Genomic DNA, 64,405 nt, shown 5'->3' on the forward strand with positions numbered 1-64,405 from the left:
GGGGGCGGGAGGGGGAGTACTCCTAGAAAAATTTGGTGGTGGTGTGTGGCCCGCTTCCCAAAACCCTTACTCTATTGATCACCAAAATCTGCGATTTTCCCTAGCCTATTTATGACCAGACCAAAAATTTGACAACCTATTTGCAACCGTTGCCACTGACACAGTTGCCCTAAACATATTTTGTGAAGGCCTTTTGTTTATGGTCGTGTCAATAATGATGAAAAAGTAGCTTCTTCCAAACAACATTACCCAATTCAAGACTAGAGTACAAAACCCATACCCTATTTAAGACCAAAGTGGCCAAAATCGATACCCTATTTATGACCAAAATGGCTGAAAAACCATACCCTTTGGGGCCACACATACCTATATTGTGCATATAAGGGAGTACCTCCACCCCCCTCCAGGTCACAGTAGAAGTGGGTACCTGTCAAAAGCGGGGGTAAAGTTAAGAGGTAAGGATATACCATACTATTCCATTGGGAGCTAACCCTAACCAGGCCAATTCCCTCTTTTTGAACTGCCCAAAGAAGTTGATCCCCAGGTCGGCATTGCAGTTCAGACAATACAGAGGAATATACAATTAACCACTGGATGACTGAAGGAAAGTCTCATCTGGACTGCTTCACCCCTTCGTTGATCTTTTCGGGGAAATCTGATATCCCCAAAGCACGCATTTACAATGAACTCTAGCTCTCAACATAGATTATTTCTTACAGGGAAAGAAAAGTATTCAACAAGAGATACGGAAATACTAGGTAGGATACTAACCTTGAGTGTACGATTTTCCACCACACCCACGTGGATACAGACACTCTTAAATGAAAAATACAAGCAATACTCATCAAACTCAGTCGTTTATTTGTAATCCAGCTAGACATTGGAATCACAACAGGACATTAAACTACTTCATAATTGCTTAACAACCACTCTTTTCTGCGTGGAGAAATAATCACCTAATTACAATGGCCACTTTCCATTCAACCAAATACTCCTGAAATCAGTCCACAAACAAGTTTTTGAAATTTCGGGATACCTCTTGAGGTTGTCCCAATGCTCCAGAATTTAAAAGTGGAGTTTATGGTCAAATGGAAAGCACACAATGTATGCTACCAAATACCATTATTTATCATGCTCTAACAACTAGAGTCACATTAAGTAAACTAAAGATTATTTAAATTCAAAATAAGTGAATGTTACATACCACAGCTTTGGAGTTTAAATTGACCACTGTAGCTCTTCAAATCAGACTCTTTTCTTACAATCTAGTCCTCAATTATTTGCAACTGATGAATTGATTTTGATAAATGATACATAAACAGGAGAAATTGGAGGCTCGTTGGAAAAAAAAAAATTAATAAGATGGTCCTGGTCCTGTATAAGACTCCACGGCCATCAGGAAAGGGCTGAATTATCCTACTATTATTAAAAGAGACATGTCACAATTTATTAACTCATGTCTTGTCAAGTGAAGTTAAATTTCTTTGAAGAAGGAACAAACCTCAACATGATTTTTAAGTAGAGGCAAATGACCAAGAGTGGTGGACATAGCCTTTGCAAAAAAAAAAAAAAAATTAAATCAGCAACACAGCCCCTTTAAATATTCTTCTCACTGAAAATTCTACAATAACCCACTTACTTTAACATCTGCATTTCTTTACTTATAGAGCAATTAATATATATTTTTTTTGAGTCAGTGATAAAAACCCTGTATATGAAAACATAAGCCATTTTCTGGCTTTTTTGTAGTAAAATCATAATGTCCTCAAGGTTCTTACAATAATAGCTCAGTAAGAGCCATTTAATGTACAAACTTACAAATTTAAACAGAATACATAAAATACATATGGCACTAGACTGTTGCACTTGCAAGGATGATCCATCATTGCCATGTATTTTGTACATTCTGTTCACACTGAGAAAGGTTGAGTTTAAATGGCCCCCAGTGAGGTATAATTAAGTTTCTAATGAAACAAACAACTGTATTCCCAAACAAAACTCCAAGGAAATTTATATAAAATATTCTTTGAATATAATAGCTTTGTAGTCAATATTGAACGCACAATGAGTGCACAACAACATACATGTAAAAAGACAAAGAAGAGGTCTTCACCTCAATGAAGATCCTCCTGTCAACAACCACAAACAATATTGATACTCATCTGTCCCATCCTTGTTTACATAACACAAAGAGCTTAACGCTCTTAACTTAACTTTTAAGCCAACATTTTGTGGTCATTCATGCATACGAATGGCAGTTTAGAAAACTGCAAAATGTACTTGAATTCATGAATTCGGTATACTGGTACAAGATTTATTTCCTGTCAAGTGGGTAGGTGAAATTGTGTCCCTTACAAAAATAATGCCTATTTTATATCTGTTTTATACCTTTTTACATGTTATTTTATTCCTATCATTTTTGTATTTTTTTTTACTATTTTTCTGGACTATTTCAAAGCAATTTTTTTTACGTATTTTAAACCTATTGTTTTGGAACAAAAAATAGGCAAAAAATAGTCCAGAGTGCTGACCAAAACTTACATAAATTAGCTTTAAAACAGCTTTAAAAAAACACATAAATAGGGTTAAAATAGCTTTGAAATTAAGTCTTATAATTAACAGTGTTAAAAATAGCTATAAAATAGAGCACATGAGGGCCACATTTAGCCATTGAACAATAAGATTTATGAAATGTGGCATGTGCAAAAATAGCAATATTATCTGTAATACAAGTACATATATAGCCAAGTCAAAGGTCCAGAATTATAAACAACAGTGACATTAATAAATTTGGCCCATTAAATTAAGAAGCGAATGGCAGTTGAAACAATATAATAGCTAGCACCAATTGAAAATACAATGACTCAGTGTAAAAATTATCACTAAGATTTTTGTCCAGTATCCAAGGGTGGAGCTTACACCAGATTAAAGACCAGCTGGAACATCTTGTTTCTGCTTATAATTTATTTTATGTGCTAAAATTGAACGGTTTCTTGATGTGTCATACAGATTTAAGCTTACACTGACATCTTTGTTCAAAATTCAAAGTTGCAAGTGCATTTTCCACGAGTTCCAACAGATTATGACAGAAATATATAGTGAAAGTGGCCATCACTCCTGTTTGTCAATTGTTTTTCACTTAGCTTTTTAACTAAGTAGCTCTGTTGGTGATTCTATACTTCAAGCTTTTCTGCTTCAATAACTAGAACAGAAGAACAAAACATGTGATTAAAATCAGATCATAAGTTGTGTTCTATAAAATTGACTCCTGAAGGCAACTGCTCAAAACAGAAACACGATTCCAGATCAACTTCTATGACAATTAAGCTTTAAATTGTTTTTGGTTTAAGTTATGATTGTAATACAGAAAAGCTGAAATAGACTAGAAGAAAAAAAAGACCTAAGAAAGACAATTTTAAAGATCCAAAACTCTTCAGCTCAGCATATGGCCAAGATCGAGTTTAGTGATACTTGTAAATGTCATTGGAATACTGACTATCAAAAACACCATCTTAAGTCTTAATCCACAAGCCTTGTGATTCTTAATACTTACAATCTCTTGCAGAGCCAAAAGATCCAGATTTTGGGACTTTCAAACATCTTCAAACATCTTCAAACTTTCAATCGTTCAGTGACCGTTGAAATGCGCGCCTTTCTCAGAGCATTGCATCATGGGTTATTGCAACTCGTTCCCAGGGTCTTAGCAACATTCAAATCCAAGGTGGCAGTTCACATATTCCACAGAAGAAACTCGGCTTTTTACTGAATTTAGAGGCTTGACACAGGCTGGAAAGTGTTCAGACATCATTTGAAGAAGATTATAATTGTCCCAAGTAATTTAACTCTTACAGAGTTAAAACTATCTACTTGTCAGAGGCATGAAATGCATGGTACTGTTTATGAAGAAGTCTCATGTGGCATGTGATTGTCATAATTCTTTCTCATCCAACCTTCTGTGTTCCTAAAGGTAAACTAACTGTTTTGTAATGTATGTTTCTAAAGGAAAACAGAATGTCAACATAAATGGTTGATTCAAGCTTCTCAAATGCCAGATTTCCATAATCAACCTCATTGAATTATTAAGCCTCCATATACTGTTGTTTGAACATTGCTGATAGAATTGTAGATTCATTGTTGAAGTTTTTGCAGCCTGAAAATCACTATTTACGTGGTAACAATTTAGTAAATCTTGAATTGACAAATAATACAAAATAAAATATAATATTTCAATACAAATATACATGCACCTTGCCATTTCAAAAATACTGTTTGGGTGCCTAGGATAAAATAGAACTAAAATAGACTATTTTATACATATTTTGCAATGAAAGAGACGGGGGTTAAATCAACGTCCATAAACAGGAATAAAATAGTGTTTTTAAAAGCTATTTTGTCATTAGTCAAAGTTGAGACAGATCTAAAAATAGGACTTTCATAGCCTATTTTATGTCTATTTTGCAAAGGAGCAAGTCATCACCTTTGCTACCCAAAGAAAAATAGAGATAAAACAGTCTATTTCATCACTGTTTTATAGAGGAACACTGATCTAAGAATGTAAGTTATAATAATAATAATAATAATAATAATAATAATAATAATAATAATAATAATAATAATAATAACAATCTTTAAAGAGGAAGCGCCCGTCACGTAAATACGTGAAAAATAGCCTATTTTGCAGGCTATTTTTCAGGATGTTAAGGGAAAATAGAAATATAATACCCTACTTTGTCTATCTTGCTTAAAAATAGGTATAAAATAAATGAAAAACACAAATAAAACTGAAGCCCCATTTTCTTCATCTGGTAAACTACGAATAAAATAGAAATTTGCAAGGATAAAATAGGACAAAAATAGATGTGATAGCATTAAAATAGCCTTAAAATAGAAATAAAATAGGGTTAATTTTGTAAGGGACCCTTTTTTGGTTCTTTTCCCGCTTTGTGCGCAGGATAGGTTAGCCAGCCAGCTCACCACAGTGACCCATTTTCGCGAGAACCGAACACGGCAGGAGTGGGCGCGAGAACAATAATCTAAAATGCTCAAAAATAGACCCCAGTCGCCGGCACCCGCGAAAGGTTAGTTCTTAAATTAAGAAGCTGTATCTTCAATCATCTTTTAAATTAAGAAGCAATTTCCTGTTTTGAAAGGTTTATTTTAAGAAACCCTCCGTCCTTGAAATCAATATCTTAAAGTAAGAAGCCGATTTTCGGGAAACTCTCAAATAAAGAACATTCATCTCAAATCAAGAACAACCGTCTTAAAATAAGAAATTACCTTTGTCTGGACTAAGAGAAAACTTCTTAATTTAAAACTTCAGGTTTAAGAGTGAGAGCTTCAACTGTGTTCACTTTTAGAAAAGCACAACACAATTTTTCACGACGATGGCGAGAAAATTCAAGTAGAACGGTAAAACCAGAAAACGCAAGAATAAGTATTTTCCAGTATATATTTTGCGAGATGAAGCTGCAAACTTGAGTCTAGGAGAAAATGTAATTTCTGACAAGTGGAACGAATTATTTAGAAATTATCATTCTGACGGCACTTGCGGGGTCTAATGGGAAGTTTAGGGAGTATTTAGGCATTTGGCGGGAGATTTAGGCCAGTCTTCGTGTTCTTCCTCTTTTTTATTATTATTAAGCTTTTGTTATAGCAGCCGTTCTATGTATAGTTGTAATTTGCAAGGATACAGATAATGTTGTAGGAAGGAATACATCTACATCAGATGACTGGACTGACGCATCCCCAGTAAAACTATTCACATTGGATGTCTCGTGTTAGAGTAGTCAGAATTTTATGATTACTGCGCGCGAAAGATTCAATGAAGTACAAAAATGATAGAATGATTTATATTTCCCAAACTGAGTACCATCATGCAAAGGTTTGGCTGGAAGCTAAACATAGAAGCTGAGCAACGCTTCGCACAAATGTAGACCTCTATACCGCACAGGGAATGATAATATATCTGAAAAAATACACACATTTGTACTATGCCATAGAAATTAAAGCCAATCGGAATACAGGAGAGCCATTTTATACTCGGCGGTATTACAACCAACTTTCCCATTGTACGCTACGCCTGAGTCGTATTGACTGTGTTGGCCAATGCATTTTCTATGGCATGGTATAAAATAGTTGTGCAACGCTTTGTATATCCTATATCTTTTATATCATGGAATATCCCACTTGTCACTTGTATTTTCTTGGTGAACATTCTCCCATAAGGCTCGCGTGTATACCGATAAAATGTAAGTGACTCGTGGGATATTCCATGGCGCGCGAATTCAGCAATATTTTTTCACTGAATGGGCAATAAAAATTATTCTAAGCGAAGTATACTCTCAGAAAATTGTCCCCAAATGTGATGTAAGTAAAATAACCCTTGAAGTCAAACGAGTTATTGGTTTCCTTCTAATTTGTCAGCAGCTAATAAAAGAGAGCTAGCTTTATGCCCTCGCGGCCAATTTCAACCTGTAGAACACAGGGTTTCAGCTTCGTGCATGCTCTGGCCGCAATTTTAGCTTGAGTGTTCCAAACGAATTTTATCAAAAAGTGACTATAGTAATGAGATTTGAGGAAATACCCTTCTAAATGTGGTGATTTATTAAACTAAGAGCTTTAAACTTTATTAAGCTAAGATGTAGTAATTTATTGAACTAAGAGCAAAGTGCCTTTTAGCACTGTACTTGTGGCAGCCTTGCAATCAACCTGGTTTAACAGAATGAAATCAAAAGTTAATCAGCCTTAGGTTTTACCGTACCAATGATCTATGTGTGCTATTGAAATTATCTATATGGCAAATATGTAACGCCTAATCACTACATCACTTATGATATAATTAGGCATAGAGGCTATAGTCGAGTGTTTATGATCGACAGAAAAAATCCAAGGTGGTTTGAGCCTTGTTTCCACTTGAAACATCCCAAGCGGTCGCGGTTATTTCCGTTCCACCAAAATACATGCAGACTTCTATTTTCCTATCTTTACCTCTCCAGGTATCAGGGGACTTAACCACGACACTTCCAATTTGAGTTACTCCGGGATCAGTGACAAACTGAGTTTTAGGATTGCTTGTGACGAAGAATCTACATCCTGCTCTTGTTTGGTTCGCTCGCGCAGGCTGGTATCTCATGGTTTTCTTCTGACCAAGCTTAACTACCTTATTTTCCTCTACAAAGCAATCAAATAGTTCATCGCACATCTCAACGCCATCTGCAATAAACTTCTTTTCTTCCGGATGAACACCCTCGACAAAATTGATGCAGTATTCAGTGCCGTACGTTGTGCACACGACTCTTTCGGTTATTTTGGACGGCTTTTTGCCAAACATCACAGCACCTTGGACAACTGCTGTGGTTGCATGACGGGGAACAAGGACTCTGAGAGTCCTTGAAAATTCCCTTTTTATTTCTTCTTGAAGGAAAGCAGATTCGGCGAAGCCGCCAACGAGAAGCATGGTTTGCACTTTTGAGAGGCTTGGCTTTCTCAGCAGTGATTTCAAATGTTTCTTTATACTTTTCACCACAGGAGTAAATAGTCCTTTCATGGTTCCTGAACTCAGAGAAAGATACTCATTATTTTTCAGCTTGATTTCTTTTTCTCCATACCGTTCCATCACTGGACTTTTTGTCTGATTTACCAGGGACACAAAGCTGCGTGGTAATCGGATATTTGTCATCAAGCTGCTGTCTAGGATGCGGTTCCCTCGCTTCTTTGCTTCGAACTCATTCATCAAGGAGAGCCAATCAGATGGAAACTTGTTGCGGTATGTTTGAAGCTTTTTCGCACCAAACAAGTCTTCCAAGAGACTCTCGAATCGTTGATTTACATATATTCCACCATAAGGACCCCCTGTAACTTTGTGGATCTCTTTGATGGTACCGTCCTCTTGTATTTCATGTACGGTCACGTCAAGCGTGCCACCTTAAGAGAAAAAGAGCAATCAGACCGCTAATTCCAAAATTGTATCCTGCCTACATGTAAGTAAAAAGATGTGGGATAAATTTTCTGTCATCTGTTATCAAGGTGGGGTAAAGAAATGGAAGGGCGCATGAAATTAATGAGTAAAATAACAAGGCAGCGTTGCCGGGTAACCGAGGTAGTAACAAGGGTAAAATGATAGTGGTGGTTCACTCGAATTCCACATAGGTTGCTTATTCTTTATGGCCAGAGTGGACCAGCTGGTGTGTAGCCAGATAACCTCTTCGAAAGCAGATATTTTTTTCAGTGTATTTTGGACCTCCATCTTCCTTATGGCTCGTGAGAATAGATTTTTCTCCTGGGAGTGCAAAAAGCAGTGTACCTGGCGCGTTAGGACACCTGTACATTTACGTTGAACTATAAGGTCAGTGATGTACGTTGAAACCATATTGTATTTTATTTATCAAGGAGCACGGTATCTTAACGCTGTTTGCTTTTTTTTCGTCACCTCTATCACGGGTTCAGCATACAGGTAAACAAGTTATTACTTAATTCGGTGCTTGTCTTTTGAATAAAGGTATTAAAACGTCAGGTCAGTTTACTTTGACTTCGTTACATTCGGAACTTCGCCTCTTTCCACTGAGGGATCAGTTCGGGAACCTAATGGTACTGGCATTTAATTCAGTTTTCTTGTTTTCAGATCCTCCTTGTTACTGGTAAATAGATGTAAACCTGAATCGTCCCTTAGTGTTTCGTTGCGTCACGTAAGTGTAACTATAACTGTTCTAGAAGTATAACTTACCTCCAATGTCAACAACAATGTAGTGTGTATTTAACTGAGATAGTATTCCATCCACAGATCTGCTACCGGTTTCTGCATGGAAATCATTCATATTCTTCTCCTGACAAAATATTGCTGCAGCTTCCGGTTCCAAAGCAATAATTAATTGCTCTGGATTTTCTGGTGATCCCACACCTGCCTGTACAATCAAGATAAAAGTGGCTTATTGCTAATCCAAACGGAAACTCCTGGATGGCCATGGATTATTGAAACTAGAATATAAAATCTTCCTACAGTGTCTATGGAATGATTTCTCTCCAGCTCTTTCGCTGATCGTGTGACCCGTTAGCCAAAGATCGAGAGCCTTGCCTTGGTCTCATTTCTTCTACGTTTGGGTATGACAGTTACTAAATAGAAATTGCTTTCTGTAAATTATATTTTCCCCGACACTTACTCACTTCAAATCAAATACAACGGCACTTAAAAGGTATTTGTGCTTCAGTCAATAGCCGGTGTAGGTTTACATCAAGACATACTAGCCTTAATAGTTTATTTATTTATTATTTGAACAATGATTCACATTTATCCATCCTTACCTCATAAGCAGCTTCTCTCATGAACTGTTTAGCTTTTGGAGTCCATATTGCTGGGACGGTTAGAACCCACTGGATATCGTTGGCGTTGTAGTGCTCATCTCCAGTTCGTTGGCAAATAACTTTTAGCGCCTCCTCTTTAAGGAATTTGATGGAACGTGCAAACACTGTCTTGGCTTCAACTGACTGTCCGTTGGCAGCTTTGATAGCAGTTTCGACGTTCAAGCTCTGAAAGAGAATACGAAAATTGCTTTCAGGTGTTTGCTTTTGTCTTGCACGATGTTGCTGTTTTGTTGTTGTTGTTGTTTCAATATCACTTCTTCCCGCCTCTATTTCTGTTTTAGGAATATCTGCTTATCACACATGCTGGTTATTATACACCACAATGTTGGGGCACGCAGCAATCTAATTTGTCTGCCATTACATGTATGGCCTCAAGGTATATAATGGGTAAATGCATTTTTGATTTTGATTTTTTTTTTTTTTGACCAATGAATGGCAAATTTATATCTGTTCCTTTTTCAGTAGAAACGTCTCAAATTGTACATCCCAGCTTATTTCCTTGCGACTATCTGCCACCCAGAAGAAAAACTACCCCACTCTAAAAAACGGTAATAAGCGGGAAGGATGCGTGTGGCTGCAACGATGCAGGACCATACCTACTCCTTCCGCGGGGAGGAAAGGGGATTTGTGGGGGACACATTCCAGTAATCAGACAAAAGACCTTCTTTGACACGGACTTGGAGAATGAGCGGAGTGATCAAACGAGCAAAACTCTAACATGTCTGCTACTCAAACCTGACCTGTCATTCGACTCATTTGGTTACGATGCTAGACATACTAGCTATCAGCAAAATTTAACCACCCAGCAAGGAAAACCTACCACCAATTCCCAGATTCCGGGTTTTGATAAGCTTATAATGGCAGCCACGGGTTTCCCAGGCCAGCAAGGAATCGGACGAGAGACAATCTCTCAAGCAACAATGATGGATGTATGTGTGTATGTGTACGTATGTATGTATTTGTCAGGGGAAAAGGTGAAGCCAGGTTAATTAAGATAAACAGCATAGAATTTATTTATCAACAACAGACCCGAAATAAATTCTCTTACATCCTTTTCTTTACTGTCTTATTTCTCTACCCCAAGTACTGAAACAATACTAAGCTTTAAGTTAAAAGGCAAGAGCTGAGTAATTAAGAATTCAAGCAACTCACCTCATCACTGTGCAGAGCCATTTTAAAGTGCTTAAAAAAGAGGTATTCCTTTTCTTCGCTCTCTCCTTGTAGGCCTGCATACTTCTCAATAGCATCATAGCCAAATGAGTCGAATGACAGATCGGGTTTGAGAAGCAGACATGTTGGAGTTTTGCTTGTTTGGCCACCCTGTTCATTCACCCAGTCCATGTTCATGAAGATGGCGTCCTTTCCTTGGTCTTTAATAAAAGAAAATGCAAATCCACTGTACGTTGTCCCAAAATCGATCGCCACAACCGCAAGGTACGAAGCTCTCGGAGAATAGAAGAGTGCGTCTTCTAATGCTGTCGGAATAGGAAATACAATGCTATAAACTGATACTGACATGCATGCTTGTGTCACATTATTTCATCATTTGAATTTCAATTGCAATTTCCGTATTGCAAAACTATACAGAAACATGTAGTATGTATTTACAAAATTAGTTAAGGATCCTTTATTCTTTTACTTTACTTGACACGGATATGTTTACAGCGTTGTCATTATGCAGTGTGAATGGTGATGTTAGTTTGATGTCTGTGAAATACTTGAACATAACCTGAACGACCAACCGATGAAAATTTGATTTTTAAATTTTCTGACCTTTCATTCTGACCATTCTGGGTTGTTATCGAGAAAACCTCAAATAGCTGCAGATGTTGGACTTCAATGCACTTAGCATCAGACACAATGAATGACAATAAAATAACCAGTAATGTATCTTCAAAACGTCTTGACAAGCTGCAATAAATTTAGCGCTGTATATTTTATAAGCTGAATCGTTTGTAAGCCGGGGTAAGAACTTTTCAGTAAGTCTGGGTATGGTGATCAGGTAGAGAATCTTAGAGAGTTACAGACGTTTGCTCACTTGTCTAAAATATCGAACCGATTGTAAAAACCCGAACAGCTCAACAGCTTTTGATCTGCTGACCTCGAAAAATACATTGCTTCATTGGAAATGCGGCCTGCAATTTCTCGATACTGAAATAGGCTTCACTCGCTACACTAACAGTGTATAATAGGTTTTTACTTACCATTGCATGCCATGTTACTGCTTTCAGTGTACTTTGTTAAAGATTTGCTGTGGATTGAAACAAATTGTTAACTGTTTTATCGCTGCGAGATTAAAGTCTTTTTCCGAGAAACATTTTGCACCGAAGGGAAATTTCCCTAATCATTGATGAGTGGCGACAAGTCATGCGTTATACAGTATCCGGTTATTCTCGGAAAAAGACAAAATGGGACGCTTACGTCACGCAATCTGTGTTTTTGTTTTCGTTTTCGTTTTTTTCTTTTTAATCAAGAGCTTCTTACACTGTGAAAATGCGAAGAACTTTCGCTTCTATTAGCGAGTAAAGAAGAATTTTTACGGAAGTCTGGCACTTGGAAGGCAAAAGTTATAAGATGGCATTAGAAAATTGACAAATTCTCCCCCTAACAACACAATAACATGGTCTGTTTTTGGCCATGAGAGAATATTATTTCCTCAAATCAAATAAACGGAACAGTAATGAACAAGGAATCTAAATAAACCTCTCTGCCACCTCGCAGAAATTTGTAAACCTTTAGTTAAGGGAGTGAACATTCAATGGGACACTGCATGCTACCAGAGTTTGTAGTAGGAAACTGAAACGAATACTGTAACAAATAGAATTATATACAAGGGACAAATGAGGGATGAGTCGTGGGGAAGAGTGCCCAGGCCGAAGGGAGAAAAAAAAAATTGTTTTGTTTTAATCGGTTCTATTGAAACATTGCCTGTTATTTAATTGGATACAGTGGCCCGCTCATTGGAACACGGCTATTTCGAATTCCTTGTTATTTTGAAAACTATTTCCCTTGGATTTGCCCTATCGACCTCTACTTCCGTCTCCAGTCCTACTTGCCTTAAAATGATATCGAGACACTGGGAACGACTATATCTTAGTGTGACTGCAAAGTTTCATGGGAGACAGGTTCCGCAATTGTCTCACTCCCAATGAAATTATTCTGTGTATGCACGATGACACGAATCTGCACAATATTTAGACCAAAGACTGTTACGTTTTACGAAGGAGACATCTGACCCCTTCTAGCTTCTGTTGATCTGCTGTTGAAAACGACAATCTCCGTCCAGAGTTGGCTTGAATCGGAGACAGCAGCTGGTTTTCAGGCAGTTCTGTCAAAGCGCATTCTTATCAGGTATCAATTATACTAATTACAATAATTCTCTTAGGTTGCCAGGAATTGAACATGTTCTTGCATTGTAACAATGTTAGGTCAGTCTTGAGAGCAAAAGGCTCGAAGAGACAGAAATTTGAAGCTGTTTGGCGATTCTGATATTCCGTGATCACATTATGACTATTATGCATTGCAACATAAATAGTCGATCGTGAGTGTCGTTACACCTCAATTGTGCACTTTAAATTATTTCTGCTTCAATTTTCATCTACTGAGTTAGCCTGCTATTGTAGCTTTCCACTTGTCTTATCGGTGGGTATTGCTGTTCTGTAGGATTTGCAGCGCAAAATCACAGGACATTGGGGGAAATGGTTTAGAACGGTAGTTCAATGTACTGAGAAAAGCCGGAAGCGAGGGCCGTGCGTAAAGTGAATCTTATTCATCTCCTTACAGCAATATTTCAAATTTGCAAATTCGCCGTTGAATTCAAGTTGAATACATTCGTGTATGAAAATCTCAATTAGCATTAATTTGCTGTATTTAGAACTGTATGTTTTGGTTCTTAGAATGTACATGACTGCGCGAAGTAAACGATCAGTTAGCGAACCTTCGAATAAGCTAATTCCCATGTAAACACACATATGGATAGAAACGTTCCCAAAACTAATTTCACTGGTGACCGCTTTTTTCATAGCCTGCTACAGTCTAATCCTTATGCCGAGAATTGGGACACTTCTTACCTCAGGCTCTGGTTTGTTAGTCACACTTTTAATCGTCACGCTTAACGCTGTCATGCCAGTTTTAAGTACAAATTAGACTACGAGTAGTCCCTCTCTCGCTTAGTCCGTCGTGCGTCACGCGAATAACGTCTGTACTCTTATTTTCATTACAATAATGTTTTAAGTAAACAGCAGTTAAAAGCAGACAAAGAAAACGAATGCGAAAATGTATTTACAAGAATAGAGTATATAGAGGCCAAAGGAGCAGAAGCGTTCGAGTTCGCCGCTACCGCTATGGAATCACAGTCAAACCTGTATTAGGCGGACACCCTCGGGACCCTTGCTAGTGTCCGTTTAATACAGGGTTCCGCTGAATACAGGTTTCCTCAGAATTCGTCTTAAAAGGATAATTTATCAATATTGGTCAGTATCAAAAGACCTTGAAAGGGACAAATAGCATTCTCGTGAACGATTGATAACTCTGAAATACCGTATTTCCATAAACAATGACAAGTACATGAGGTAAAGCGATTTAAGTATACAGTAACAGTATCTATACTGATCAAATCATGCGAAGGTTCACAAAATCAAACAAGAACAAAAGTTCTGTAAAAACAAAATCGAATTACAGAACATTGCATTTCTGTGACAGCTCAGTTTGTTGGCAAACTTAAATGGCCGATCTACTAAAACGTGGAGAAAAAAATCAGGCATTATTTCTGCAGTGTCCGTTTGATACAGGTTTCTAACAATAGTAATGACCATAAAAGTCGAGTTTAAGATCTCCGCGTCCGCTTAATAGAGGTGTCCGTTGAATACAGCGAATGTGGGAAAAGAAAAATGGGACTTGCACTGCTGTCCGCTTAATAGAGGGTGTCCGCTTAATATGGGGTCCGCTTAATACAGGTTTGACCGTACGAGAAAGAGAACAACATGTACAAACGATGTCATATCATTTTTATTTAATAGTTTCCGCTTGGTTTTGCAGTGTCTGTTTTCGATATTTCATTTAGCATTTGTGGTCTTTCGCTTGCATTTTATCTGCTTATGTATTTGCCGTTGCATTTTTACCGTTGCATTTTTACAATGTTACATTTTTATTTACACGTACGTGCATTTGTATTTGCATTATACCATGGTCTTAGATGTACCTTCAGATGTACCTGGCGTCGGTTGATGATTAAACCGGCCGGTACTCAAAGAACGATGTTGTAATCTTCGACTAACGTCTAACATTACGGGCATTTAGGTAACAAAAAAGATTCACAGAGAAAAAAAATTTTGGAGGACTGTTGGTCGCCTGATCACAGATTTAAGTGTAGCGGATTCACAGTTCAGACATGCTCGTTCGTTTGTACATCTCATATTTACCTTAACGAATTAAACGTCTGATACTGTAATGAGTCCGTTTTGTGCGTCTTCCAGTCGCACGAAAGTTTTTAATTCGTCTGACGTTTAATGCGTCTTATTTTCCGCACATAACAGATCTAGGGGCACTTTTTCATCTGAGACGCATTTATCGTCTGCAAGGTAAATAATGTCAATATCTAAAGACGTTGACAGTCGATCTGTCCTGATCACCCAAGTTTATTTTTGGTACCACGAGGTATGTAACCGTCTGCTTGTGAAGGAATAGCTACATGTGTAACGGGAAGTCAAATTAAATGAAATTTTAAAGGTTGCCAGAAAAAAAAAAAAAGTTGCCACAACAACAGAGAACGAAGCAAATATAAATGAGAGGAGAAATTAAAATGCAAGGGTGATAAAAATAAAATATGCCGCAAAAATGCAAAAGGACATGTAATGAATAATCAAGTGAAATGAAACTGAAACTGAAAATGACGTTATCATGCTCTTCCAATTTTCGTGGCTGGCTTATCCTTTATGTTTTGAGCTTTCATTGACTGGTTTCTCCAAAAACTGCATAAATTGTTCTCACCCACCACGCGTTCTTGAAAAGCAAATTAATCATTAGAGTAACCTTTTAAAGAAAGACAAAGTAAAAACGTGCAGTTCTGTTTCTGTTTAATATTTGTTGAAAGAACAATTCAAACGGTATAACGAAAGGAAGTATCGTCGATAAAGTTGTACGGTCGCTTACACACTAAGCAATGTTTCGTACAACTTGCATTGCCTGGTTTTTTTATTGTAAATTTTTTTATTATTATTATTTTTGCCTTCGGCTCGTCGCTAAGAGGGACCATTAACTCCACTTGCTTGCTGCCACGAAATCATTGCGATTTATATATGTATGTGTGATATAGTTTTTGTACAACTAGTGTCGATTGCTACAGCATTATCAGAGAAATCGCAGAAAAAAAATGCGTAGTTCTACAATACCAGTTTCGACTTGCACTGATAGCAATAGACCGTATTCAAGCCAGGGGATGTTACTAAGCTTGCCTGATATCTTTTTTTCCAGATTAATAAGAAATCGCCTTCAAATTCTTACTCTGGAAATAATCATGAATGGTGTTCTAGAAGAAGACGTCAAGAATTTAGTTCGCCTAAATGCAGACGGGAAGAAGGAACTGTGTCTGAAAGGAAGAAAACTCGCCCAAGTTCCTGATGCCCTCACAAAAATGACCGATTTAGAAGTTCTCGATCTCTCAGACAACGAACTAGCGGAAGTGCCGGAAGGGTTGAAGAATCTAAACCAGCTTACAACTTTAGTGCTGAGTGGAAATAAACTGGAGGAGCTTCCCCGTATTGTTTGTCAGTTAAAAACGTTGAGAACATTGGACGCGGCATACAACACAATTTCAAGATTACCTGAATCAATATCAAATCTTGATCAACTCACCACACTTAATCTGAGCTACAACGAGCTCGAAGAGATTCCGAAAAACCTGTGTAGGTTAAAGAAGCTAACTACTCTAGACATAACATCAAACCCAATCGAAAGAATAACAAAAGAGATCACGAATCTGCGCCTGCTCTCAACACTTCGGATAGCAGGAACCAAGCTAAGAGAATTACCGAGCTTTCTCTGTCAGTTGAAGAGGCTTGTCAATCTGGACGTGTCCCGAAATGAAATTTCCAGACTGCCTGAAACCTTATCTGGTTTAAGCCAGCTTCAAACCCTAAACTTGAGCACGAACAAGCTGGACGAACTGCCGGAGACCCTTTTCCTTCTGAAACGTTTGACAATCCTTGACATATCATGGAACTCTTTAAAGAAAATACCGAAGAACATAGAACAGTTGCATCAATTGAACACTCTTCGTTTGGAAGGAAACAACTTATTTGAATTACCTGAAGCCATTGGTCAGCTGGAAAAGTTGACGACATTAGACGTGTCGCTCAACCGTCTGGTGTCCCTGCCTAGAGCGATAGCATGCCTGACTCACCTAAAAGCGCTTCTGATGAGCTGTAACAAGCTACATTTGTTGCCAAATGGTATTTTCCGGTTGAAATCGTTGTTAACACTAGATGCAGGGTACAACGAAATCCAGAGACTTTCTGATCGTATAGCAAATCTCACCGAATTAACCTCCCTTCAACTAGCGGGCAACGAACTGACCGAAGTCCCTGAGTCTGTTTTGAAGCTGACAAAGCTAACAACCTTGAATGTGTCTGACAACTGTCTTACAACGATTCCAGAAGGCATCGCAGACCTTCGTCAACTCGATTCGCTAAATCTGGCGAGGAATCATCTACAGAATTTGCCGATGGAGATTTTCAACCTTAAAAGCCTAACAACAATAATCCTTTCATCGAACAAGCTGAATAGGATAAGCGAAGATATTATCAACCTTGATCAACTTACTACACTTGATGTCTCTGACAACCACTTAGAAGAGCTTCCAGAAGCTATTTTCAAGCTGACAACGCTTTCGATATTGAAGCTGTCATCAAACCAGTTGAAAGAAATACCCGAAGATATCATAAATCTCGCTCATCTTACTACACTGGAACTGTCACACAATCGCTTGACAAAGCTCCCAGAAGCTATTTTCCAGCTAAAAATGCTAACAACGCTAACTCTGTCTTCAAACCAGCTGCAGAGAATGAATGAAGATATCAGCAATCTACAGGACCTTACCACTCTTGATGTGTCTGGCAACCGCTTGAAAGAGCTACCAGAGACAATATGTCAGTTAAAATGGCTAACTACACTTTGTGTATCAGAAAATCTACTGAAGAAGTTGCCTCTTGGCCTTGATACGTTACGAAATCTCACATCGTTGCAAGTTGAGAAAAATCCACAGCTGAAGTTTCCTCCTGTTGATGTTTGGCAGCGTGGATTATCAAGCATTATGACATACCTACACGAAATAAGAAGAGGGAAGGCATTCCATCAAAAGGTTGTCCTTCTGGGCTCGAGCGGAGCTGGGAAAACCAGTTTGGCCAACACTTTAGCACAGAACAAACCATCCTGCGTTGAAGAAGAAGACCGAACCATCGTACTGGATAGGATCCCTTGGGAAATTGACGTGAACGAGACACTGCTGGACGTGTCAATGATCGACTTTGGAGGAGATGACATCTACAAGATAGTGCATCATCTCTTTTTAGATGAAAGTTCCCTAGTGCTCCTTGTGGTTAATTTGGCGCGATATTCTGAGGAGACGTTCTTGAGAGACATGGGCAGTTGGATAAATGTGTTGAAGACCCGCGTACCTGAAGCTCGAGTCATTTTGGTAGGAACACATGTCGATTGCCTAGAGAACAAAGAGGAACTGTTCTCGAAAGTGGAAATGGTTAAGGAGCACTTTTCCTTTCATTTCAAGGACGGCCAACTGAAGTCTGAAGACTTTGTTATAGTGTCCTCTAACGATTTCAAAGGTATACGCGATTTAAGGAGCTGTATTCTGGACTTTGTCGTTAAGAATGGAAAGGTCATTCCTTCCAATTGGGTGCACATTTACAATGACCTGCAGAATTCCGAAGTGACTAAGAATCGACCATTTCTGACTTTTGACGTCGTTAGACAGCTGGTCGATTCCAGAAACAAAGGCGTTGCGGAAATATTCATGAGATTGTTTAAATCCAAGAATGAGTCAACAAAGACAATGTTAAGCTTTTTCCATAACGCAGGGATTTTGCTGTGGTACCAACACTCAGACGAGCTCAAGAAGTTTGTGTTCCACCGTGCAGAGTTCCTGACGGAAGTTATGAAGGTTGTCTTTTCAGACAAGGTGGCCACCGGTTCCCTGACTTTTGGGGGTAGTATTAAACACTTCCTTACTTCAGATTCTTTCGAGGAGACAAAGCAAGATTTGCTAAGACGAGGAATCCTGTCACGGACGCTCTTGAAGGGTCTATGGAGAGACCACCGGATTGAAGAAGATGTGTTTGATGCCATGATCGACTTGTTCACTCACCTTGACTTGTGCTATCCAATGGAAAAGGAAGTTCATCGAGACGGGCTTCGTTTTCCTTGGTTCTTGACCGACGATGTCCCAGAGGTGTGTTATGTAAAGAAATTGATGCACGAGGCCCCTTGTTTGGGATCTCATCGTTTGTCTCTGAAATACGTGTATCCGGTCATGTGTCCGACGCCGCTCTATCATAACTTCGTGGTACGCCTTCACCGTCATGTACAAGACTTGAAAAGTCGACATGACTGGAAGGATGGAGTATATGCGCAGGTGAAACAATCCCAGGTGTTGGTTCACAAATCGTTTAAAGGAGCAGAATCCAATATAACAGTGGCTGTCGAGGGACTGGATTTACTTGAGCTATGGACGATACTCCTTGCTTGCCACGAAGAATTAACACACTTGATGGCACAGTGGCCGGGATTGAGGTGGGAGTGCTCGGTTGTTTGTCCTCACTGCACACGTGTGAGTATTCAGGATCCTGGTAACTTCCCTATGTCAAATTTGGACCAACGCAAGTGCCCCAAAGGACACGTGACGTGTTATCGCCATGATGAGAAGGTGCCCGCCTGTTTAGTGTACCCTTTGAGACCAGGTAAGTCCAATATATAGTGGTGCAGGTTTGGTAGTGACAACACGAAGCGATATCATACGAGATCTAGCTTTTTCATTTTGAATTCTTTCCGAAGTCATTAAAATGTGATTCACAATTCGACTTGCAAGACATAAGCTGGCGAATCGTTCTTTACTGTATTTGTCTCATTAGAATAAGTGATTTATTTTCTGATCGAGCTACAAAAATACCAGTTCTGAATCTTGAAAAGGCATAACACGATTTTATGTCCGGTTTATCACACACTTTTTTGCGTGATGCAGGCTTAAAAACACATTCTTCAAAGATTTTGTTTGGGCTCGTTAGCGCTTTTGCCAGCCAAAAATTTCCAAGTGTTTGAATGCCAGCGTCTCCTTCCATATTAAAGCTAAGAATTTCATCATGTTCTATTAAGTTTCTCTTCATATCTACAATGTATCGTAATGCCTCCTCTTTGCAAAGTCGTATATACTAATGAAGCCGCAAATTGAAACTATGATGTAAGCAAAGATCGCTGGAAACCGCAAGAAGCCCATTATTTGCTCCTTATATATAACTGATCGGCCTAGATTAGCCGAATAAACTACCCGCGGATTAGTCCATATTTGTATTAATTTTCTCTGGAAATTGAAATATAGTCTGCATGTAAAGTGTGTCTTGTAGGAAAAGGTGATTAACTAGTACTAAGTGAGACAATAATATATACAGTACACATCTTTAGCACATTTTTCCTTCAGAAAAAATGATAAAGTATATATTGAACGTTTATTGTTAAATATTCTATAATAAGAGCAAAATGACAAAGCAATGTCGTTTATCTGTAACGATTTCTCTCAAATTCCAATCTTTTTTATACTTCTCAGACGACCCCAAACACCGGCAAGTATTGAAAGAATTCAATCGTCAAGAAAGCCAGGATGTTGCAAGCAGCAGTAGAAGCCCAGGTATGAACATGGCAGTCTTTTTAGTCTTTATCGACTGTTTAGTGAATAACATCACAGTTAACAATTTAGTAATTGCACCAGCTATGAACAAATGCCACGTTCATTAATAGTGTCTAGCAAATTAGCCAGCGCGATATGACGTCAAGCGAACATGGCTTTACACTAACTTGTAGAATTTCATAAGTCCAAAAAATAGACGGAACTTTTAATAACTTAAGCGATGTTGTTTACTGAATGCAATAGTATCAATAGCATCAGGTTGTTCTGATAGCTAAACAACGTAACTGGTTCAAGAGTAAGTATGACAAAAAGGTATCTTAATTATTCGCTGTTTCTCTCCACTCATGCATTTCCTTGCACGTGACCTCAGGTCTGGTTGTTGTAGAAGAAACGTAATAGGACTGTCCATGATTTGTTTTTTTAGCTGCTCAGCGGAGTCTTGTTTTCAAGTCCGGGTCGCCTTCTGTTGATGAACTGCATCTTTTGGCACGAGAAGTTGGTCCCAAGTGGAAAGTTCTAGGCCGACAACTGCGTATAGCTGATGCCGATCTGAACCAGGTCGAGGCTGACAATGAAGGCCAATATGAGCAATGCTACCGCATGCTGAAAAGATGGACTGAGGTGCAAGTTAACCCACCGACTTACGAAGACCTCGGACAAGCGTTACAGCACGATGCTGTCGAAAGGCCAGAGCTGGCGGAAAAGTACTGTTGTCAAGACGGTGGCGAGGAATATGTTGAGACCCCCAGCCGTATGTAGTACCCATTGGCAAGAGTATAGTTACTAGATGGGAGTCAGTAGATCTTTAATCAAATAGAGTCCAGCAGTACAATTATTAATTACAAGACCATTAATACAAATTATTTTTACCTCGATCGATTTCTCAACGCTCACTTAATTCAACACTCCACTGCAATTTACGTTCCTGGGATCATTTCAATATTGTTTTATCGAGTACGCTTGGAGGCCTGATGACAGTTGAGGGAGTCAACAGCTGTTAAACTGTAAACTGCAACACATTGAGGTCTAAAGGATTTTTTTTTCCTTACGTGTTCTCCCAAAAATAACCTTAAGGGTTTAGTCTCAACAATGCTACATAACAATGCACTGCAATTGTTTACTCTTTTTTAATGTGTTGTTGTTCGCTTTCGGTGTTGTTTTTGTTGTTTGCTGCTTATTGTTGTTTGGTTTTTTTCTTTTTGGCTTCACGTTATGGACAATCTCGATCTGTTCACTATTTTTTAAATATTAGAATCCGGCGAAGAAGAACTTTAGGCCGTTCTAATAATTTTAACCTTAAATTATTAACAAACACGAAACCAATTGGGGAAAGTCTGTTTTGGGCTGGGAGATTACGAGAGAACCAGGAAATCAAAAGTTGAATTGTAATTCTGTATTTCTCGTCAGCCACCGTGGTCTTTAAAGAAGGAAGGCCAGACCCAAAAGAGGTCCTCAGTCTTGCCCATGAGATGAAGAACTGGAAGCAGCTAGGGAGAGCCTTGAAATTGAAAGACCCACAGCTGGACGAAATTGATGGAGGTATCAGAGGCTTGTTCGAGAAAAGTTACGCAATGCTCAGGGGATGGATGGAAACTAAAGGCAGCGCCGCGACTTATGCGGAACTGGCGAGAGGACTGGAGATAGTGGGAAGAAGGGATCTGATCAGGAATTTCTGCAAAAAATGTGAGTTGCCAAAATTTGTTGTCCGTATAATTTGAATTATTAAATTCTCATCCTCGGATAATGCAATTCTAGCTTTCTGATTGGTTCACTGGATCTCGGTTACCAGCCATTATACCTGTGTTTGACCTTATATGGAAATGAAAGCGGCAAATGTTGCTCGGCATGAGCTTTTTCGCGTGAAGCGAAGTTTCGCCGACAAAAAAAATGGGTGAAAAAAAGTACATTCGGTGAGCTATCTACACAGGAAATACAGGGAATTAAGGACAATGCCGTCCCAGTAACAACAAAAAAGCCACAAAGCTCGAGATAAGATTATTTAACGGCACGTATACGTTAAGTTTCCCTTAAAGTTGCAAAATTAAAATATGACCGGCGAGATTTTACGCATTCATGAAGATTATGTAACAAAAACAAATTTTACCTGAACAGAATGGCTTGCTAGTCCTGGTGGCACCAAATTTTCGAAACCGATATAAGAAATGTCAAAAGAAGAACTGAATGTTCAGTTGAAGTGTTTTTACTCGACTGCGAGGAAGAAAGATGACACGTATTGCAAAAGTTCATTGATTAAATCCATTAAAGCCGCCAGTTGATCATTTCGTTCACACGCCGCCGCACAACAAACCGTTTTCCATTATCTCTGACCAGGCAAATAAATTATTAGAGCATATGCATTTGTAAAAGGCCGCAGGTAAACAGGCATAATTGCCGGCGTAGTCCATAAGAAACCAGTTTCCAATGAGCAGATGAGGAAACTGTTCGACTAAGCAAGCTCGGATCAGCCGAGAGCAAGAATCCCGCACAGCTACAGAGGACGACCTAGTTTCATCTCAGTCTCTTTTTTGGCCGACGACGACGAGAGAATCAACGACAGCTAGCGCCAACAATTCTGTCCTTGCGAAAAACACCTCAAGGAGTTGAGTGTTTTGAGCTGAATCGAAGTAAGCCCGGTTCTTTACCAGCCACGAAAAACCACCAGGGTGGCCTCGGAGATTCTGAAGATGAGTCTGACGCTAAGATAGTTTCTGTCCTTGACTCTAAAACTGACCAACAATGAGCTCCACACATACAGCTCGAAATGCCAAGGCTTTCAAAGCAAGGGAATCCTGAGAGAGATCTTGTCGAGAATAATTTTGGCACAACGTCTGTGTCACATGCATGGCGATCAAAGTTTTCCGCAGCATTATTACAATGGCAATGTGCAAGTGCACAATTATTTGGCTCTTCTCCATGACTCGAACTTGAACGCTTTTCAAACTTTCTGACCAAGGTTATATCTCCTTCATTTGATAGACGTTTCTTGAATTCTACTTGATTGCAATTTCATTCAACAAATTCGCTTGCTTCGCTCTCAAATTTTTCATTCAACTACTTTTACAAACGGCGCGCATGTCATGTGATTTCCCACTTGTTGTTGTTTTTATCACATCGACTTCCGGTCGTTTTGTAAAATTAAAATCCAATAAAATTAAGCTATATTTCCAAGAATACAAATGCACCGAATTTAATAAAACAATTATTCCATTCGCGCTTGTTGGATATGAGATTGGTTATAGCCAACTCATATCCAACAAGCGCGAATGGAATAATTGTTAATTATTAATTTAGTTTTAATTAATTTGAAGAGAATAGTGGAAAATTTTAGCCAAGCTAGATTAAAGAACAGCTATTTCCTTAGCTATTCACTGACACCAAGGTGAATAATCATTTATTAGTATAATTTCCAGTGGCAAGAAAAAGAATTGAACATTCTGATTGGTCGAAGAGCTCATCATATGACGCTATATTCACCCCGGTGGAGCTTGGTTACTAAGCTCGCCATCTTTGCCATCTCGGCAAGTAAACATGGCGGACAATTGCTGAATGAAGTTTTCATTTATTCGAAAGACATCTTTCCAAGTCCAGGATATTTGAAAGGATGGATAATTTTCAAAATGACTGCTGTCGCCCTTGGACCAAAAATCTTTTCAAGAACTCATATTCAAGGCTTTTGAGAATCGTAAACGCAGTGGTTGCGTCGATCGCCAGCAGGTCAGATCGATTGACCGAAATTTATTTTTCTTCAAACTAAAGCTATTCATTTTTAGGCGATGATGACAACTGTGAATGAAGTCAACAACGATAAAACAAAGGTACCGGATTAATTTATTTTTCGTAGTGTTTCGCTCGTTTGTTTTACTGCCGAGTTCGATGAGTAAATTGATTGACAATCGATGTACATGTAAGCTTATTATTAAAACTACATCTGCATACGTGAATGCACATATGCACACGAACAATTGCGTCTGTGTTTTTATGTTCTAGTCCGTTATTTTGTAGTCCTTGATATTCACCTCTGAAAATTATACTAAAACAATTATTCGCCTCAGGCTCACTGAACACTGGTGAATATTCACCAATGTTCACTTCGCCTTTGGCGAATAATAACTACTTAATAACCGAGAGTGAGGTCGTTACGGGAAAATCTCAAACTGAGGTCTTGCCGTATTGACCGAGCGATAGCGAGGTCAATACGGTAGGCCGAGGTTTGAGATTTTCCCGTAACGACCGAACAGTCGAGGTTATTAAGTTGTTTATTATATGGCTCACGAATTAAAGAAAAAAAATTATTCGACCGGAAGTCGTCCATTTACATCCGGCGATGCGCGCGTTTACCGATTCATTCATCGTCTCAAACCCAGAGCAAAACTACACAGTCAGTGAACTTCACCACTGTATTTCTTTGCGGGAAAAATGATTGCCACAGCCCTCAAAAAGGTATTTTAGTATCGTGGTGCCACAAATTCATGAGGGAGTTTTTCCAACTTTTGTGGCGAAACGTCAACGCATATAGAAAAGACAGAAAGTACTTCAAAATGGTCCAAACCAACGGTCTTTCGGTGAAAGAAAATACTAATGCTTCAGAATGCACTGCTCAGAATAACTCGATCATCGCATTCGCCTTCGACAACATATCTTGACCTTCTTCATTCTGGGACTTATGAATGAACTTTTCAAGCCTAGTGAGCGTCTGAAACCTCCTGCAGGTATCAGAAACACTGCTACCGACAGAAATCGCCCGATTGTTTACATCTGATGATCCTGGAAGCTGATGTACACTTGCTTGTGTTAAAGCGAGGGAATCTATTTGATGAGAACTGAAACGGAGTTGAATATTTCGCTAACTGTTGTGACTAAGATGATAACTTATAAGTTTCTTCGTGGTTTTCTGCTCAGGATAAGCGACACATCTGCCGATGGTGTTTTTCACTTGGCGATTTTAGCTTTACTCAACACTCGGCAAACTTTGTTTTTGTTTTTCATTAGTGCTCGCCAAGGTTACCGGTAAGTCAAAAACGACTTCTATATAAATTTTATTAAGGAAAAATCCCTAAACTTTTCGCTACTCGGAATTAAATTTACTTCTCTTACTGTTTTCAATCGGCCTTCATCGTTTCAATGCCGCTTGAATTTTCCGAGCCGGGCTCTTCCTAATTTGCATAATCCGTAATCGGCCCGTGGGCATTACGGCTGCATAATGACCGCTCATATCTCGCTCTTAGCCAATCAGAGCGCGCGTTATATCGGTCGTAAGCCAAAGCCATATAAGAATTGTTGAATAATAACCGGCCCTAAAATGCTTTGGCTTTATTTTGTTACGAAAGATCGCAAAAAAAAAAGAAAAAAAAAAAACCTTTCGAAAGAAGAACTACCAAGTGATGCGCGGAAAAAGTCATTTGAGACCATCGAGCGATCGTCATGAGTTCTTCGCAGTTTTCTCCTGGTGTAGCAGGTTTTGATAGTACCACTACCACTGTTACTGTTCTGAAGAGAAAGGAGCCGGGTAGAGCTTAAAAAACAAAAACACTTTGGTCATCAGTACGACGACCAGATTTCGGGCGTGATAAACTGAGATTAGTCGAACTGGAATATTATTTGTGAGTAGTGTTTCCTCGTGCATTATTATAATCGATTTGCGTTCAGTCGCACTCAAGACATAAAGATCACGTTTTACATCACAGCAGACAACTGACATCGTGATTTGGAAGCCTGCCATCCAACCCTTTTTTCCTATTTAACAGATTAACCCGCGATCAGTCCTTTTATTTCAGTTAATTTAATATTGTTATTTATTTATTTTTGTTTGGGTGAGGGGAGGTTGCGGAAGGGGTATAGGAATAGCGTCTACTAGGCGTTCAGATAGTTAGGGCGCAGCGCGAAAATCGGCGAGCGAGAAAATAGGGGAGAAGGGTGGCAAAAGAAAGCAAAATAACGCCTGTGGGCAAACCTAACAAAACAGTATACCAGGATCTGGTATATCCTCTGATTGGTTAATTTTGACAGGGTTTGGCAGCTCTCGGGCGTTACTGATGCAGATGAGAAATGCGATATGGTGGCGGTCAGTGTAATTGACGGGCCTACACGACTCCTGCGGTTCGTGACATTTGTACACGCGTGTTTACAAAGGACACTTTTTATGTTGCGTTGTTAGGGCCTGGCTGTTTGATTTGAGCTGTTTGCAAGTACAGTTTGTTGCTTCTTATCACGGATATCATATTTATCATTTATCGTCGTCTGATTTTTCTTCAGAGACTGCCGTAGTTTTACTTCGGGAAAAAACGCCGTGATTTTCCAGTCGATTCCTGTCGATCTCTCTGAGTAGGTTTTAGCCTGCTTCGCGAAAGGAGTATCTTTAGTCGGCGATCTAGCGTTAGTTTGTCGTTTTGGTACTTTCAGCGATTTTTTTTCCCTACAATTCCCGAGAATTATTTCTAAACACATCTGCTGACAACTGAAAGCCACAAGCTGGCGGTCACGTTACGGGTCCCTGTAGGCGGTCTATAGGTGGGGGGAAGGACCTGTTATTAAGTTTGCCCACAGGCGTTCTTTCGCTTTCTCTCGCCACGCTTCTCTCCTACTTTTTCGCTCCCCGTTTTTCGCGCTGCGCCCCAACTAACTGAACGCCTGGAAGAGGCTAGAGTAGGAAAGGAAAACCTTCCAAGGAGAGAGATGAGGAGGAATGGTATGATCGCAAGCTATCCCCAGCCCATCGTGTCGACCGTCAAATTAGATTTTCCTGTGATCATGCTACACTTCTAATGGAAGACGCACTAATGTGAAATTATTCTTATAATAGGTTCGATGTTAGTAATAGGAAGTCAGGGCACTGAAAATACCAGGCATATGGAAGTTGAGAAATCGTAATTTTTGTTTCTCAACAGAGAGTGGGGTGAGGATTCATTTGGCCTAGTGACGTCAGCTGCATTAGAAATGCTACGAGATGTTTTTAAAATCTTGGACATGTTCGTTAACGTTGGAAAATGTTTTTATCATGTCATTGTAGATTAACGAGATTATAAGCGTCATTCGAACAATCTCTGTATCAGGCAGGGTAGCAAGTGCTATTTTTTGTAAATCTTGATGTATCATTTAGTAAGATTTAGACCATTATTATCCAATCGTTGAGTCGTAGGAGCTGTGGAGTGTACCTTGAGAGTTGTTACGTCATTACGATGCACTCTGCAGATTAGCAACATCGGCGGACGAGAAATGTGAGCTCTGCACGATGTTGGAGACTGAAATTAAGCTTCAAAAGGTGCTTGATCCCTTAACTTGTAAAGGGAAAAGCTAAGTGACTTCGTAATTTATGGAGTAAAGTCATGTCCTTTCAAGTACTTTTAATTAAATTGTGTTAGCTATAGAAGAGAAAATGAATTATGGATTAATTATGGACAGTGAATACGTGTTAGGCCTGGAAAATAAATACAATTAACAGAGTCATCTAGGAAAAAAAAATTAAAGGGGAAGAAGACTTGATGTTGCCACCAGTTCAATCAATGATTTAGAGAACACTTGATAGCTCCGCGACAGGAAATCTTTGATCCATGTGGAAATTTTCAGTTTTCTGTAAACATTTAGTCTTTGGGTTAATAGGGCAATTTTCGTTGATAGAAGTTTTGATAGTAAACTGCATGCTCGTAGTTTTTTTTTTTTTTTTTAAATTTCCTCTCTCTGTTATGTTGATTAGGTTAACAGTAACGAACATCTTTATTAAAGTCAAGTTTGAGCGTTTGTATGAAAATCAGTTGTTACTGATCCTCAATTCGTTGGGTGTTGTTGAGCGGTTGATAAGTGGAACCTTGATATCTGAGATATATAGCGGCTGGGCATTTAACAGCTGACCGCTTGATAGGGGTTCGACTGTATATATTTTTTATGACAATGTGATCAAGGTTTTTTGGTTTGTTTGCTGTGTATTTCCTTGAAGTAATTGGCATCCGGTCTTGCTACGTGTATATCATGCGTTCCATGATATGCACGTTGTCTACACTTTCACAGCGATTGTATGAGCTAACTTACGTTTCATTTCTATTAGACTAGAACTGTCGTTACATTGTACGTTCTTTTTAGAACCACAACTAGATATTCTTCAACTCCGTTCATTGTGTTAGCGCAGAAAAAAAAAACATTTCAGTACATGATTGCCAACGCTCTTCGTAGGCATCCCGTTCCTTAGCTAGCAAATGCGTGGTGGATAAAGAGGCGTTACTCCATCTGCGTTCGTAGGCTACATGAACCCTTTTTCCGACACAGGAAGAAAGTTGTCTGGATGCACGCACAGTGGGGATCATAGGTTTCACTCTAGCTGTAGTGTACTGTGACTTAATATTCCCTTTGCTGCACCTGAGCCATCGGTATAACCAGTTGTCACTAAGTTGACGAATAAAAACGTATTATAGTAGACTATGATCTACACAGTAGAGGCATTGCCATACTGGCCTAATGTGGTTAGCAAGTCGGACTCTTAATCGAGGCGCTTAAGCTCGGCTGCTAGTCAGGGTCATGTGACTTTCTTTCCAAGAAAGATACTGGAAGCTTGCTTGAAGCAAATCATTATTATGGTTGTATTCGGCTAACGTGTTTACATCCTTGTTGCCGCCCAATTCAGACCACGTGATGATTCATTTGGGAGGTTACAATTGTGCAATTTGTCACGCCCAACTGAGTGCAAGAGGGTATATGTACAAACAACAATTGTAACCTCCAAGATGAATTATGACTTGGTCTGAATTGGGTGGCAACAAGGATGTAAACACGTTAACCGAATCCCTCTATTATCAATATACGCGACCAAATAGAAACTCGGCCTCTTGAAAACACGTGCTTAGTACCTCTTCACATGCCCGCGGAATTTTATTGCTATTAGCTGACACGAAGAAACTATACTTGTGGCAGAAAAACTGGTAAGAAATACTCCCATTTCGTTCACACAAACATTTTTGCTCACAGTTGCGCACTGTTATCCCGGACCCTCGTATTCTGCGTAGCAGACGTTTATTTCCAAAAACACGCGAAGGGAACGAAACTGCGAGCGAGTGTTTTCTCCCTCATTTTCTGCGCACCCCAGGCGCGCTCGTTCGCTCGCTCATTTGCTCGATCTCTCCGGCTGGAAAATGGAAAGGAAACGTCTCTCAGGCTACGCAGGCTAAATCCCTTGGGGAAGGCAATAATAGTTTAAAATAGCGAGGGCTAGAGATAGCCGAAGGTAAATGGCAGGAAAAAAGCATTTCCAAGAGGAACTGGTTTGAGTGCGAAATAGGGAGGGTTGGTGGGTTCGAAAACGAAGACGTCATGAAATATCGAAAAAAATGATTTTTTTCCTTTTGAGCGCTTGCAGATTGTCAAGTTTTGTTTTCTTTTTTACCTAAGGCGCACGCGAAGTCGTAAAACTATTAGGAGCTTCCTTCAATGGATGCAATCTTATGAAGAGTTAGGATTTATTCAATACATTACCAAGAGCAGCAGAAGGAAAACAATTAATTAAGATATCCCAATTAGAGCCCTTTTCAATTGAGTGTCGTAAAACCAAAACCAAACCAATTACTTACCAATTAGACCACTCAGCTAATCTCAAAGCGTAGTAAAACCAAAACCAAAACCAAAGCAATGGGCCATTTTGCTAATGCAAATAATATTCCCTAACAAAGTGTATTATCGTTTGTCTCACGATGTAGTCACTTGAGATGGAGATCGCGACGTTTCGACTGCTCACTGCTAGTCTTCTTCAGGCGATAAGGTCGACTGATTGCGCGGTATCGTTTATATCACAAAGGTCGGCTGTGATTGGTGCATTTCGATCCTCCTATTGTTCCATTGTTCCGGCGAGTAGCTGTTCCCTCAGTGGTCCGCTGTTGTACCGTTCTCCTGTTGTTGTGTTTTTGATCGTGGGCATCCATGCTTCAGGAATTTCAATTCACTTATCCCAGTTGATGTTATTAGGGTTAAGTCTTATGTGAATAGCTTTCTTGACCCTAGTGTGTACCAGTGAGGATCTCGATCAATAAACTTGACCTCATTCCAGATAGGATAGTGGCCGGTCTTGTGGGTGTGTTCAGAAATGGTCGAAGACTGGGTACGGGTGAGTCGTATATCCCTGTCGTGTTCTTTGATCCTCTCCTGTATAGATCTCCCTGTTTCCTCAATGTAGACTTTGCCGCACTCACAGGGAATCCTGTAGACAACACTATCCTGTTCAGCCGGGTTGACGGTGTCCTTTGGTCGCACTAAGTGTCACCGAAGTGTCGTGTCGGACTTAAAGACGGTGCGAATGCCTTCTTGTTCTAGGCAGCGGCCGAGAGACTCCGAAACTCCTTGGACATAAGGTAAAACGGCGGTGGATTTAGATTCCGCGACGGGCTCTCTTCCTGGGGTTGTTCGTGCCTTTGTGATCTTCTGTACAAAAGAGGAGGGATATCCGTTAGAAACAAGTACAAATGACAGATGTTTCTTCTCTCCAACGATTACTGATGGTTTGGTCACCAAACGTTTAGCCCGGTCGTACAGACACTTCACAATACCACGCTTTACTGATTGAGGGTGGTGTGAATCATACGCTAGGTACTGATCAGTATGTGTTGGTTTCCTGTAGACACTGGTGGTAAGGCGGCCATCAGGTTCTCTATAATCAGTTTCTCTATAAACTTGGTCAAACGGTGCATGATAGTCGATGATAGTTGAATGATTCTCCCCGAATTTTCACCGACTATCATCGACTATCATGCGCCGTTTGACCAAGGCTTTAGCATTAACAAAATGGTTTATTGTCTGATTACTTTCGGCACTCAATTGAAAACCGTTCTAACAGAATTTCTAATTATTATTATTATTATTATTATTATTATTAGAAAAGCATCTTCATTCTTGAACTCTTAGTTTGACGGTTGACTATTATTTAACTTCAACTGACTATTATGGAAGTACTGTTCACAAGTTCAGTCAATACCCCGTCAGATTGTAAATGCAAGTATGTGCTAATTTGCTCATACTGCTTTATGCTATAATTAACGTGTACGAGCACTCGGCTGAAAAATCGGTTCCGGTGAAATATATTTTTATCCTGGCAGTGATATAGCCACTAGAAATGCAATTAGCGAATGCTTAAGATAAGCGAAAAGCGAGGATTTCAAAGCCAACAAGCATTGGTAAACACGACAAGAACACAAACAGAACCTTTGGAAGAATATATACGACTCGTTTGTTATTTAATAGTACTGTCCCACAGCCAGTTACATTTTGCTTACTGCTTTTCGTGGAAATGTTTCGATTCTGATCAACTTTCGTGCCAGCCAATAATGAGGAAAAAAGCTTCCCCAAAAGGTTGTCATTTCCGAATATCGGAAGCATATGTCAATTGAATATAATATAAGAAGCGGTTGTACTCACAGCTAATGAGTTCTAGAGTCTCTTGTAAGTTTATTACCTTTAAGACAACCGAGAGCCGATTCTAATCACTCGGAAATAATGATTTAACCGGCCTAGCTAGGACGACTGCACCATAAATTTTCCAAACTGTTAACAAAAGATAAATTACCCGTATAAAATTAAAATCTGAACTGGAAATATGAGTCCACTCAGCCCATCGCACGCAGTCAACAACAACAAAAACAACGACAACATTTTTTTTTCTAATCACAAATGTCGTTACAGTTTTAGTATATTGAAATTTCGGGCAGGTTGTTCAAATAAGGTAACTGTTATCTTTATTGAGACTTCATGAAGGCTAAATGACACGTTATAATTCAATGGATTTGTTTAGAATAAAATGATACATTTGTCTCGTGAAATAAAAAAAATAATAAAAAAAAAAAAATCCACGATCAAGTGCTGTGGTCATGGCCATCCCATGTGTGCAACTCCTCAAATATTACAACGAAATTACAACAATGATATTACGAAGTAGGCAATCAATTTGTTTAAAGTAAATGATCCATTTGTCTTGTTAAATAAAAAAAAAACAACTAAAATCAACGATTGAATTGCTGTTGTCTCCCATACGTGCGCAGCTCATTAGCAAAAGTATTTTAGTACATCTAAATATGTTACAGTCCTTCCTCAAATATTAGAACGAAATTACACTGTAATGATGTTACGCAGTCAAATTGACAATTTCACGGTTTTCTTTACTGTCGTCGCTGTTATTGCTTTTTAAAATATTGCTATTCATGCCATATATAATGCTGTTTTAATTATTGTGGTTGTTATCGTTCATGTTGTTGTTCGGATTTCTGTGGATGTTGGTTTGATCATCAACTTCCTGCGGTGCTTCAGGCGGTACCACAATGCTCCTGATTCTGAAGATTCGCCTTTCAAATTGCTCAGCTTGAGTGTAGTTTTTTTTTTAGCAATATTTCAATGAAGGCTACGCGAAACTGTCGATAGGGTTAATAAACGAGTTGAGAACTGCTATAGACGTCGCACTAAAAAGGGCAATGCAAGTGCTGTTTACAGTTGTGATTTTAGAACTTACAAATAATATTCTTACAACAAGTTGTGGCGAATAACATAACAATAGTATAAAAAGTACAGTAGTTGTTAACTTAAAAGCTCTTTTCTCCTTCAAGAATTTCTGTCTGGCTTCCTGTGAGACTTGCTGGGCAGCGATTTCTTTTTCATGACGACGAATTTCGATGTAAACTGTAACCTGGCAGAAGACTATAGTGGCGATACCAATGAACAAGAAAATATTGCTCAACGTTAGTAAAATATTATTGTTTGTTAAAAGTAAAGGCAAATTTGCCACAACCGCTGTCATCCAAGCCAGACCAGACGAACCAAGTATCCGAGCTTTAGTAACCATGGTTGTGTAAGTAAACGAGTGTTTCACGGCTAAATACCTTTCTACGTTGATCAAGACCAGATGACGGATTGAAGCTCCAGCTATCGACCTGAGCGTAGTTCTCACTATCCGTCGCCTCGCGAAGTATTTGCTAGATGTTTCACCTTGCAAGATTAATATCGTGGACCCGGTAAACACGGGCTGGGCGATTATTCCCACTAACACATCAGTGAGAGCTAAACAGGCGAGTGTAGTGTTGGAGTTAGTTTTCAGTCGAGCTTTGGTTTTCATGGCGATCATCACCAGCGCGTTCAAAATGATGGTGAAGGGACAAGTTGTGGTGTTGACGACTGTTATGAAGATAAGCAGTGCGTACGCCCCAATAGCCGTATGATCTGGACTTCCTCGCAGAAATTCATAGGGTTCACATTCATGGGAGACCGTCCCGCTTGTGGAAGGAGGGCTCAAATTCATGACTTCTCTGTTGTAATGTGTTATGGGATCATGCTTTTAAGAACTTGCTCATTTCTGTCGTCTTTTGTTTAATATATTGTACAGTTTCACCTGTTCACGCTCAATGAATTGACTTTTAAGAAAATTGTATTCTTCAATTCACTTACATTATAATTCACAGAATAACACGAAAGTGAAATAACGAATTTATGCACTGTTTGTACAATTTTAGCGCCAATGGTTTTCTTTAACATTTTGAGACCGTGTTAAAAATGCGTAAATTAAACAAATTAAAGAGGAGAGCTTTCCTTGATTCGCGAAAGGCGAGTAAATCAGAGAAAGATGAAATGCAAATTAATAACCTAAGAGTATTTTTGAACTCATGGACTTCAAATTTAATTACAAAAAAAAAAAAATTTTGATTTTCAGAATTTCTTGCAATATAAACTGTCAATTAATAATTATGCTGTTTAAGCTGTTATAATAAGCATCCGCTTGAGCTGAAATAAGTACGAGAAATAGTCCAACCGATTCTTCTAAAGTCACTCATGGAAAAAGAAAAAAAAAAGAGAGAGAGAAACAGCACACATTTTTGTCAATCTTAAGTCCTACATATATCAGGTCGAAACGAAAACCAGGTTAGTCAGTCCCATAAGATAATCTCCAAGAGCGTTTGCTCGGGCGATGTATGGCAATATCAATTCGTAAGCTTCAAGTATCAAGCGAAATAACAACAATAACAATAAAATAAAAAATAAAAAAATAGAAAAAAATTGTCTAATGGAACGAAACTCCGCCGCCTGTAGGCCATTTCCGAGTTGCTTACTGCCTCTGATTCAATGTGAGTCCTCGTGCAAAACTTTTCTTATGAAAATGATTTTGATTTGCGTGAAAATGAAATTACAGATGAAACGCATTTTCATAACAATGGTTTCGCACTCGGAAATGGCCTGTTGAAGTTTATTTGAGATTCTACCTTAGCATTTGCAGAAATGAAAAGCACCTGAGATAGCAAGTCATGTGACTTCGAGCTCAGTCTTGCGAGCAAATTTTTGGAGGTGTCTTAAAGACTACCCCAAGAAGAATTAGTTGATATATGTGGCAGCATATAGTCCACTACATGATTGGTGGCAGTAGGTGGATGTGATAAGATCCCAACATGGAGAGGTAATTAGAAATAGGAAACGCTACGGTAGAATCTCGCTCAAACTTCAACTTACAGGTAAGTCTCGTTTAATTAGAAAAATTTACTTTGCTTTTGCATTCATTCGCATGAGAGATTTTAGAGCTCCCTAGGGTCCTCAAAAAAATAGGATAGAATACACATTCCAATAGGAACTATCCTGTAACAACGGTTTATTATAATAAACGGGAAACACAGAACTTGAACGCCAGCCAGCTGTGGTCATGAGCTCATCTAATGTGACATAAGCTAGCTTTGCAGAAGGAGTGGCTGTTCTACTGGTGGAATGAGGCTTAAAAAACCGTCAGATGTATTTATTCCAGCATCAAGCATAACCTGTTAAACACGCAATGAAATGGTATCTTTCGTTGCGGGGCCACGAGGCTTGCAATGACAACTTCAAAGTTGAGAACATGTACACTTTATTTGGCAGTTCTTGCTGGTAATATAAATGTGTAAAGACAAAAATATATGGGATTTTATCATGATCTGTTTTTTGAATACAATAGACTGTAAGTGTCTTTACCGAGCACTTCTAAGAGTTGTTTAATCAAGAGGCGACGAGATTTGGAAAAGGTATTCCTCTTATTTTGTTTTGTTTTTGTTTTTTCTGAAAATTACATTGCTCGTGGTGAAAAACAAATCAAGAGTTGGAGCTCAAGAAGAAAAAAGATACAGATATTTTTGCTTGCATTTTTGCTGTTTCAGTGGCACTTGAAATAAAGTTGCGTAAGCTTTGTTTTTCTTCCGGAGGCTGTTTGCACCCGAGGAATTAAATGATTAATTGAAATAAGATCTCTTCTTAGAAGGGAATAATTATATGAAAGATCTTTTATTTGAGGTGGCTGAACACAATTTTTTAAAACCGTGTTTCAATAACCTTTTTCTCTAAAACCCTTTGGGCGCCAAAAATGGCAACACACACGTCAACAACACAAACTTTCGATCTTATGCGCCGTTGCCATGGCAACATGAATAAATAAGAACAGGCCTTTAAAATTGGTTTTGTTTATTGGCAGAAAATCAAGTCATTAAATTTTCTTTATCATTATTAATATTTGAATGCAAAAAAACTTGTAACGATGTTCACAAGTTAAAACTATTTTACATAGTTCAACAGAGAGATCTTTGATTATGCCTTAACTGGAATACCTAGAATTTTCTTTGTTAAATTTGACTGTTTTACTCCAGTTACTTAATTCCTAAAGTATTTTCCTGTCAAATGTCGTGAAATTCTAATGAGTGGTTCTCGAGAAATAGGCGTATTTAGGAGAAAGCTATTCGGTATTCAATCGCAATACTGCGCATGCGCTGCATTTAACTGTGGGCTCTTTGGGCAACAAAGAAAAAGCTGCGAATTGCGGGGTCTTTGTATCGTTATCTTTTCAAACATGCATTTCTCATAAAAGACTAAAACCAAAAATACCCTTATGAAGAAAAATAGCACAGATAGCGCGGTCATTGACCAAATAAAAGGATCGCTGTATCGACTGTAAAATGTTTAAGCAAGCAACCGGAACGATGATCCTGCTGGTATACGTTGGATCAGTAGTGATCTAATCGGCTTCACATATAAAATGAAGAATACAAAAGCAAAAACCGACACAACGCAGGATCATTTTTTGAAGGTGTACACCTTCAAAAAATCATCCTACGTTGTGTCGGTTTTTGCTTTTGTATTCTTCGCTGTATCGACGCCGTTTTTCTTTTCTTTTCTTTTTTTTTTTTTTTGCAATCCTTGTGCGTGATGAATCGCATTAGCAAGAGCGCGCGTGAAAAGCGTGTTCGGCCACCCTAAACTGCGGGAAAAGATATGAAGACATGATTGATCATCGCAGTTATACAGACAGCTGTAAAATTAAGGCCGGAATTAAAAATATCCAGGTTTGAACGGGATTCGAACCCATGACCTCTGTGATACCGGTGCTGTGCTCTACCAACTGAGCTGTCATTTGCTCTGCCAACTGAGCTATCAAGGCAAATGGGAGCTGGTCATTTTGTGAGTTCGTAATTTTCCCCGAGGATGGTAAAGACTACAAGTGAATATATGAAGGATCCTATATTTGAACTGCGGAGAAATTTATGGAAACATGATTGATCTTGTATCTTCACCATCTGTAGTATATTACGGACTCACAACGTGACCAGCTCCCGGTTGGCTTGCCTTCATAAATCGTTATGTTTACTTCTCTAAGTAGTGATTTCTTTGCTCTTATGTGAAAACAATTAAGCAGTAGCCACATGTACGCTTTGTGAGCCTGTTGTTTGTTAAATGCGTTCTTTAATAAATCCATTTATTTATTGCTGAAAAACAAAGAAATGAGATTGGCAGTGAAGGATGTCCTCAGTGTTTCTCGCGGTGAATGCCATCAAAACCGTATTAAGCATAGCAAAAAGACCACGATGAGATCTGAAGACACTCTGGGTTTAAGGTGGAACCAGCTAGCGAAAAACGAGGATGAAAGAGGGGGAAAATGATGATGTATGGCAAGGGTAAGAGTAATAAAGAGGTTTTTTCTTTTGATAATTGTGAAAGCTCGTAGATCTTAGTTATCAGAATTTTCTAAACGTTAATATCCTTTAGACAACTGAGGCATGACGTCATGAAAAGCATTTTGTCTCGGTTAACTGTGCTAAATAAAGTTTCATTCATATATTTATATATTCATTCTCTTGTTCATTCATTTCTTTTCATTATATAAGGCTATTATCATATTGCAAATGAAATAAATGTAGACATGGTATGAATGTCATAATTTTGCCTCCACTACACATCCGGACACACTAGACAGTGATTAAATTGGGTGCGTTGGCCAGCCAAGCCATCGTCCCGTTTATTCCATCTCAGCATATAATACAAGCTATGAATAAAAAGACAATTGCTAAGTGCACCAAAGCCGGACACGAAAACCCTAAAACCAGCAAGTGGAGAAAATTGGGAACGTGTACCCCCGACCAAGGCAGTGGTGCAACCCTCGGGGTTTTAGGGTATCCTTAGTTAACATCAGTACTGTAGAATAATAAACCTAAGGCTTTATACAGCGATATAATAGCAATAAGAGAACTAAATAAACGTACAACAGTGGATTACAACTGATGATATTATTAAAAGGAAACCAAACTTAACCTAAACACGGCAAAGGCTGGCCATAGAATGTCTCACCTCGCCAACTGTCACCGATTACAAACTCAAATCCCACTATACACTACGCACCTCAAACCCGTACCCAGCCCTCTGGTCCGTGCCGGCAAAATAGTAATTTATGCTAATTTAAGATCATCACAAATTACATTTTATAACAAGAAAATCAACGGGGTGAGGCCACAGGTGGCCCAAGCTCGCAAATGAGAGTCGCTGTACGTATTACAGTGAGACCCCAGCCGAACAAGTCCACTGGAGGAAAACAGCCGTAAATTCGCTACAAATGCTCCAGACACCTCTAAATTCCGCATACATTACGGACTAAAGTTCCATTTCTGCATCCGAGGTTCATCTACACTGAGATTGAATGAAAGGCCGCCAACTCCTGCAATAGATCTCACTGAAAGCCGTAAACCAGAGTCGCCATGGATTTGCGTAATTTACGTAAATTCGCTCCCAGTAATAACACAACTTAAAGTGAAAAGAAAGAGAAAGGTCGAGAGACTGTAAATTAAAAGAAAAGGGAAAATTTATAAATTTCACGAATCGAAAGAACCGTGTAGGCCTTTCAACCCCATTTTGCACTGTTAAAGGGACACTATTACGGGCTGCGCATGTGCGAGCTTTCGATCTTGCGTCTGAAAACGTCTGGCAGACCATTTCAATCTAATTTGCGAAATTCAAGATGTCGTCGGCAAGTGGAGAATGCGCAGTGAATGTATCTTGGCCAGTTGAACAACTTATGCCGTGTTTAGACTTGAACGGTTTACTGAGGTACCAGAGTTTACTTACCTAGGTAAACATTTTCCGTGTGTAAACGCTAACTGATACTTTGGCAAATGCCGCAAAAGACAAAAGAAATTTGACCAAGGTAAAAGTTGTAATTACCCTGTGATCAGGCATGGTTACAGTTAGTAACCAAGGTCAAGATGACAGATATATCCGCTTGTGGCAGCGTAATATGTCACATCCCGCGGTGAGCAGATCGTGCGATTGTCACGTTTTCGGCCAAGCGTTTCTATCATGGAAGATAACAGAGAAGTCAGAGAACGATTGGATCGATCTTCGTACGGCGAACAATCCGTCAGGTAAAAGAAGGCATTGTATTTTTCATTTTTTTAGTATTATTTACAACTTTCTCTAGACAAACTTCGATCCTTCGTTGTGTAATAATGGTCGATGTATTTTTCCCACCAGGGAGGATGCTGCATATTCGCAATATCCACGTTTCTTCGCATACAACCACGCGTACTCTGCGTACGATCAACCACCGGATTTCCCCCCGCAATATTATGGAATGAGGTCAGCGCCTATACACATGATGGCACCTTAATTTGCTCCTGTTAATTCACTGCAGTCGGATCCTCCTACAAGTTTTACTAGTGAAGATTAATCAAGCGCTGCGCAGAGAAAGAAAAACCAGTCGATGGACTGAGACTGAAGAAAAAATCTTCATCGAGTTGTTCGGTGAGAACGAAGAGAAGCTTCGCTACAAAGCATATAATTCGCCAGAATGGGAATCTATTGCAAAGCAACTGCACGAGAAATGCAGGCGAGAACACGTTTCAAGCGACAAGACAGCGTCGCAATGCAAAAATAAAATGAGCAATCTCACAAAAAAATACAAAACAACCAAAGACAAACTCCGGACCACTGGATGTGGAAAAGGGAGAGATGTTAAGGGTGACAACGAAGCAGAAGGCGACCTTGAGCTTATGCCTAAGCATTATCAGGACATGGACGAAATTTTCGGCAATCGAGAAGCCATCAATCCTCATAACGTGTTGGAGAGTAGCTCGCCGATCGAAGCCCAGGGTTCCCCACAAATTGATCAGGACATCCGCGAAAAAGAAATTTTGGATTAGGAAGTTTGCGCCGCTGTGTCCGCTCAAAAGAGGCAACTTGTCCAATCCGATGATCTACCTGGCCCGTCTGGGGAAGTAGGCACTTCTGACTCAGAGGAAGACGAGTCACTGACCTTTGCGAAGTCCTTATTCTTCAAGAACAAAGGCAAACAGGGAAAGTGCACAAGTACACCGCAGAGTACTCCAAAGAATACACGAAAGAGTCGAAAAGATGGAAAGAAAGCGGCCAGAAAGAAGACCAAAGCAACAGCAATGGCAGATGAACCTACAGTGCTGTCGTTTATGGAAAGAGCGCAAGAGAGAGACGAGGCGTTTATGGAGCGAATGGCAGAAGCCGAGAGGGAAAGTAGAAGAGAACAACAAAAGTTTTCCATGGATGCGTTAAAGATGCTTGGCAACATTTTAAAGGACGTTGCCAACGGGAAAGAGTGAAGTACAAACCTTAATTTGTTTTATAAGAACATTTTATTCGTTTCAGTTCATTGACCATGATTTCATGTGTTGTGATTAATTTCAAGATCAAGAAAACTATGTAGCAGGACAATGATTCCAGAAATCAAGAATATAAAGAAGGTAAAAATTACCGTTTATGCCAAAAAATTATATATACCTGAGCAATTATTTAAAATTTATGAAAAATACAATTGTCTGTTGATTAATTTTTTGAATTGAAATTAATATACACATACCAGAGAAAACCGTAAGGCAACTTATACGAGTTTTTAAATACAAGAATAATTTGTTTTCAATGCTTCAACAAACTCGTAACATCGGAAAGCTTTTATAACATTTTTAAACCACAGGGAATTAAGTTGCTGATTAATTATACCTCTAACAAATGGAAAGGGACAAAATTTCAGTCCACGTACATTGATCTCCAGTCAATCCACCCGTGTGTTTTCAACTTAAACCAAAATATTCCAATAAAAATAATAAATTTGGTTTCATGTTTGTACTATGACAAATGGTCCATTATATCATCTCTAATGTTCCTTGCGCAAAGCTGCTCATCTCCATTGAAAGAACTTTGATCCATTTCATCGTCATCCTCAACGGGGTCTATAGCGCTTGGATCTCCGACATCTATACAAATATTGTGAAGGACACAACAAGCCATGATAGCGGTGGGGACTCTGCTTGTTTTTTCCTCCTTCTTCCTTGTTTATAGAGACACCTCCAACGACCTTTCAAAATTTCGAAGGCTTGTTCTATAACAACCCGGGCCTGACTGAGGGCACGATTGAAACGTAATTGGCTCTCAGTTAATGTTGGTGTTTGCTTAAACGGCTTCATCAGCCAAACAGACAAAGGATACGCCGAGTCCCCTACCAGATGAGGTCCAACTTCAGAACCCCCAATTCTCTTCGAAGGCGCGTTTAGCCAGGTACCTTGATCAATTTCTCTCGCAGTTTGCTCAAATACGGGCGTCGTGAATACTACCGGGGTAGCCCGTACTCACATCAAGAAATTTAAAAGACGCATCAGCAACACCTTGGATCACGATAGAATAATCTTGCTTTCGATTGAAGTATTCAATCCGTTCCTTGACAGGCACTGTTTTTAATGCAATATGACTACCGTCAACTGCTCCTACCACTTGCGGGAACGGGGACTTGTTTGTAAACAGGCGAATGCTTTGTAGCACCTCTTGCTCAGTCTCTGCAAATTTAATAAATTCTGTAGCCCGTTTGGCAATTGCTTGACATAAATCGTGTGTTATCAACATAGCTGTACACCTTCCAATGCCAAATTGCAGTCCAGTCGATCTATACGTGTCTCCAGTAGCTAGGCGCAATAACGCTACCGCCACTCGCTTGTTTACATGGATACATTGGCGCAATTTCGTGTCTCTCTTCGTCAAATCCGGACCAACCACTCGAACAATGTACTCAAACGTACGCCTTGATGTCCTGAAATTTTCTTTCCACCAATCTTCCACGAAATCTCCTGACAAAAGGCTCTCAAACCAGAACTGATTTCGCGGCCATGCCCACGTACGCCTAGCTCGTCTGGTATTTTTTAACGCAATTTGGAGTAAAAACATCCGTTTTCGCCTCGACCTCTTAAGGTGTTGTAACATCAACATCTTACGAAATCTTGACGTTTCTGTTTGCGGCTCTTGAATTGAGAAATAAAAAGCAATGGCCACGAAAGCCACCACTTTACTTCTTGAGGCAAGCATGGTTTTAGAATTTCCCGCCAAATTCGATTTCATGACGTAGATAATGCAGCTAGCGGGAGTGTTGGCAGATCAACTTGAGTTATTTGAGCCAGTGTAAACACTGGACGAATGTATAGTAAAAGTAACTTGACCTTAGTAAATTTTTACCTTGGTAAAAGCTCGAATGTAAACACAGCATTAGTGCATTTTGAACACCAAAAAGAAACCTCAAGGGAACGAAGAAAACCGACATCTGAAGCAAAGTATGCGCACACTCCTTCGTATTTCTAGGCTTAAGAATGTAACCGTGTTTCCCACACAAATCATTTTATTTCGACTTGAGCCACCTGTGGTGAGAAAATGTTGGTCTTTGAAAAGCAGCCAAATGTGTGGTTAAAGTTTTATTCACTTCAGCAATGGTATAGCTGCTGGCTAAAAATGATCCATAATTATTTCTATTCAGATTATATTTAGCACCCGTAGTTGTTGACAGCTTAAAACGTGCATACATCACTAGCGACAATAGTGAACAGGTAATTTGGCCTGGCTTGTTGCTACTTCCAGAGGCGATTTGGTAGGCTCAGTTGTTAAAAAAAAAACCATTGGATTTTTCTTCGTTTCAGTATCTCCCTGTCTGAAAATCACTCAAAGGTGTTTTGCCTATCTTCTTTAACATGTGTCGAGCAATGAAGCATACCGTGTTCGAAACAATTTTATGCGATTTTAAAAATAATGTTGACAGATTGTTGAGTAATTTCGGTACAGATATTTAGTTAATTATTAATATCCCCTTAAGTAGCTTTCGTTTTGAAGCAATGTTTCCCTATGAAGTTTCTTTGGAGATGAAAAAAAAAGCCTTAATTTTTTTTTTCACTGATACCAGGACGAAATTTAGCTCCACTTTTTCAAGAGCAAACTTTTTCTGTGATACAGCCTTCAAAATACAGCAAAGGGAATTGCCTCCTGAAAAAGAAAGAAAAAAATTACGTATGAAAAACAAATATTGTGCGTTTGCGATACCCGATCCCTTAATTATTGTTGACCGATTCTCGGCCGCTGTCGATCATAAAATAATTAATAGCGTCGTTTCATCGCAAATTATCCAAACAGTAATAACACCCTATTAGTGCTTTGCATTTACTCTAGGCAGAGCTGAAATGCTTCAATTTGTTTTAATCTTAAAAACCAGTAAGGATATGTTAGAAACCCATCAACTGACAAAGGAAATGGCTTTTATTAAGATACCCATCCATATATAAATAGCTGCTGACGTGCATGAAAGCAAATTGAAACTGCCACCTGTCAATATTAGAATTTGTGATGCAAAGAAGGCGCGCCGAGCTAAAGCACGAAACGTTTCTATTAACAAAGGAAAACAACCTAGACGAGTATAACAGCCTTTTTTTGCTGAACTGTGAAAAGGTAAGTGAGTTAATTATTTATGGCAGGTGTGGGTAAGTGCGCTGCATAACTTTAAAAAAACTTCGATGGTGAGAATTTATTCACGATGAGCATCCAGACACGTACAAATTGTTTTTTCGTTTTGGTATCTTCGGAAAACGGGTAAAAATAGTATAATCTTTCTGTTTGAAAAAGAAAAGAGAGAAAAAAGTATTTTTTTCTTCATACCTTATTTATGACGTGAGTTCGAATTTGAGAGTTAGGCTCCTCATATATCACCATTGGTTGCATTTAAGTATGAATACGATTAAAAATGTTTGAATGGACATGAAACGTGGTATGTTGCAGTCACTAAGTATGGCTGACCATAAAGCAATTCTCCGCGTCCAATAGAGCATCGAGTTGTCAAGGTGTTTTCGATAAATAATGAAGGAGGAACCTTCAAGGGAGGAGTGCCGAGCTGTCTACGGATCTCTTAATTTAAATTTCCATACTTATTGAAAAACAGGAAAAAAAATCATTACTCGATAAAACGATATCAACTTGGTATCGCGCCCCATGTTGCACTTGGCGCGCGAAAGTTTGCGTTATAGCTCGTCCAAATTAAATGACAAGTCATTACAACACTGGTTACCATTCACATGAAGAACGATAGTGCAACGGACCACGCACTACCAACAATTTTCATTTATTTATTTTTTTTTTTTTTTCATTTAAGCGAAAAAACCACCTCCATAGATCAATTTATTATGCCGAATAATAAAGTAAGGGGATGGCATCTTTTTTTGCAAAAACTTGTTTCGGGTCCCATATTTTAATGAGTTTGAAACGGATCCTTATGAAACTTCGCAAATTTACATGTACAGTACCGCTTAAAAGTAAGTTACCGCGGTCTATAGAGAGACATCTAATTTCTCTCGAGATGCGTCTCGTTTCATTCGAGTCTTTTCTTGTTTGTCGCGAGTGCACTAGCCGTAAGTACTTAAGGTTTGCATTGTAGTAACACACAAACTTGCTTTGACAAATTGCATCACAGGTTAATTTACACGTGTGGTGAGACTAAGACACGATCATTGTTTGATATTGCTCATTTACGGTAGCCAAACGTTTGAAAATTGTAAAGCGAGACTTTGTTTGCACGTCAAATCGCGCAGCGACACTTATTCTTTGATAGAATGAAAAATCGGGAAAGCGTGCTATCTTCAGGAAGGTCCATTACATCATCGCCAGTTCTGTATGTCCAACTTTCTTGGAAGAGTACTGATTGATGTTTATATAGCGTGCATAACTACAGATTTCTAGGTGTATATATCACTTTGAAGTGTCCTACCAGTAAAGTCAGTAAATATACGTGCAAGTTTGCGAATGGGGCGTTAAACAACGATAAGTAAAGCGAAAACTCTCGTAAAAGACGAAATTGTTCATTAAGGAACCAGCAAAAAGACCCTGTTTTAAGGGATTTTCTTTGCTGTGCATGTAGTACATGCCTTTTCGCCTCAAACAGCTAACAGCTTACAACAAACAAGACTAAATAAGACAAGTTCATAAAATTGCTCAAAAAGACAAATTTCAGTTCAATGCCTTAAAACTTTAGGCAAGGGGATCTCAGTGGGTGTTTACAGGAGCTCTCAATGCATGTAGCTATTCCTTAACTCTAAATTTTGTGATTTACATACTAAGTGCTTTATATTCATTAGGAAAGAAAGCCAGAGATTGTTGCCAACACTGACCACTGCCACAGGCCAATCTAAAGAAAGGTGAAGGAGATAGGAAGTGGCTCATTTTTGTTTAAACAGCCTCGATACAGACAATCAAGAAAGAACAAGAGTAGTAAAACACTCCAGAAACCTCGCAAAGATTAAAAGCAACTGGATGTAACAAGGAAGAAATCTTGGCACGTACATCCGTATACCACTAGATGAAGATGGTGAACCTAACCGTGAATGACAACGAGACAGCGATTCAAGGTTTATCTTGCAGTACAAGACTTCTCGACGTAAATCAAAGGATAATCATTTCTGCATTTAATATTCCTCTTTCCATCACTGCATTTCTGGGGAATGTTCTGATCATCATTGCTCTTCAGAAGCCGTCGTCCCTTCATCCATCATCAAAGCTTTTGTTTGGTTGCCTGGCAGTTACCGATCTCGGCGTTGGCCTCGTTGCACAGCCTCTTCGTGTTATCTATCTGATGTCCACAGAACAGTCCAAACTTTGTCACTATGTTTGGGTCCTTTACAATACCTTAGGTCTCATTTTCTGTGGAGTGTCTTTGTTGACACTGACTGTAATAGGTATCGACAGGCTTCTCGCTCTGATGTTGGGGCTACAATACAGGCACGTGGTGACTTTAAGGCGAGTATGGGTAGTTGTTGTTAGTCTATGGCTCTCTATAATTGCCATTGTAATTATAATCTTTTATATCTTTTCAATCAGTGATTTTGTCGTATGCACGATCTTACTGCTATGTATAATAATTTCAACTTGCTCTTATACAAAAATATATTTCAAATTACGACAACATCAAGCTCAATTACGGAGTCACGCTCACCAAGGACGACCGAACGGAGAAAGCTCAGGACAATCCAAGAGATCTACTCCACTGAATATAGCACGATACAGAAAGTCAGTATGCAGTGCATTGTGGGTACAAGTGACGTTAGTGGCCTGTTATCTTCCTTTTGGTGTCGTCATAGCTATATTTGCTGTTACTGGACTAAATACGCCATCTATTGACTTAGCTTGGGAAATAACAGTTGTTATCGTTTTGCTTAATTCATCCTTAAACCCTTTTATTTACTGCTGGAAAATTAAGGATATAAGACTGGCAGTGAAGGACACCATCAGTCGTTTTTGTTGTTGCTCAAGGTAAATGTCTCGAAGACGTACGTTGATAAGGGTAGGGAAAAAAGATCACTTATGAGCTGAAAACACTATAATTATTTGGCGCATAATGGTGTCGGGAATGGGCTAAAACTTAATTGAGAAATAAAGGCTTTGTAGTCTTAAATCAGTTCTGTAGTTTTTCTGACACAGATTGTTGACGATTGTTGGTCACAGATATCTCATGATGTATGATATTCCCATCTGTATCTTTTCTTTTGCAAGCAATCTGTGTCTGTGAGGGGTTTTGGAGATGGAAGACAGTCTTGATGTTCTCTCATCCTACACAATGATGAAATAAATAGGGTTCACTTTTTTTCAGTTCAGTTTACACTAACATACAGCAATAAAGAATCGATTCTCGAGAGTTTGTTTGCGTTTCTTGTTTTATTTCATGTAACACATCACAAAATGTAAACATTTTGTGTAACTACTTACATGAAGTAAATTTAAAGTTTCAAAACAAAGGCCATTATGGATGCGAGGCGGTCGAAGCTTCATGATTCGCTCTTTCTCATACCACTTGATGAAACAACCTCGCAGCTGTAAAAATCTATGAGGCCGTTGAAAAAAAGAATTTGAAAGGCCTCACAGATAAGTTATGGGGCTCGTAACGAATAACATTGATTCGCATTCCATCGAGTGAGATTTTAAAATATGTTTACAAACATCAGGGTGCTGAGACTGCGCAGCCGACGGACTGGAAATCGTCTTAAATTATTGTCAAAAAGTAGGCCATAATCGTATTTTCTGTATAGGGAAGATACTTGTTTAAAAACATTGTTTTTGTTATTTAAATGTTCAAAACGTTAATCAAAAAGTCCTTTGTTTCACCAACCAATAGTTCTCTGGTTGGCATATTAATAACAATACCGATAATGCGAGAATAGTCTATTTAAAACGACTGTCGATCATAAATAATCCAAATAGTAATTTTACCCTTCTACTACTTTGCATTTATATTAGGCAAAGTTCAAAGGCTTCAAATTGTTTTAATCTTTAATAAAAACTGAATAGGGATCTTATATATAATGATAAACAGCCCATTACGGATAAATTAAAGGAAATACCCTCCAGGCCCGATAACGTACCAATATATAATTACCTTCAAGTTTGAAAACTAATTAAGACTGCCACCTGTATGTAGACTTTAGAATTTGTGATGCAAAGAAGGGCTCTGAACTAAACACGAAAAGACTGTTAAAAAAGAAGAACAAAGTGGACAAGCTGACAGCTATTTGTTCTGTGAAAAACTGTGAAAAAATGAGGGACTTAATTAATTTACTGCAGGTTTGGGGAGTCTGCTGCATAAATTAAATATTTATTATATGCGGTTCATTAAATTAAAATCATAATCCGATGTTTTACGATGTCTTTTTTTTTCGGTTTTGTTATTATGGGAAGAGGGGTTAAAGTTAGAAAAATCTTTACTTCTAGAGCTGTAAAAGATCAGAGATGAAAACGTTTGTCCTCTTCATAGGTTATTTTTTAATTAGGTTTGGATCTACATTTATTAACACTGGTTGTATTTTAGGCCTGGTTCATACGTCGCATTTCTGTCGTGTCGAATTCAATTCAATTAAGGTGGCCGAACAACACAATTTTCGCGTGCGCTCTTGCTAATGCCATTCAGCGCGCGCACAAGGATTACACAAAGCAACAAATGGCGTCGATACAGCGATCATTTTATCTCGTCAATGCCCTCGTTGTCTGTGCCTTTTTTCTTCATTATTGAACAAAGTGAATTTATGGCTTTACTCTTTTATTAAAAATGTATGGTAGAAAAGATAACTACGGAAAGAACCCAGCAATTCTCAGAACCCAGTTAAATGCAGCGCATGCGTAGTAAGGCAAAAAATTGCGATTGAATGTTGAATAGCTTCCTTGGAAAAACACCCATTTCTCGAGAACCACTTGCTAAAATTTCACGAAATTTGGCACGAAAATACTTTAGAAAACAAGTAACTGGAATATTTAAAAAAATTGGAAATTTGACAGAGGCAATTCTAGATATTCCAGTTAACCTTCTACAAGCGATGATTAAAGATCTCTCTGTTAAACTATTGTTAAAATAGTGCTAACCTGCGAGCATTGTTACAATCTTGTTGCACGCAAATGAAAAATAAAATCTAACGACTAGATTTTCTGCAAACAAACAAAACCGATTTTAAAGGCCTGTTCACATTTATTCATGTTGCCATGGCAACGGTACATCCGTCAATTCAGCTAACAAAATCCGAAGTTTGTGTTGTTAACTTGCGTGTTGCCAAAAAAAATCTTCACTTGTCGGCTAGTGTGCGGTGAATTCAGACAAGTCTACGACAAGATCGGGTCTTGTCGGGCGATATCTGACAGTGCTAGATCTCAAAACCTTGGCTAGTGTGCGGTAGACCAAGACAATTTGTCAGGGCTCGTGCACCCCTCGACCAATTAGGAAATGTCATGGGAGTCACGTCAGTGGAATAGGCGCCATCTTGATTTTGGATGACTCGGCCCCAAGTCTTTACGCGGTTAGTCGCGACAAAAAATCGGCTAGTGTGCGGCAAGCTAATGGCCCGACACATTTTAACCTGATTTGACCCCGACAAAAAATCTGCAGTTCTACGACAAAAAAATCGGTTAGTGTGCAGCAGCCTTAAGGTATCGGTAACACGCAAATGTCCAATCATTGTTGAATAAGCTGTATTTATTGTAAAATTGATTGTAAAACTAAGGACATGACGCTATAATTTCTATCGATCCCAGCTGTCTTTTTGACTTATTTCCCACGATCCGGAACAATTCACTAATAATAATTTGCATTCAGAAACGATTCAAGCCTTGGTTCCTTTAGAACAGCTGTGGTTCTTCGTAAAGAAAGTTCCTTAAAAGAAAAATCACGGAAAGAACTCCGACTACTAACTCAAAAGGCGAGTACACAACTCAGTAATTGCTCACAATATTAACTTGATAAAATACATTGTTAAGTGTTCAATTGGGATAGGAATAAACTGCGACGGTTACTTCGCCCCCACACTGAAGAGCTCTCACTGAAACGGCACGAAAATCGTCATGGATAGAAGTGAACAACATTTCCCAGAACACGGTGTTCATTTGCTATGTGTCAGCATAGGTTTGCAAGCGATGTTAGTGCTTTGCACTTGGCAAATTAATAAACTGTTTTCGACCTTTTAGCGCGTAACAGTATTTTGGCAAGCCTGTAGGGTGCTTCAAAATCAAATTGAGAGGTAAAAAAATTTGCAGCTATACTACACATTGATAATACCCAAAAGAATATATTTGTTATCCCATGATTTCCAAACTTCGAACAATGTTTCCTTTGATTCCTGGGTTACCAAATCCAGGTAAAGACTTCACTTGATATAAGCTCGTACCTTCTTGTACCTTCTTAACTTATATTCAGCTGAGTGAAAACATGTAGGGTTAAGAAGTTACTCGTAGAAAAAAGCTTGAGACTAAATTATTATCATATAGTGTCCTTTGATTAGCCATTGTACGTTAACAACGGTATAGTGTAGCCAATTAAAGTCAACATCTTCGACTAAAGGCAAATCACTGGAGAATTCGATTTTATTTAAAATTTTTCACTTAAATTTAATTTTCTTGCGTTAGTAATATTTCAAAACGATGGGAAATTATAATAAACCTTTACCTATATATATTTTATATCGTTATAATCCAAAGCAAATTATCGGGCATAATTCATAACAGATATTGCCCCCAAAATTGCCTTATGCACCAATGAGCACTTTCCACATTAAATAACGGTTACTGCGTGGCGAATTTTCTTTGACACGTTAAAACGCTTTTTCTGGTGAAAAACACTCGAAATGAGATTTTAGTATGTTGGGCGAAAAAATTATGTGCGTTTAATCACATCAGTGAACCAGAAATTAAATCGCACAATTATGTTCAAAGTATATATCTTTGAACTCCTGGGTAAATATCTGTTAATGTTGCACGCCTACGTAGATTATTAAATAAGTCTGAATTTGCATTTTAATCTCCCCGAAAAGAAGATCACGTAAATGTCTACCGCTGTGAAATTTAATTTGTAGATTTCACTTACAAAAAAAAAATGTTTTCTCTGTTACAGACATACCGAACTTTTTTGATTTCTGCATAAAATTTCTTCTTTAGCCTCAATTTTTGGTTAATTTTCAATTCGCGCTGCCGTGCAAATTACTGGGGGCACGTTCGTTAGCCTTGAGATAATATTCAATTCTCAGTCATAGATGCAGCGTAAATACTTTATTACACTCGGATTTATATGATAAACTAAACAATTTCATACGGTAATACGTTCTGTTTTTGTTCTTCAGTTTCTTTTTAACTTTTTTTTCATTATTACTGATATACCTTTCACTACTTCCTTCCCATCAGAAAAAGGACTGAACCTATGTTACCATCCCCTGGATAAGGGAACAGGCGAGCGTTGAAAAACAAAAGTCTTCTTGGTTAGCCATAAACTCAAAAACAATCCAGGGATAAAAAAAAAAAAGATAAAGAAACATTTACACCTCTACTAACCAGCTGGAAGGGACAAAAACATGGCGAACTTATCAGAAGACAGAAACCGCACAGTAACCCAAGACCTATTTTGCACGACCGGTTCTTACGCAGCATATCAAAAACTACTTATTTCAGCAGTGCACATCACTCTATCTATCACTGCATTTCTTGGAAATATTTTGATCATTATTGCACTTAAAAGGGTGTCATCTCTTCGTTCACCATCAAAGCTCTTGTTAGGTTGTCTCTCAAGCGCCGATCTCTGCGTGGGTCTCATTACACAGCCTCTTTTCGTGGCTTATATAATGTCTCCAGAACAAACCATGCTTTGTTATTATCTTTCAATCCTCTTTAATAGATTGAGCATAATTCTTGGCGGAGTATCTGTGTCAACGCTAACTGCGATAAGTGTGGACAGACTTCTCGCCTTGTTGTTGGGGCTAAGATACAGACACGTTGTGACATTAAGACGTGTGCAGAGTTATGTTGTTATTAGCTGGTTTTTCAGCATCGTCACTACATTGACATCCAGTTACGAAGCGCGAGTAACGCTATCGATCACATTTTCAGCGACAATACTATGCATAGTTACCTCGATCTTCTCTTACACAAAAATCTATCTGACGCTTCGCAAGCATCAAGCTCAAGTGCAAGGGCAGGCTCACCAAGGACAACCAAACGGAGGAGGAATGCCACTGAATATAATTCAATACAGAAAGACAGTGTCTAGCGCATTGTGGATACAGATAACATTAGTTGTCTGTTATCTTCCCTATGGCATCGCGGCTATTTTTGTCATCAATAAATCACGAACGCAATTTCTTGATTTCGCACGGGAACTAACACTATCTCTGTTTATGCTAAACTCGACCTTAAACCCACTCCTCTACTGCTGGAAGATAAAGGAAATAAGACAAGCAGTGATGGACACGTTCAGACGGTTTTCTTGTTTCTCGACGCAGCTGCCTCGTTGAACGTGAAATTCGAGGAATCAAATCAATTGAGAGATCGTTTGTGGTTTTGTGTGTAGGAACACAATAACTCGGAACCCTATTCAGAACCGAGAGACCGACTCGAGACCCGGGGGTGGGGGAGAAGCACTCCTATATAAGAATGTCGTGATCTTCGTTGAAAAATTGGAATTAAACCCCTAAAAGAGACCAATCTGGGTGTGGTTCAAGCGTTATTTTATCCCTAAAAGATTCCGCTTAAAACGTTATAGCGCGATTACCAGCCGCTGTTCTGGAAAAAAAACAATCCCAATTCCTTGAAACGATAGCAACTTTGCTGGACTTTGTGCGCCAAAGATAATCATGCAACGCTTGATACCATTCGCGTAAAGTTTGACGATGTCATAATTTTTTTTTTTTTTTTCATCTGAACAAACGAAAAATCCATGGACCATTCACCATTCCGATTATAGAATATCTGCCAAGTTTTACAAAAATCCGATGTAAACTCGTGAAAACACGGATCCCCAAACCAAGCCAGTTTTACATAGATATGTATGTCAAAATCAACGTTTGTAACCAGCATAAGCGACTCTGTTTGACGAGATTAGTGCATGCCTTTTTGTCTCAAACTTACTGCAATAAGTAAAAGTCGTTGCATCTAACATATTATAAGAAACGAGACTAAATAAGCCACGAACAAATCAACTGATGGTAGATACTCAAAAGAGAAAATCTCAATTTGTTGCTTCCTACATGTATAGGCAAGAGAAGCTCACCGGTGGTCCAGTTGAACTCTGAATGTCTTTTTCTTAGCTCTGAATTTTGCGATTGCCGAACTAAGACTGCTATATATTCATTAGGAAAGTTACACTAGCTGATTATCACCGGAAGCCAATTTAGGGGAAAGTCGAGGAAACAGGAAGCAACCTATTTCTGTTTAAACAGCCTGATAAAAACACTCAATGCAAGAAAGGAAATAAAAATGTGTAAGATAATCAAAAAACATCGCAAACACTCAAACCAACTGAATGTACTAAAGAAATTATCTTGGCAAGTACCTCAGTATATTACAACAGGAGAGATTATGATCTTGACCACAAGACGATGATTGTGAACCTAACTGTGGATGAAAACGAGACAGTAATGGAAGATTTGTCTTGCAATACAAGACTTTTAGCGTGGATCAAAAGATATTTTTTTCGGCTTTTAATATTCGTCTTTCAATCGTTGCATTTCTAGGGAATGTTCTCATCATTTTTGCTCTTTAAATTTCGTCCTCCCCTCATCCATTATCGAAGCTTTTGTTTGGTTGTCTTGCAATCACCGATCTCTCTGTGGGTCTTATCACGCAGCCTCTTCGTGTTACACACCTCATGTCTCCAAAAAATTCCAAAGTTTGTTACTGTGCTTGAAACATTTAAATTACCTTGGGTCTCATTTTATGTAGAGTATTTTTGTTGACACTGACTGCCATAAAAGTTGACAGACTTCTCGTCCTAATGTTGGGGCTAAAATACAGACACTTTGTAACTTTAAAGAGAGTATGGGTCGTTGTTGTTAGTTTTTGGCTTTCTTTAATTGCCATTATTATTATAAAAAAGTAAGTAAGTATGTAAGCAAGAAAGTAAGTGAGTGAGTGAGTGAGCGAGCGAGCGAGTGATTGCGTGTGTGCGTGTGTGAGTGAGTGAGCGAGCGAGCGAGCGAGTGAGTGCGTGCGTGCGTGCGTGAGTGAGTGAGTGAGTGAGTGAGTAATAGTAATGTTAATAGTATATCTTTATTGCGCCGTACTCTCCAAAGGGAGGTATTGGTCTAGTTACAATAAAGGTTTCAACGTTAACTAATAACAATACAAAATAATATTTACCATATCCGTATACAATAAATTGGGAAACTCATAGTGTTAATTATTTTTGTGAATTGAGAATGTCTTTTCTTTCTTTTTTTTTCTTTTCTTAAAACATTAAATGGATATATTTACCTATTAATTTAGATCTAACCGTGTTTTCTGCTCTAAGTAAATACTTTGTGTTCTCGTTATCACTATTAATGTCACAAGATTCTCAACCGTCCCTTTTCACAAACGTACTACCCACGAGCCTTCGCGTACTACTCTCCTCCCCTCCCCCCCCCCCCCCCCCAGTTCTCGGTTCCGTGTCGGCAAATATTAATTTATGTCAATACCGATTATCACAAATTACATATTTTGCCTTCACTACACAACTGAACACACTCAAAGGTTGAGGCATGGGCGCGTTGGTCAGACAGGCCCAGGATAGAAAGCTAAAGCTAGGGCTTGAGCTCACAGAGACAGAGCCTTAGAAACTTCTAGCCTACTGGCAAGAGAATCCTTAACATAAGTGTTCTTCGCTGTGATTGAAGCCCAGCGACCATGGCGCTGAAGATTCCTCTCAGAGACACCAGAGCTGGCAGCTAAAGTAGCTCCACCTGCCCTAGCTGAATGCTAAACTTAGAGATATCTGGTACAATATTAGCGAAAGACTTTTTAAAAGACTGCCTATAAGTAGAGTAACTAATCGGCTTGTTTATAGAGATAAGACTCTCATAATTGCCTGAAGCTGAAATGGCCCTAAAAATGATACTCGTCTGAATTTTCTGGAATCTGGGCCTTATGCATATACAGCTTAAGTAAAGAACACGTACCCGTGGTAGACGAGGATTCAGCGATAACGACCGATCTACCCTCCCTCAGTTGGTCCGTCTTGCTTTTCTCTATGCTGATTGTAAGGTAACCCTCGTTAAACTGAACATCACTGCTACGAATAACGCATAACTTCTAAGAAAACCGGAAAATGCGAGAATGAACATAGCTAAATCTCTTAATTGTAGAAGGTCTTCTAGATTAGTCTCCGCAGCAAGAAGCTTGAGGTGGTGAACGTCCAGGGGCTCCTTCCTATTGACTATTGGCTGACTGGCAAGGCGAACAGCTCCTTCTTTTACGGCCATAACAGTAGGGTGTAAATTTGGTGAATCGACGCCTGCAAGAAGATGTATCCACTTGAAAGCGTAGAAGGCACAGTTGACAGTAGCGACGGACTTTGACGACTCGAGGAGGTGTTGCAAGTAGAGGGCCCAATTGATGGATCTGACTGGAAACTCCGAGGTACCCAAGACATCACTAGCAAAGGCTCTCCACTTGTGAAAAGCTCTCAAGTAATTTTCGGGTGTCCCGAACGCTTTGGAAGCAAGCACGGTAGATTTGAGATTCTCCATTAGCTGATCCACTCTCGCGGAACTTTGGGCCTTTGAAGACCAGAAAACGGAAGTGAAGATATCTAAGGATAAGAAAGAGGAAAAATATCAAGAAAATCTAAAAAAATATCAATGAGACAGGCAGCAATGCACACAATGCTGAATTTCCGTTTAACTCACTGTTTCAGTAAGGAAAACCTTTGCCCTCCAGGCAATACACTTCTTCCGTATCGCAATACAAAAATAAAAACCATGCTACTCTAGTGTACGTTCCCCTCTAGGGCGTTTGCACATAGTCAGCACAATATTCCCCTGAAAGTGAAGAATGATCATCGCAGTAAATTTTCCAATTTAAGCAATTGGAAAGAAGAAGCCTGAAAAAATCAGGGCTTCAACGGGATTCGAACCCGTGACCTCCGCGATACCGGTGCGATTCTTCTTTCCAGTTGCTTAAATTGGAAAATTTACTGCGATGATCATTCTTCACTTTCATCTACAACCCCAGTTCAAATATGAATTATTTCATATATACTTCACACCATAATATACCCCTCTAGGGTACAAAAAGGAAAATACATATGAAAAATCGCCCCTCTAGGGCCTCTCCTGGAGGCCTCTCTAAGGCATCACACGTTTAACTTGAAATTACTAACAAATAATAAGTACTTCACGAAAATACGCCTTATCGGCACATAGTGAAAACAGCTGCAATTGTAGCAAGCAGGACGAGAGTAACTGGGAATAACTAAAAAGACGAGAGTAACTGAGACTAGCCGAAGTGATTATTATGGGATTAAGAAAAAGGATCCCACGAGGGAAAACAAGATAGTGAGAAACGACAGTCGAGGAGAAACGTTTTGTTAACGTAGTTTAGTAGCTGTTTTCGCGTGATTAAAGTAGTGTGCAACACCATCTCTAGCCGAAATGGAATCAAACACAAGGAACTAGAAAGCTTTTACGAGATAACTCGGAATCTAAGCTGGGAATGATGCTAAAGTCAAGACGTAGAGCTAACGAAACGAGTGCCAAATGGCTTGCTACCAAAAATAGAGTTCTTAGCTTTTCTCCTAATGAATAAATTAGGAAAGTTAGGCAGGATAACCCAGTCATGGATGAATGTACTCCTATGGAAACCATCCGAACACGGGATGGGCCAAAAGTGGGCTGACTTCCAAAGGGGAACGATCAGAGTTCCTTGAGCACTGCAAAGCTCCATATGCTTAATAACTTTACACGTTAAATACACAGGGGGCACAGCCAGTTATTATGATCAGACCAATCCTGAGAAAATGCATTAACTCTACTCAAACCAGGCTGGTAAAACCTTGAATTAAAGTATTGGATTTTGGCATTGTAGGAACAAGCGAACCTATCGCAGGTATGTGGACCCCATAAGTCATCAAGAGCATTGAAGACCGTATCGTTAATCATGTAGTCGTCATAATCAATGAATTTGCTTATATCATTCGCCGCACTATTTAGGTCTCTTGGGATCCTTGCATATCGATATTAATAGCATTAAGTAAACAACTTCGATGGGTATCCATTGCAAGCTCCTCTAATGCTGGAGTCTTAGACCCGGAACTAACAATCCGGACAACGTGGATTATCCGTAAACCACGTGACTGTCTGGGCTTTCAAAGACTCCACGAAGGCCTTCACTGATAAAGAAACGGCTAACAGCTCTCTGAATGTAGAACTTTCAGCTTTCTCAAAATCTGACCAGTTTTGATAGAACATTTTCCCCTTGAACTCGCTGAAACTGCCACAAGCTGAGCCAGAAGCATCGGAATAGACGATCTTCGAAGGCTTGCGACTGACAGGCCAAATAGGAATGCCGTTAAGACTTGCCACATTAGATTTCCAGAAATTCAGCTCAGGCAGAGCTTCAGACGAAAGACGAACGAGTTCCAGCTTGGCGCGGTATTGATGACTGCGAATAAATTTCTAGACATAAGCCTAGAGACATTACCAACGCAGGAGCCGAGAGATATGATTTTTCCGCAGAGGCAAGCTTACGAACTGGATGAAAAGACGAGGAAATGGTCAAAAGAGTCGCTAAGTCTTCTTGTAAACTGGTAATCCGCTCGTCAGTGGCAGAAATTTCAGAAGGGGAAGTGTTGAGAACGGCTCCGAGCCAAATAATAACCTGAGTGGGCCCCCAAACGCATTTGGCTTCGTTGGGAAGAAAGCCAGATTTAAGAAGATCTGTGTGTACTTGCAAACTAGCGTTTTTTGCCTTATTCCTGTCCGCAGCGGCTCCGAAACCATCGTCCAAATAAACACGATCGACTTTGCTTCAGATCTCCATTTCTTGACTAAAGGCTCGAGTAATTTAGTAAGTAGATAAGGCGCGGAACTGAGGCCAAACGGAAGAACAGAAAACTGGAAAAATCTGGTGCATCCTTAGGGAAATGTCCACGCAAATGATAGATACTTCCTGTGCTCCGGGAATATTTCCACGTGATGGTAACCAGACTTTAAGTCAAAAGTAGACATAAAATCTCCGGCATTCAAAATCTCTTTCGCAAAAGACAAATCCTCACACCTGAATCGGCATTTATAAAGGAACTGATTAACGTGGCGAAGGTCTAAAATTAGACACTTTTTGCCTGATTTTTGAATAGATACGGACGAAGTATTGATGGTAACAGGAGCCTCAAACGCTTCAGTGACCCAACCGTTGATAATGGGATCGTTGATAGCACTTTCGACGAAAGCTGGCTGCTCCAAAGCCGAACTATTATTTTTAGCCGTGAAGGGCGGAGGAATTTGAAGAAGCGGTAATTTATAGCCATATTCAATAACATCCAGGATAAATTGAGGCGCGTGAATGTCGTTCCAGAATGCGAGGGCTCCACGTAGCCGTCCTTTAACGGCAAATAGTCCTCGCCGGATTTAACCTCGAAAGAATTTCCATTGACTCGAAGAAAAACTAATTCGTCGCTATCCTCATGAACAAGGTCTTGTTCGAAATCGACATCCAAAGTGGGTCATTTGGGACTCTGACCGGTATGAGAAGGAACATTAAACCGCAACCGTGAATTACGTGATTTACACACTGACTGCTTTGTATTAATTAGGAGAGTTGTCCAAACCAGAGATCTTACTGCTTTGTTTAAACAGCTTATACAAACAATTAAGAAAGAGCAAGAGGGGCCAAACACTCATTGCACAGCCTCTTCGTGTTACCTAATTGATGTCTCCAGAACATTCCAAGTTCTGTTACCATGCTTGGGTCCTTTAGAATACTTTAGGTCTCATTTTCTGTGGAGTACCTTTGTTGACACTGACAGTAATAAGTATCGACAGACTTCTCGCTCTGATGTTGGGGTTACGATACAGGCACGTGGTAACTTTAAAGCGAGCATGGGTCGTTGTTGTTAGTCTATGGCTCTCTATAATTACCATTGTAATAATAACATTTTACCTCTTTTCGATTAGTGATTTTGTCGTATGCACGATCTTACTGCTGTGTATAATAATTTCATCGTGCTCTTACACAAAAATATATTTCACATTACGAAAACATCAAGCTCAATTACATAGTCGGCAAACAAAACCGAAAGAAGAAGGCTCAGGACAATCCAAGAGGTCTGTTCCACTGAATATAGCACGATACAGAAAGTCAGTGTCCAGTGCATTGTGGGTGCAAATGACTTTAGTGGCTTGCTATCTTCCTTTAGGTGTCGTCATAGCTGTATTAGTTATTACAGCTACCCCATCTATTGAGTTAGCTTGGGAAACAACGTTAAACGCATCCCTAAATCCATCTATTTACTGCTGGAAAATCAAGGAAATAAGACAGGCAGGGAGAGATACCATTTGCCGGTTATGTTGTTGCTCAAGGTAAATGTCTCTAAATTTCTTGAAGAACGTACCAAGCATAGAAACCCAAAATAGTTCTTAACTTTCCGTTCATTTATTGTTGGGATAGAAAAAAATATCACTTGACATGATATTGCGATTTACTCGAGATCAAACATACATAATTCGTTTTTTATTCTTGTATATTCTACTTGCCATACTCTACATATGAAGAAAATGGCATTAGAATTTTCGTGTCACATCTGGTTCGCACAAAATTCATGTTTTACCGATTTTTAATTTTTTGGCTTCCATGAAAATATCAATTGACTTTAGAGACACATTACACCAGACTTCCATCCATTTTCAATTACTGGTGTAATTTTCATATTGACCAGATTATAGGAAGACTGTTAAAAAGCTTATTGGAAATACTTGGTATGGTCCATAAAAAACTGTATTGAGAAAGCTAAACAAAATAATGTCATCGGAGAGAGTGGGAAGGGGGGCGGGCGGGGTAGAAGAGAATAGAGAATATATCACTTTACTTATACCCGTCACGGCAAAAACATCAAAAACATCAGGCCTTTCAAAATTACAAAACTCTAATTACCTCGTAATATCAAATACGATGCATTAAAAAGGAAACTAATAATACTAATATCAATTAAAGTGCTCTCCATGAATGCCGTGTGTTTATAGTATTTACATGCGTTAGAACAGACCGCTGTAGCCGGATTTAAAATTGGTGAGAGTTTTTGCTTGCCGCAGCAGCGCTAGCACCGCACCACCATTATAGCTAAACCTGTTCCTTAGAAGGTTGGTGCGGGGCAGTGGAACAGCCACTTTGCCCTCGCAGTCCTTTAGCAAATGAAATGAAATTTTACTACGGTCGGTGAGCTTTGATCGGAGATAATCAGGGGCAGGACCATTTAGTGGTTCAGGGACCATCGTCGCTGTTTCCGATTTTTGTTGAACATCTAGTTTTTTTCCAGCCAAGTCTTATGATGAGATCGTCGCCACTGGCGTCCTAAGAAGAAGAAGTCAAGATTCAGCTAGCGCGACTTTGGAACTTTGGAAACTTAGTGCTTAGAGTTTTGTTGCAGTTCCCCCCTACGACCCTACAATAATCGAAATAGGGTTGCACTAACGTGTTATAAATGTATAGAAGGTTTTGAACGGCACAAAAGGACGGCCTCTCTTCAAGACGCCAATGCCAGAGACCATTTTTTGGGGGGAAATTTTATCGATATGTATATTCCAAGTTACTTCTTCATTTATATACACACCAAGAAATTTGGCAAATTCAACTTGCTTTATGGAGACTCTATAAATTGTTATTGACAGATAGCATTGAAGATAGTGAAGTGGAAAATCGCTTGGAAAAAAAAAATATCTTGCTGACCTCGTAAAGGATGCCAAGTCAGTTGCAAGATTTTCTCCTTCCCGCAATTTCGAGTCGGACAGAATGGCAGTTTCAAAATGGCGGCCTCCGTAGTCGTTTCTTTCGAGACGAATTTCTTCAGGATAGCTGGCACTTCAGAGGCAGAAACTTCGGTGAGTGAAAAACTGAATGTTCTCTTGCAATAGGCGAAGACAAAAAGTCAGCTTTTTGGAGTGACATTCTCCTTTAAATTTTTCGTGTTTTAGGGAATTTTCGGTTCACCCAAATGATGGCCCGTGACGGCCATTGTCAACACTTAGATTTAACACAACTTTGGAAGGGAAAAATTTGGCAATTTTTATTACTGGTCTCCGGAAGTCAGTAGATCTTATCCATATGTCCATACCATTTTCCATATCGCTGTAAAACCTAACTTTTCACTTGTACTCCCCAGAACACTTTTTCAACTACTCTGAACAATAGTCGGTACCACTTCGATCTTCTATAGAAGGACCGGAAGGAGGACGGAACGATCATGGTTACTGTGCTAGCAGAGTATTGTTTATATTCACTGCTGCACCCCTTGCATAAGCACTTTCTTCAGTTATAGTAGTTCTGCGAATAACACAACCAGTTCGGATTCCCGCTCAAATCCTGGACTTAGACATTCTTTTCCGCATGGCGGCGCTTTAGGAACTAGACTACACCTGTTCAGGTCAGGTTTGTGCGATGCGCAGTAATACCATAACTGAAGGAAGTGCAAAAAGGGCAAAAACAAAGATCTCTCATATTACTATAATGAGAAGGAGGATAAATTTCCTGAGCCGTCAAGAGTAAAACATGTCAAGGAAGTGTCTCTAATGCAGTGTGAGAGGTCAGTATTATTCCTTATAAGCTAAATGATACCAAAAGCCAAGATCAATTGACTACACAATTGAAACAAAAAACCCGGGGGTACCCCCATATATAAAAGACGGGGGTGCCCCCATATAAAAAGGACGGGGGTGCCCGTCGTGCCCTGTAACACGTAAAAAGCGGTTTTGCACCTCTTAGGCTGTCAGTATTTTTAAAAGCTCCACAGCGGAAGCTTTCACAGTACCTTTTACGGTATTGAGCTCAAAACAGTGACGAGCCGAATAGTTTGTTGTTTTGGAACTAATACCTCTTAGGGGTGAAAAACTTTTTAAGCCACGCTCGCAAAACAGGATTTTGGAACCTCTTAGGGGTTCTTTTCGAAATTCCCGACGAGCACCACGGTCCTTTTCATGCAGGAGACCTCCCACGGAACAAAAAAACTGCTTTAAAAGTTTAGATTTTCAATCATCTTAACTTTTTAACTTCTCTATCCAGCCTCGAAAGGTTCACTGAGTAATTTTGCCCAATTGTCGTTTTGTCTATCTGAAATGACACGCTGTCAGCAGTTGAAAAAAAAATTGTCTTGTGAGTCATTTCTGAATAAATATATCAAATAGTGAATTCAACCGGACAGAGGAAGGAACTTCCCCATACTGGCAGAGTATTGTTCATATTCACTGCTTTACCATTCTTTTTAATATGTCCTCGCATTAGCACTTTCTGCAGTTCTAGTACTTTTGAAGTACACAACCCTACACTCTTGTTAGCTTTGAATTTTTTTTATACGGTGATTTTTGAGCCAGTTGACCTTAGTTTTTGGTATCTTTTGCTTATAATAAACCTGACCTCTCACACTGCATCAGGGACACTTCCATGACACGTTTCAGACTATTGATGACTTCGTTACTAGATATATCCTCTTTTTTGTTATTATGATATATTAGATATCTTTATTTTTGCCCTTTTTGCCCTTCCTTCAGTTGTAGAACAACCGCGCATCGCACAAACTTGAGCTGATAGTCAAGTTCCTAAACCTTCACTGTACACTAGCAGAGACATTCTTAACCTGATATCAGGAAATATTACTCCTTCATTTGACCTGACCTTGTTTCAGTGCATTGCTGGCAGAGTTGCTTCGATATTTCCTAGAGAATTACAGGACTATCCTCTATCAGAGCTCGTTTCTGCTAGCTCTCCCCAGTTCCCGCCTTACTTGAGACAGACAATAGAGGATCTATGGGAAGGAGACATTTGTTTTACAATTTTTATTACTCCGGAAGTCATCCGGTAGCATTCCATACCTGCTGTATACCTTAACGTTTCACCTCGGCTCTCCCAAAAATACTTTTACAACTACCCATCTATAGCGGAGCTGCTTCTATCTTTCATACATAAACTGGAAAGAGGACAAAATGGTCAAAGCGACTCTGCTAGCAGACTGATTGTTTATATTCACTGTTGTACCATTGTTTTTTGCCCCCTTTTTTTTGCCCTCGCATTAGCTCTTCCTTCAGTTATGGTAGTATTGCACATAGCACAACCAGTTCCGGTTCCGGTTCAAATCCCGCAGTTGGACATTCTCGTCTGCAGTGGCGGCGCTAAAATCGTTCTCTGGTAGTGTGGAGGTTCAGGAACTGGACTACACGTGTTTAGTTCAGGTTTGGGCGATGCGCAGTAGCATCATAACTGAAGGAAGTGCAAAAAGGACAAAACTAAAGATATCTTATATCATGATAGTGAGAAGAAGGAGATATTTAGTACCGGAGCCTTCAAGAATGAACCATGTACACTGTCTCTGATGCAGTGTGAGAGGTCAGATTTATTATAAGCAAAAGATAACAAAAACTAAGATCTATCGACTTAAAAATTGAAACAAAATCTGTTTCAAAAGTTTAGAATTTCCGGCTTCTTCTCCGATGTATTTTAACTTGATTTGTTGTTTATCTGAAATGTCACGCTATCAGCAGGAAACAAAAAACAAAGAAAGAACAAAACAAAATCTTGTGAGTCCTTTTTTAATAAGTTTGTAACATGACTAAGTTAGTTCAGAGGGCCAATAACTAAAATCAACCAATTAGATTGCTCTATTGCCGGTGTAATGTTCTCTCAGTAAATGGACCGGGCGCTGTCCCGAATGATCCCGCGTGATTACTTTTGAAGCCCGCGCGATCACTCTTGAAGCTGTTTGTTTTATGGCTTGCGTTCCTAAAAGAACAAAAAGAATTTTTTTCTTTTCCCTCCAACTCTCTTTCCCTTCTGGTCTGTTTAACATCAGACGGGTCCCAATCAGAATTGCGCGCTTTTTGCAGTCCGTAATCGTGGTATTTTTATTATTTTTATTTTTGTTATAAACCTTTTCAGTCACGTAATCTCTTATTAACCAAACACACTCGGGACCGTACTAGGAGAATATCGGCCCTCCGTCTTTTTTGTACGGACCTCGATGCATTTGGTCCGTACTGTCAAGACCTCGGGCCGATATTCTACCAATACTCGGCTTAGGTCGCCGTGACTCCCCATATATCAAATAGTGTATTCAAATCATGATGGAAAGAGGAAGGCACTATCATTGGGACAGTTGCTATCAGAGAATTTTTCATATTCAGACTGCTGTACCATTCTTTTCAATATGTCCTCGTTTTAGCTCTTTGGAACTGTCAGTTCTAGTAGTTTTAAATCAATCTTAGTTTTTGCAATTTTCTGCTTGCTGTAAACATGACCTTTCACACTGAATCAGCGATAATTCTCAGCAAGAGAAAATGAGTCCCTTATTTTCTCTTGCTCTCAGAGAAACTTTCAACAAGACTTACTCCTCAAGGCTCTGGCATCTTATCTTTATCCTTATTATGATATAAGATTTCTTTATTTTTGCCCTTTTTCAATTCATGGTAGGCTTTATACATTCATGTCTCAAGGAAGCGCTGAAACGAGGGCACGTGAAATACGAGCTTTGGTCGAAAATAACGACACTGTTTCAGCACTACTTCCCGTAATTTCTAGAAATATCGAAGCAACTCTGCCAGCAATGCACTGAAACCAGTTCAAGTCAAATTTAGGTGCAACATTTTCAGATATCAGCCGATTAAGCCGGATCGGAGTAAGGTGACATCGTGTAACCTTCAGATGATGTAAAAAGAGGGTCCGCTCATATGAACCTGCATCCATACCATACTTTGCATCAGTTGCAAGAAGAAAGAAGACTTGACGCTATTTTACCAAAAAAATGGTAAGTGTATATTTTCATTTGCTATTTGTCTACTGCTAGATCCATATACAAAAGCAAGACAACAAATTATACCCAGAAATTTTGTCGAATTTTCGAGTTAAAGTACGCAAGAATGCATTTATACTGGCGCGAGAAATTATTTTGCATCATTTGTAGTTTTAAGTTGTTGCCGGGCAATTAGGCTGTCAAGCGGATGCCTGTTTATCTGATTTTGTAGTCAACATTTAACATTTTGGAGCTGCAAATCAGTTTTGAGTAAGATTTAGAAACTAAACTGTAAAGTTTGAACTTTATCTTTCCCGCATGATCACTTACGGTTTTGAATT

At 39.2% G+C, this 64,405-nt stretch overlaps 3 protein-coding genes and 1 pseudogene across 5 annotated transcripts; 2 read left to right on the forward strand and 2 right to left on the reverse strand.

The window, feature by feature from the left end:
• Window positions 1-6,479: 6,479 nt before the first annotated feature.
• Window positions 6,480-11,901, reverse strand: LOC145503228 (heat shock 70 kDa protein 12A-like). Its single transcript, XM_081482713.1, has 5 exons — window positions 11,562-11,901; window positions 10,510-10,832; window positions 9,298-9,522; window positions 8,723-8,900; window positions 6,480-7,923 (listed from the first exon to the last, which is right to left on the reverse strand). The coding sequence occupies exons 1-5, from the start codon at window positions 11,572-11,574 to the stop codon at window positions 6,866-6,868; spliced, it is 1,797 nt and encodes a 598-aa protein (XP_081338839.1). The 5' UTR covers window positions 11,575-11,901; the 3' UTR covers window positions 6,480-6,865.
• A 161-nt stretch (window positions 11,902-12,062) lies between these two features.
• Window positions 12,063-31,230, forward strand: LOC145503215 (uncharacterized). Of its 3 annotated transcripts, XR_014051449.1 has the most exons (7): window positions 12,064-12,708; window positions 15,829-19,325; window positions 20,186-20,266; window positions 20,691-21,017; window positions 21,674-21,949; window positions 27,151-30,138; window positions 30,417-31,203. XR_014051449.1 is itself a non-coding variant. In XM_081482681.1 (6 exons), coding segments are annotated over exons 2-6 (4,140 nt in total). In that variant the 5' UTR covers window positions 12,064-12,708; window positions 15,829-15,871; the 3' UTR covers window positions 27,153-31,230. The 3 variants fall into 3 exon arrangements, 2 of the variants coding, with proteins under 2 accessions (XP_081338806.1, XP_081338807.1); XM_081482681.1 differs by having other exon boundaries at window positions 27,151-31,230; XM_081482680.1 differs by lacking the exons at window positions 27,151-30,138; window positions 30,417-31,203 and having other exon boundaries at window positions 12,063-12,708; window positions 21,674-23,495.
• Window positions 31,231-32,339: 1,109 nt separating this feature from the next.
• On the reverse strand, window positions 32,340-34,047 carry LOC145503348 (uncharacterized; annotated as a pseudogene).
• Window positions 34,048-42,851: 8,804 nt separating this feature from the next.
• LOC145503244 (melanocortin receptor 5-like) lies at window positions 42,852-46,575 on the forward strand. The gene is made up of 2 exons (XM_081482735.1): window positions 42,852-43,270; window positions 44,947-46,575. The coding sequence occupies exon 2, from the start codon at window positions 45,168-45,170 to the stop codon at window positions 46,119-46,121; it is 954 nt and encodes a 317-aa protein (XP_081338861.1). The 5' UTR covers window positions 42,852-43,270; window positions 44,947-45,167; the 3' UTR covers window positions 46,122-46,575.
• The last annotated feature ends 17,830 nt before the right edge of the window (window positions 46,576-64,405 follow it).

The sequence above is a fragment of the Orbicella franksi genome, chromosome 11 (genome assembly GCF_964199315.1).
Source record: "Orbicella franksi chromosome 11, jaOrbFran1.1, whole genome shotgun sequence".
Classification (NCBI taxonomy): Eukaryota; Metazoa; Cnidaria; class Anthozoa; order Scleractinia; family Merulinidae; genus Orbicella; species Orbicella franksi.

Excerpts from the sequence above, each read along its gene's own strand:
- LOC145503228 (XM_081482713.1), bottom strand. Across the intron at positions 8,901-9,297 it reads TGAGAGAAGCTGCTTATGAG|GCAGGTGTGGGATCACCAGA; the intron begins GTAAGGATGGAT and ends TTGATTGTACAG. Across the intron at positions 7,924-8,722 it reads CATTGTTGTTGACATTGGAG|GTGGCACGCTTGACGTGACC; the intron begins GTAAGTTATACT and ends TTTTCTCTTAAG.
- LOC145503215 (XM_081482680.1), top strand. The coding sequence starts at position 15,872 with ATGAATGGTGTTCTAGAAGAAGACGTCAAGAATTTAGTTCGCCTAAAT. Across the intron at positions 20,267-20,690 it reads AAGCAGCAGTAGAAGCCCAG|CTGCTCAGCGGAGTCTTGTT; the intron begins GTATGAACATGG and ends TTGTTTTTTTAG. Across the intron at positions 21,018-21,673 it reads ATATGTTGAGACCCCCAGCC|CCACCGTGGTCTTTAAAGAA; the intron begins GTATGTAGTACC and ends ATTTCTCGTCAG.
- LOC145503244 (XM_081482735.1), top strand. The coding sequence starts at position 45,168 with ATGAAGATGGTGAACCTAACCGTGAATGACAACGAGACAGCGATTCAA.